Below are 61453 nucleotides of genomic sequence, written 5' to 3'. Positions count from 1 at the left end.
TGCCGGCAGTGGCAAAAGTCTCCTGATACGTTGCTTGACGTCATGTGACATCGCGAGTTTGACATGTTTGGTCTACGTGGTCCTTCAGCTCTTCCAACTCTGCAGCCACCCCCAACCCCATCCATCTTGCTATTGGTCATCCTGTTCTTTTTCCCTTCCACTTTTCCCATCATTGTGGATTCTCAAAGTTGAATCTTCCCATGGAAGCCACCTCTTCCCCATGGAGGTTGGAAATTGTCCCATCACCTTCTCAAGGTCCCCAAGCTGAAGATGACTTTACTGAATTATACTTGGGTTCTGTTCTGTACCAGCCTGCTACCGGCCCTGCAGAAAAGGCAGGGACAACCCCTTTTACAAGAATTAAGCCTGCCAAATTTATTGATACAAAAACAAACAACACGAACCAAGAAAGGAGCTTTTCAAGCGGTTGCCTTTAGCAAACCAGCCCTCCCACGCATTCCCCTTTTATACAGTTTAGGGTGTGGCTTCTCTCTGCCTCCTTCCGAGGTGTCCCATTGCCTTCCTCTGTTTACTCCTGATTGACTGCCTCCTGCGTCGGGCGTCCTTGAGCAGGGCCAGCTGTGGGTCATCTTCATCCACGCTGTCAGGCTCACACAGCTGGGTCTCCCTTGTGACCAGGTGGGAGGGGCCTGGCTGAGGGCTCTCATCAGCAAGCTCTTCAACACCCCCCCTCCTCCTCCTCTGAGTCGTCCGACCCAACTGCCGAACCCACAGGCTGACCCTGAATCACAACAGGTTCCGTAGGGGTCCTGCGTGTCCCATGCAGCTGCTTAATAGGGTATGTAGGACAGGCCTGTATCTGACCTTCCATACGTTCCCAACGGTGGATGAGAAGAAAAGATCTGAGGAGGGTTGGGGTCCTTGGTGCTCTCTGAGCTTGGTGGGCTTTCTTGCAGATATTTCATTAACCAACTAGGTAGCACCATCAGTGCTCGAAGGAGTAGGGTCTGCTCTCGTTTTTATGTAGGAGTCTCCATTGATGGTTGATGCCCTCAAGTCAGGGGCAGCTCTTGGTGGCCACATAGATTTTCTCCAAGCTGGTCCTTCAGATCCTCCAACGGTGCCCACAACATCACTGCAACCTTGCTTACTGGTTTTCCTCTTCTTTAGTTTCCTTCCTCCTTTTCCAGCATTGCGGACCTCTCAAGGAGTTGAAGCTTTCGTTTTCTCCGTAGGGTGATTTTGCCCGATTGTTCCTTCCTGTCTTCCAAAAGTCCTTATACCTTTCCTAAGCATCAGAGGCTTCCCCAGAGATCTAGTCTTCCCATCATCCCCGGCGAACAGGTTAAAAAAGTGAAACCAATGTTGCCGGTGCCATTCTCGTCCGAACCGTTAGGGGGCCGCACGCCTCGAAACGGCCCTGAAATCCCCTTCCTCACCACCAGGGGATGCACCTGTCCCGCGCACAGGTATGCTCGCCTTGCAGCGGCATGGAAGCAAACAGCAGAGCCCGCCCTCCTTCCTTTTAACCCCTTGTTACCCCCACCCAACCCCATTTGGTAGTCTCGAGATGCAAAGAGACCCTGTCCACATAAGAGCTTCCCCGGGCACGAGAAAGCCCAGACAAAGCCGGGAACAGGCTGGCGTCCACGCCGCCAACTTTCCCGTTCGTGCAAAGCGTGGGATTGCGTGAATGCAACCCTGCCAACCCCCAGCGGGCTGTGCAAAGCGAAGGATCGCGAGAATGCAACCCCGCCACCCTCCGGCGGGCTGTGCAAAACGGGGGATCGTGCGAATGCAACCCCGCCACCCTCCAGCGGGCTGTGCAAAGCGGGGGGTCGCGTGAATGCAACCCCGCCACCCCAGCGGGCTGTGCAAAGCGGGGGATCGCGTGAATGCAACCCCGCAACCCTCTAGCGGGCTGTGCAAAGCGGGGGATCGCGTGAATGCAACCCCGCAACCCTCCAGCGGGCTGTGCAAAACGGGGGATCGTGTGAATGCAACCCCGCCACCCTCTGGCGGGCTGTGCAAAGCGGGGGATCGTGTGAATGCAGCCCTCCGCCACTCCCGTGCACGCTGCCAAGTAGGGGGGGGGAAAGGGCGGCACCCATTCGGCTCCATCTAGCCAGCCGGTCCCACCTCCTCTCTCTCTCTCTCTCTTCCCCCCCCCGGCTGCCCCCGCCTCCCAAGCAACGCAGAGCCCCGCCCGGCCGTGGGGCGGGAGGAAAAGGGGGCGGCGGCGGCGATCACGCCCCCGGCGAGCTATATCCGAGCCGCGGGCCGCTTCGTTGGCATCAGCCGCTGCCGCCTTGCGCCGCGATGTCTTCCGCCCCACCGGCCGCGGGCTTCGTCAGCCCCTTCGCCAGACCCCGCTGCCTGGCCGCCGCAGCCCCGGCCGGCAAAGCCAAGCTGACCCACCCGGGCAAGGCGATCCTGGCAGGTGAGGATTGCATTGCGCGGCCGCCTTGGCGTGCCTTGCTTTGCAAAGCACAAAGGTCGCGGGCATACATGCGCGCGTGGATGAAGGTGGGCATGCATGCATGCACGCGCGGCCGGGTGTGGCGCGTGGCTGCTGCTTTGCTGCTTTGCTGCTTCTCCCCCCCCCCTCTGTGCCCCGGGGTGGAAGTTTTCTGGTTGCAAAAAAAAAAACACGCGTGGAAACTCTTGGCTGGTGCCACCTTTGATTGACTCAGCCTTGGTGTCTCGCTGGAGAGGGGGAAATCCTTCTCCCAGCGCTTTCCTCCCCCCCCCCATCTCCCCACGCAAAGCGCTACTTCCGCCCCAGTCTCTTTTCTTTTTCTCCCCCCTCTTTCTCCTTCGTTTTGCAACCGGTAGTAAGCTGCAAAGCGGAGCGATTCGGCAACTCCGCCCTTTCGCCTCTCGCCATCGGCTGCTGCTGCGGCTGCCGCTTTGGGATTGGTGGGGCCTGGCATCGGACCTCCTTGTTGTGGTCGGAGATCATTGGCTGGTTAACGAAGACTTCAAGTTCCTAGTCCCTGGGGTTTGCCGTCAGAAAGCGGGGGGGGGGAGGGAGTCTGTTTTGAGAGAGCGAGGCCGGACGCTGCTTCTCCGGCATCTCCTTTAAATCGACTTGCAGTGCTAGAACGATTAGTTTAGTGCCGTAACGTTGGCACTATTTGTATTGGAAATGAGGGGCTGGTCTTTAATTAGGGTCGGTTAAAGGGATCACAGAAAGGGACGCGGTGGCTCAGTGGGTTAGGACGCTGAGCTTGTCGATCAGAAGGTCGGCAGTTTGGCGGGTCGAATCCCGAGTGCCGTGTAGCAGAGTGAGCGCCTGTTACTCGTCCCAGCTTCTGCCAACCTAGCAGTTCGAAAGCACGTAAAGATGCAAGTAGAAAAATAGGGACCACTCCGGTGGGAAGGTAACAGCGTTCCGTGCGCATCTAGTTATGCTGGCCACATGACCACGGAGATGTCCTCGGCTTTGAAAGGGAGATGAGCACCGGCCCCTAGAGTCGGAAACGACTAGCACACGTGTGCGGGGGAACCTTTACCTTTACCTAAAGGGATCACAAAGAGGGGGGAAAAAGACGTTGAGACTCTGGAAAGAGTGCAGAGAAGAGCAGCAAAGATGATCAGGGGGCTGGAGACTAAATCATACAAAGAACAGTTGCAGGAATTGGGGATGTTCAGTTTAATGAAGAGAAGGACGAGGGGGGACATGATAGCAGCCTTCCAGGATCTCAGGGGCTGCCCCAAAGAAGAGGGGGTCCATCGATTCTCCAAAGCACTTGAAGGCAGGACAAGAAGCAACGGATGGAAACTAACCAAGGAGAGAAGCAACCTGGAACCCAGGAGAAATTTCGTACAGTCAGAACAATTAACCAGTGGAGCGACCCGCCTTGCCCCCAGAAGTTGTGGGTGCTCCATCACTGGAGGTTTTCAAGAAGAGATAGGACAGCCACTTGAATGGGATGGTATAAGGTCTCCTGCCTTTATGGCAGTGTTAGCAAGGAAGGAATACATTGCGCATCCCCGTGTTCTTAACATTTTTATTTTATTTTAATTTTGGAAAGAATTCGGGATTCTGCAGCGTCAGGCCTTAGATTCTAGCAAAAGCAAAATCAACAGGCAAAGCACGCCTGTTGTGGCTCCTGTCTTGCCTGTTGTGGCTCCTGTCTTGCCTGTTGTGGCTCCTGTCTTGCCTGTAGCAAAAAGTATCTTGCAAAGTTTGTTTGGACAGGAATGTTATGAACAAAGACTTGGTTTTTGCAGATAACGAATAACAAAAAAGTGGGGGGGGGGGAATAGTAAATCTCCAGAGCAGGCCTGGTTAGCATCTTCCCCTTGACCTTCATTGCATTAAAGAAATGGATTTTGCACGCATCTTTAATAAGCAGCTATTTTGGTAGCACAGTCATCATCAATCCCCTTTCTTAGACAGATTTCTTCCAGAACAAAGGCTTCTTGGTACTTTAAAATACGCGGTGCAATTTATTTTCCTGGCCTTAGAGTAGACTGAGGGGAAACGTGTGTTTTGCAAGCTAGGCCGTGTCGTCGTTTTACGGCTCGCTGGGTTTTGTAAGCCCAGAAAATCAGATCAATTCCGTCAACCAGGGTTGACTTGACCCCGGTAAGTATTCTCTGGAAACACCTTGGCCTGGGGGATCCTTGGTACTCTCTGAGCTTGGTTGCTTTCTTGCAGACCTTTCGCTACCCAACTGTGTAACATCATCAGTATAGGGTTTGCAGAGAGCAGGAGGAGGAGAACTGTGGGATCCTTGGTGCTCTCCGAGCTTGGTTGTTTCCTTGCAGACATTTCATTACCCAACTAGGTAGCGTTGGACCACAGATAGGGGAACAGAGATAACTGGACCATCCAGTTTTGGCTACCACATTATAAAAAAAGATCTCAAGTCTTTGGAAAATGCAAAGAAGAGCAACAAATATGATTAGGGGCCTGGAGGCTAAAACGTATGAAGAAGGGTTGCAGGAACCGGGCATGGCTAGTCTAGTGAAGAGAAGGACCAGGGGAGACACGATAGCAGCATTACAATATCTGAGGGGCTGCCACAGAGAGGTGGGGGTCAACCTCTTCTCCAAAGCGCCTGAAGGCAGGACTAAGAAGCAAAAGATGGGAACTATCAACTGCCAACGGAACTCCGGACTGCCCCCCGACCTTCGTTCATTTCGCCGGGACCTAAAAACCTGGCTCTTTGAGCTATCTGGTCTGGACTGAGGGGTTTAATGTTTTTAAATTGTGATTTAATTTTTGCGGCTAGACTTAATTTAATTTACTTTAATTTTATATTGGATTGTTTTTAAATTTTGCCTTGTAAACCGCCCTGAGTCCTTTGGGAATAGGGCGGTATATAAACCAAATAAATAAATAAATAAATAAATAAATAAATAAATAAATAAATAAATAAATAAACTAATCAAGGAGAAAAGCAACCTAGAACTAAAGGAGAAATTTCCTGACAGAATAATTAATCATTTGTGGAAGTTGTGGGTGTTTCATCACTGGATGCTTTTAAGAAGGGACTGGAGAAACGTGTGTCTGGAATGGTACCAGACTAAGTCTCCTGCTTGAGGAGGGGGTTGGACTAGAAGACCTCCAAGGTCCCTTCCAGATGTGTTATTCTGTTGTTCATTGTCTCGGGAATCAGCCCTCTTGCTCCCTCTGGACTCTGGCTGGTACATTATTCTTGCCGTGAGCTGTTCTCCTCCAGTTGCACTTGCTCTCTGGGAACCTCATGCTGACAGCTGGCAGATGTTACAAGCCACTTCATTTTTCCTTCCCCTGACAGGACTGGTGCTGTGAATGTTAAAAAGGAGGCTGGTTTTTCAGGGCCTTGAAAACGGGAAGAACTGTCCCTCCATGATAAATCAGTTTTGCATCCCCCCCCCCCCCGAAAAATCCTTGGGCTCCATCCAGCCTTCCCCTAGGGGTCAGCAACCTGAAACAGTGAAAGAGCCACTCGGAAGCGGTTCCCTCACAAAAGGAAAAACAGGGAGCTGCAAAAAAATGTGTGCGCATGCGCGTGCAGAACAGGGTTTGACTGAAGAGCGGAGCCAAGGCGAGATATGCACCTACCCTGCATATTTGAATTGATTGGTTGAACTTTTTTAGTCCCACTTTTTTTTTTTTTTTTTTGACTGCACATGGCAGAAGATGGTGCTCTCTGAGCTGGGTGGCTTTCTTGCAGACGCTTCGTTACCCAAACGAGGTAACCTCATCAGTGCTAGTAAAGAGTGGGGTTTGCTTTCAGTTCATATTGGGGGCAGAGTTAAAAGGGGGATCAGCCTAGAATCCCTATGTAGCCACAAGCAGAACCTCCAAGACACCCCCCCCCATCAACACTGACGAGGCAAGCTACTAGAACAGGGGTCAGCAACCTGAAACAGTGAAAGAGCCACTCGGAACCGGTTCCCTCACAAAAGGAAAAACTGGGAGCCGCAAAAAATGTGTGCACATGCGCGTACATGCACGCATGCGCAGAACAGGGTTTGACTGAAGAGTGGAGCCAAGGCGAGATATGCACCTACCCTGCATATTTGAATTGACTGGTTGAACTTTTTTAGTCCCACTTTTTTTTTTGGACTGCACATGGCAGAGGACTGGGAGCCGCAGGAGACGGCTGAAAGAGCCACATGCGGCTCCGGAGCCGCGGGTTGCAGACCTGTGTACTAGAATATAAACTAGCAAACCCCGCTCCGTTCTAGTTCTAAGAATGTTTTGGGTAAGGACACATCTGCAAGAAAATAACCAATCTCAGAGAGCACCAAGGACCCCACAATCCTCCTCCTCCCCTTCCTTCCTTCCTTCCTTCCTTCCTTCCTTCCTTCCTTCCTTCCTTCCTTCCCTTCCTTCCTTCCTGCACTGATGATGTTCCCTAATTGGGTCATGAAACATCTGCAAAAAAATCGCCCAACTCAGAGAGCACCAAGGACCCCCCAGTCCTCTTCCTTTCCTTCCTTCCTTCCTTCCTTCCTTCCTTCCTTCCTTCCCTTCCTTCCTTCCTGCACTGATGATGTTCCCTAATTGGGTCATGAAACATCTGCAAAAAAATCGCCCAACTCAGAGAGCACCAAGGACCCCCCAGTCCTCTTCCTTTCCTTCCTTCCTTCCTTCCTTCCTTCCTTCCTTCCTTCCTTCCTTCCTTCCTTCCTTCCCTTCCTTCCTTCCTGCACTGATGATGTTCCCTAATTGGGTCATGAAACATCTGCAAAAAAATCGCCCAACTCAGAGAGCACCAAGGACCCCCCAGTCCTCTTCCTTTCCTTCCTTCCTTCCTTCCTTCCTTCCTTCCTTCCTTCCTTCCTTCCTTCCTTCCTTCCTTCCCTTCCTTCCTTCCTGCACTGATGATGTTCCCTAATTGGGTCATGAAACATCTGCAAAAAAATCGCCCAACTCAGAGAGCACCAAGGACCCCCCAGTCCTCTTCCTTTCCTTCCTTCCTTCCTTCCTTCCTTCCTTCCTTCCTTCCTTCCTTCCTTCCTTCCTTCCTTCCTTCCTTCCTGCACTGATAATGTTCCCTAGTTCGATCATGAAACATCTGCAAGAAAATTGCCCAACTCAGCACCAAGGACCCCACAGTCCTCTCTCCCTCTCCCCCCACCTCTCCTCTCCGCAAACCCCACTCCCTTCTAGCACTGATGATGTTACCTAGTTTGGGTCATGAAACGTCTGCAAGAAAATAACCCAGCCAAGAGAGCACCAAGGACCCCAGACTACTAATACTCTCTTCTAAATTAGACACTAATTGGATTCAGCATATTGGATCCGCCTGTGCACCTCTTGTTAAAAATGGTTCCAGCTCTGCTTTCTTCAGCAAGACTTAATTGTTAGTTCATTTGTCATGGTAAGCTGTAAACCACTGTTTACAGACTATGGTAGTCACGTGGAGACATCCATCCGAAGCAGGAACCACAGAGAACATCACGAATGGAATCTTCCTACTACCGGCGCACGTTACGAACTTTGACCTGTAGCAGAGAAACCCACAAGGTCTTTACTCCCAGTTTGTTTCATTGCAACGGCAAGAGAGAAGATTTTGCAATCCCCTGTCACATTTCAGATTTCTACCAAGCATTTCCCTCTCGGGGTGGGGCGATGGAGACCCTCGCTCTGAAGATGCGCTGTCGGCCTTGACTCGGTTACCCCTGAAGGAACACCTAGTCATGCTCCAAAAGCAGATTTTTTTGTGTTTTTTTGGAGTGCTGATGCCGTAGGATTGTGAAAGACGTGTGTGGGAACCTGTTCTTGCAAAATGAAGGACAGCGTGTTGCTTCACCCCCTTCTCCATTCAGCTTTCATCTGCAACTGTTGTTGACATACACTGTTTGCCGGCCTGACGACATCGGCCCGGAGGCTGAAAGCGTTCCCATGCGCAGTTCTCCTTTAAGCATCAAATGGAGAGTGGGAGGCTCTTTTGTCCTCCAGAAAAAAATATGATTTTTATGGGCCCAAAGCAGCCATAGCCAGTGAGGAGAGACGAGAAGATAAAAATCATTGAGCGTTGAGTTTCTCTTCTATAAGTAACGGAGGCAGCTGGTTAGACCAAAACAGTGGTCTCCCCCGAAGGAAGAATAAGAGAGTTGGAAGGGACTTTGGAGGTCCAATCTAGTCCAACCACATGCTCAGGCAGGAGACCCTCTACCATTCTGGACAAAAGGCTGTCCAGTCTCCTCTTGAAAGCCTCCAGTGATGCAACACCCACAACTTCTGGAGGTTCCACTGGTGAATTGTCCTCACTGTCAGAAAATTTCTCCTTAATTCTAGGTTGTTTTTCTCCTTGATTAGTTTCCATCCGTTGCTTCTTGTCCTGCCTTCAGGCGCTTTGGAGGATAGGTTGACCCCTCCTCTTCTCAATGACCGCCCCTCAAGTACTAGGAGACCGCTAATCATGTCACCGCTAATCATGTCACCGTCTAGTCCTTCCTTTCATTAGACTTTGACCCTTAGTTTTGGAAGCTTTCGTTCAGAGCCAGCTTCCAGAACCAAACGTTCGTTTGAAGATACGGTTGAGCCATCTTAAAATGGTGCTTGACGAGCCTCAAAAGGTTGTGAACCAACCTGTTTATGCAGCACAGAAGCCCCCAAAGCTGCTAAACCACATTTTGGATTTTGTGCCAAATGTGACCATCGCAGCTGCTGTGCTTTTCAAACCTTGGTGGGTTGCCTGAACCCCCAGAACTTTAAGGAAGCATTGTTAAGCGCGTTTCGCATGCGGTACCGAAGCCCTCGTGATCTTAACCGCGGACCTGTTTTTCTGCCGTGTTGTGTATTTATTTTGTTTATTAGTACATCACATCTAAAAAACTGTCTCATCTCCCTGAAAGTAACTCTGGGCTTTGTCTCTGCTTGTGTATCATTTTTTTAAAAAAATTAAAGATTCTTTTCATTAGGAAGATAAAAAATACAAAAGGAAGAAATCAAACCTGGAGAGAAAACTAAAATTACCAGAAAGGAAAGAAAAATAGAAAAAAAAGAATTAAAATAACTTCTGATCTTCTTTATGTGTGCACTTATAAATCTACTTCTTTACTCTGTGGTGAACCATCTTAACATTCCTCTTTTTTTACCATCCGTCTTGTCTAATCATTAAATCGTAACTCATAAGTTCATTTTCCCCCCCTGTTTCTCCAAAAAGCGCACAAGAGGTTTCCAATCAGCACTAAAGATAGATATATTGGTTCCCCCTCTCTGATCAAAGAAGTCAATTTAGCCATCTGGGCACTTTTTCCATCATCTTCACCAATGACTCCATCTTTGTGCGTACAAAAAAAAAAGAAGAAAAATCTCCTTTTTCTGTTGTGTTCTTATGGGAGGCGGGATGCTTTATTGCCATTGTAAATTCTCAGTCTTCCTCCTACTCCTCCAGTTATTTGCTCCCTTGGAGAAATGACTCTGCAAAGGGGAGTGATTTTCGTCCCCTTGTTCTGGTTCCTTTTCTCAGCTTTGCAACCAAATCAATCGATGTTTCAGATCAGCCGTCACATTAGTGGATGTTTGCATGTGGCTGATCCCCAAACATGTCTGCGGAGCTTTTTTGCAGCAAGTAGTGGCTCTGTTCATACATTAAACCATGGATTTTTATTTTATTTTTTTATTTTAGAATAAATGAGAATTTGCTATGAGCATTTGCTATCTGTGCTATCTCACACCATGAGATTAAACCAAGAGGTGGAGATGGTTAAGGTTGGGCTGGGTTGCTGGGGCCAATTGTGGTTTAACATCTTCTCTTTCTTGTTCTGTCTGTCTCTTTCTCTCTCTCTGATTCTCTCTTCCTCTCTCTCTCTCTCTCTCTCTCTCTCTCTCTCTCTCTCTCTCTCTCTTTCACTCTCTTCCTCTCTCTCTGATTCTCTTTCTCACTCACTCTCTTCCTCTCTCTCTTTTTCTTTCTCTCCCTCTCTTTCTTTCTCTGTGTTGATTTTCCATGTGAATCAAGAGCGCGGTGATCCGTTCCCAAACAAACCATGGTTTAGCATCAAGGGGGAAACAACCCAGCCCTGGTTTGATTTTTGCTTTCCTTCGGGGCCGTTGTTCAGATTTGGCCAGTGGGAGCTAGCTGAGACCATGGCTGTGGGGACAGTCAGACTGAAATGCAGGTGGTCCCCGATTTACAACATTCGTTTGCAGCCATCGTTGGAAGTTACCACCTCGCTGGAAAAAAAAGTGACTGGTGACCAGCTATCGCACTTAAGAAGCGGTGCAATATTGCCACGGTCGTATGATCAAAATTCAGCTGCTTGCCAGCTGGCTCCTACTTAGGACGGTCATAGCGTCCCGGGGTGAGGCGGTCCCCCTTTTGACACTTTCTGACCAGCAAAGTCAAGGGGGGGGAAAGCCAGATTCACTTAACAGCCAGGTTACTAACTTAATGACTGCAGTGACTCGCTTAACCGCCGTGGCAAAAAGGTCATAAAATGGGGGCAAGAACTGCCTTGCTTAACAGTGGAAATCTGGGGCTCTATTGTGGTCGTAAAATGAGGACTACCTGTATTGCTAGGCCACAGAGAGCTGCTCAATTTTTTTTTAAATAAACCCAATAGGTCCCAGCCCCAGGGAAATATAATAATAATAATAATAATAATAATAATAATAATAATAATAATAATAATAATATAATAATAATAATAATAATAATAATAATAATAATAATAATAGAGGAGGAGGAGGAGGAGGTGGTGGTTGGAAGGGACCTCGGAGGCCATCTAGTCCAACCCCCTGCTCAGACAGGAAACCCTAATGCAGCCAGCCAGTCGAGAGCTAGCTGTAATTGGAACAACCATGTCTACTTTCCATGATTTCAAGCAGGAGCTGTTGCACGATTCTTACTACAAGGACTTTAAACCCATATATTTTCCCCACCACCACCCGGGGGGCTGGCCTCCAGCCCCTCCCGGATTAAAACCCTCCTCTGCAGTTAGGAGGAAAAGAGTGACGTTTTATATCTGGCATTTTCAAGCTTGAATCTCTGCCAAGGGCAAGCAGCCTTTGCTCAAGGTCATTGCCAACCGTCTCTTGGAAGCAGGAAAAGTGTCCTGTGGATTCATTCCCCTTTGCCCTACCTGGCCAGTCGGGTGTCGCTCTACCTTTGGTGGGGCTGGCGGGGTCTCGCTTAGCTCAACACAACTGTGGCGAATTGGCGCTCCTCCCCGTTTGGCACACGGTGTCCTAGACTAACCTGATTTCCACACGGCTAACGGCGAGGAACAATTTCTCCCAGGGGGAACGAGCTGTCTCCAGAAGTTGCGGGTGCTCTGTCACAAGAGATTGGGCCACCGTTTGTCTGGAATGGCGTAGTAGGGTCTTCTGCTTGAGCAGGGGGTTGGACTAGAAGACCTCCAGGGTCTCTCCCAACTCGTAATTCTGTGAAGTTGCTAGTCCTTAGGAGCCCTCCTGGCGAAGGACAAAGGGGAGGCTGGTTTTTCTGCTAGAAGATTTGCAAACGTGCTCAGAAGTTTAATGGCGGGGTTTGCCCCGTCTTCCCCCCCCCCCCATGAGCTGAATAGCTCAAGCTGTCTCTTTTGAGTTTGCTCAATAGCGGGCTCCGTGCCAAGGCTGGCACGCTTGCCCAGTTGAACGGGACGAGGCCCAGCTTAATGTACCCCAAAGGTGCATTTTGTCTTTCCGCTTATCGGATAGACTCTGCAAAGGAGCTTTCTGCTTCATTTGATTTAGATCTTTTTTTTTTCCATTTTCTTCAGTACCGTCTCGGGAGAAAAGCAACCTCCGAGAGCAGCTTGCTTTGTCCTTTCTGGAATTAGATGTATATATTTTTCCCTTCAAAGCATATACTGTTGTCTTGTTTGCGATGGCCCAGATTAAAAAAATAAAAATAAAAAATTGGCTTCTGCTTGCTTAAACAAAGAGGAAATGGGTCAGGGGTGATTGATTTCCCTCAATCCTTCCTTTGCTGCTGTAAGGACAGATTTATGCTTCATTCTTTGTTTGTTTACCCGGTAAATGCATTTCTCTCGCACCCACAATCATCAATCAAGCTCTCTGGCGATTCCCAGAAGGGGATAGAAAACACACACTTCCCATCCGTATGTGATGCTGAGCTGCGGTGTGTGGAATAAGCCACCATGAGCAGAAATTGTGCAGCGGGCTGTGCAACCAAAGATGGTTTTGGAGAGCAGAACGGCTAAGTTCCTTGAATGTATAGCTAGTCCTTGATTTTCAACCGTTTGATTAGTGGCCATTTAAAGTTGCGATGCTGCTGGGGGAAAAAAAAAAAGTGACTTCATCCTGGAATAACAATCTGGAGAACCGAAGCCGCTGAAAGACGGATTTTTTTTTTAAGAAAAGCTTGCTTAATATAAAATATAATATTAACAATTTTTTGTTGTTGTTGTTGTTAGCTGCGAAGTCGTGTCTGACCCATCGCGACCCTATGGACAACATTCCTCCAGGCCTTCCTGTCTTCTACCATCTTCTGGAGTCCCTCTAAGCTCACGCCTCCTGCTTCAGTGACTCCATCCAGCCACCTCTGTCGTCCCCTTCTTCTCTTGCCCTCAACCTTTCCCAGCATTAGGCTCTTCTCCAGTGAGTCCTTCCTTCTCATTAGGTGGCCAAAGGATTTGAGTTTCAGCTTCAGGATCTGGCCTTCTAAAGAGCAGTCAGGGTGGATCTCCTCTAGGACTGACCGGTTTGATCGCCTTGCAGTCCAAGGGACTCGCAGGAGTCTTCTCCAGCACCAGAGTTCAAAGGCCTCCATCCTTTGGCGCTCAGCCTTTTTTATGGTCCAGCTTTCACTGCCATACATTGCAACTGGGAAGACCATAGCCTTGACTATACGCACTTTTGTTGACAGGGTGATGTCTCTGCTTTTTAGTGTGCTGTCTAAATATTAACAATATGAATATAAAATAGGTGGGATGTATATAGAACACAGCTAGTCTGTTGGTGTAGCGGCTCTTCCAAGTCACGACGGCACCGGAAATGGGGGCTTGCAGCTGGTCCTCAGGCTTACGACCGTCGCAGCACGTCATCAGCATACAGGGGTTCGCAACTGGCATGTGTTGGCGACGGTTGCAGCATCCTGGGGTCGCCATTTGTGACCTTCCCTGCTGGCTTCTGACAAGACAAGTCAAAATGGGGAAGCTGGATTGGCTTAACGATGGTATGATTCATTTAAAAACCTTGGCCCCAAAGGATAAAAACCGGCATGACCAATGCAAGAAATATGAAATATAAATAAACAACCGCCCTGTTTAGCCACAGGACCACTTGGGGTGACATGGAAAGGAGAAACTTTGCAGGGGAGGAAAATCCTCTGTTTGGTTCAGACTTTGGGTGGGTGGGGCGGAAAATTCAGGAAGAAGAAGAGGTTCCCAATCAGAGAAAATCTGCAAGTGAAAAGGGATCTGCCAGTAGTTACAAATTAACTCCAATCCCCGAGAGTTTTGAAGTAGGACCTTAATAGCTGTGCAGGAACAGGCATAATTTAATCAGCAAGGAACATTTGGGGGAAAAAACAGGAGCAATCCAACAGTTCCTTCTTGTAACGTTGGAGTTTAAAAAAAAAATCAAGGAAGAAATTGTTCAGTTGGTTAAAATCGAAAGCGTTGGAAATGGGAGTCACGTTGAACAGAAAGCTCGTGGTTTGACCTTTTTTCATTTCTTCTTGGTGGGAAAGGCGTAATTTTGGCAGCGGGGCCAAATAGCACCATGATGCCTTTAGAACGGCGGATTTGTATTTTTAAATTTTTTTAAACCACAGGCTACACTCGTGGTTCCCTTCCACCCACTTAAAATTAAGTTGGCCCAAGAACTATTAATGTGGTTTTATTATTTAAAGCAGTCGTAGCCATATGCGTTTTAGCCAGAAAGCAGCTCAAAGTGGGTTAGAGAGAGAGAGAGAAAAACATGCAACAAGGCCCTTATTTTTGATTTGATTTGATTTTTATTTTATTTTATTTTGAGGAACTATACGAGAGGAAGAGCGCAGGGGAGGGAAGAGGCAAACATGTGGAGAGCATGATTACTTTGACAAAAAAGTCCACGGTTGCTTCGGAAGGCGGTGAGAAGGTAGGAAAAGCAAACGAACTTAAAACAGGCTCGTTTAGTGACCATTCAAACTTACAAGGGCACCAGAAAAGCGACTTAACGGCCGTTTTTCACTCTTAGGACCGTTGCAGTATTCCCATGATCAAAATTCAGACGCTTGGCAACTCGCATGTACTTAGGACGGTTGCGGCGTCCCAGGTGCTTGTCATCACCTTTGGTGATCTTCCAACAAGCAAAGTCTGGATTCGCTTAACAACCGTGGCATGGCAGGTGGCAAAATGGGGCAAAACTCACTTCGCAAATGTCTCGCGGAGCAGCGGGAACCTGGGGCTTAATTGTCGTAAGTCGGGGACTACCTTGGCTGCATTTTTTTGTGGGAGCGCCAGCCCTATGGAATCAGCTCTCCCCTGAGCTTCGGATGGCCCAAAATCTCCAATCCTTTCGCCGCGGCCTCAAAACACTCCTTTTCCACCAGGCTGACCTGGACTGACAGGCATTTTAATTAATTTATATTTAGAATTTTTAATTTATTTTTTAGTTTTTAATTTTAATTTATTGCACAGATGATTTTAATTTTATTTTTATCTTGATTTCTGTACTTATTATATGTTTTGTTGTTAGCCGCCCTGAGTCCTTCGGGAGATAGGGCGGGATATAAATCCCATCAATAAATAAATAAATAAATTTTGCATCTGCTCGGAGCATTTGAGGCACCTCCTCCTTCTTCCTGAGGAATCTTGTCTTCTCGGCAATGCAGCCCCAAGAGAGACCCCCCTAATCTTCCGGTGTCAGATTGGTGAAATACGGCATAGATCAAACGCCCAGCTGTCACCTTTCGAGTCACGGGGAGAAAAATTGGCCTTCTATATTTCCTGCTGCTGGAGCCGAGTTATTTTAAGGGGGGGTGTCGTTCGGTTCCTCCCCGCCCCTCGTAAAAAAAACGGGGCCGTTTTCTTTTTCTTCGTCTTTTAAATGTAATTTTATCGAGGAAGAACGTTAGATTGGATTTTTTTTTAAAAAAAAAATAGGAAACGGGAAAGCAAAACGAGATGAAAGCTGGCTGCGAAGGTAGCCAGCGGCAATCTCGTGATCCCAGGACGCCGCCATTGTCATAAGTCCACGGTGGTTTCCAGGTGCCCAAGTTGTAAGTCACTTTTTTCAGGGCGGTTGTAATTTTGAACCGTCCCTACATGAAAGGTTGTGACTAAACTCCATTTAGCAACCATTTTTTTTTTGTCTCCCCTCATCTCATGCCTTGAATTTCTCCAACTTGACCTTTTTCACTCTCTTCCTGCGCGTGGGAAAAAGTTGCTTATCTTGAGTATATAGTTATTTATTTTTTTACATCGTGCCTTTTATTATTTTTACAAGTAACTCAAGGCACTGAACTCATCATCTGGTGATTGACCCAAAGTCACCCAGCTGGCTTTCGTGCCTAAGGGAGTACTAGAACTCACAGTCTCCTGGTGATTGTCCCAGAATCACCCAGCTTGTTTTTCGTGCCTAAAGCAGAACTAGAACTCATCATCTCTTGGGGACTGGCCCAAAGTCACCCAGCTGGCCTTCATGTCCAAGGTGGGACTAGAACTCACTGTCTCCTGGTGATTGACCCAGAGTCACCTAGCTGGATTTCGTGTCTAAAGCAGAACTAAAACTCACCGTCTCCTGGTGATTTTGACCCAAAGTCACCCAGCTGGCTTTCGTGCCCAAGGCAGTACTAGAACTCACAGTCTCCTGGTGATTGTCCCAGAATCACCCTGCTTGTTTTTCGTGCCTAAAGCGGAACTAGAACTCACCATCTCTTGGGGACTGGCCCAAAGTCACCCAGTTGGCTTTTGTGGCTAAGATGGGGCTAGAACTCACCGTCTCCCACTTTCTAACCTGGTGCCCTAACCGCTAGACTTAAATTGGCTCTCGATGTACAGTCTGTGTCCAGAACTTTAAGCTGCCACTTTTTCTAAGTGTGCAGAATTTAGCTTCCCCTCCTTAAACCAGGACAACAAAATTTGAAGTGGCAGCTTTTGTTATGATGTCTCCAGGAAGCCAATCAGGCAAGAATAATCTGCTTTGTTGAAAAGGTCATTTTTCATTCCTGGGGGAGGAAAGAAATCCTTCCCCCCCCCCCCACTTTCACCAGCTACTTTGTCATGGTGAGGTTGCCGCTGTCAGGATCCAGATCTAGTTTCCTTGTAAATCCTCCTTGTGGGTGTTCCCTGGGTTGTGTCTCCGGCCAGCCAATGACACCAACGAGTGTGTGTTTTGTTTGCACAGTCACGCTGAGTTGCAGCTTTGTCAAGATAGCAGGAAGAAAGCTTGTCTCATTGTTGGGCCCAGAATGCGAAATGGGCTCCGGGGTTCCTTTTTAGCTTGATGGAGAAGATCGGAAGGATTTTTGGGGGAGGCAGGCAGCGCACCGAAATGGCTCAAGCCTGCCAACCCTCGGCTTCTGCGGGAAAATAAGTTGCAGAATGGGGTTTTTAGAACATAGAATCATCGGGCTAATCAAGGAGAGAAGCAACCTAAAACTAAGGAGGAATTTCCTGACAATGAGAACAATTTATCAGTGGAAGAGCTTGCCTCCAGAAGCGGTGAATGCTCCAACACTGGAAGTTTTTAAGAAAAGATTGGACAGCCATTTGTCTGAAATAATGTAGGGTTTCCTGCCTGAGCAAGGGGGTGGATTAGATGACCTCCAAGGTCCCTTCCAACTCTGTTATTCTATTCTATTCTATTCTATTCTATTCTATTCTATTCTATTCTATTCTATTCCTTATTTCTATTCTATTCTATTCTGTAGTTCTGTTTTGTAGTTCTATTCTATTCTATTCTATTCTATTCTATTCTATTCTGTACTATTCTATTCTGTACTATTTTGTAGTTCTATTCTGTTTTGTAGTTTTATTCTATTCTATTTTGTAGTTCTGTTCTAGTTTGTAGTTCTATTCTGTAGTTCTAGTTTGTAGTTCTGTTCTGTTCTGTTCTATTCTATTACATTCTATTCCAATCTCTCTTCATTCTATTCTATTCTATTCTATTCTATTCTATTCTATTCTATTCTATTCTATTCTATTCTATTCTATTCTATTCTATTCTATTCTATTCTATTCTATTCTATCCTATCCTATCCTATCCTATCCTATCCTATCCTATCCTATCCTATCCTATTTTGTAGTTCTATTCCCACTCTCACCCCCCCCATTCCATTCCATTCTAATGAGACCATGGAGGTCTTCTAATCCAACCCCTTGCTTGTGCAGGAGACCCTATACCATTTCAGACAAATGGTTGTCCAGTTTTTCCTTGAAAACCTCCAGCGATGGAGCACCCACTACGTCTGGAGGCAAGCCGTTCCACCGATTAATTGTTCTCACTGACAGGAAATTTCTCCTTAGTTCCAGGTTGCTTCTCTCTTCTGAGTTTCCATCCGTTGCTTCTTGTCCTGCCCTCGTCTCTCAGAGCTGCATTGCTTGGAGAGGAGAAGAAGGAGGTGCTTCAAATGCTCCGAGCAGGTGTAAAAGGTGCTTTGGAGAACAGCTTGACTCCCTCTTCTTTGGCGCAGCCTCTGAGATATTGGAAGGCTGCTATCACTTCACCCCTCGTTCTTCTCTTCATTAAACTAGACATACCCAATTCCAGCAACCGTTCTTCCTATGTTTTAGCCTCCAATCCCCCCTGATCATCTTTGTTGCTCTTCTCTGCACTGTTTCCAGAGTCTCAACGTCTTTTTTTTTATATCCTGGTAACCAGAACTGGATGCAGTATTCCAAGTGTGGTCTCGCCACTGCATTGCCTGTAAAATTCAGAATCTAGTTATATTCTGTGATACAAATATTAGGAAAGGATAGTTGCTTTGTACAGACAAAAGTTCTGGGAGAAATTCACCATCCGACAAGCGCTGCTCCCACTAGTGTTCATCTGGACTTATTTTTAGGGCAGTCAGAGCAAAATGCGTGGGTGAAAACATCTGATGGGATCGAATGCATTTCTTTTTTACTTTAAAAATAGCCTTTTTTTGGTGCTCGGGTGTGGTTAGAAGTTTGCTTCTTTGTTTAAGAACGAAAATGCGTCCCTTTCTATATGCGTCCCTTTCTATCTAACTACGGTGACCGTGCTTTTAATAACCAAAGCTGAATTTGCAAGCTTTGCACATTCAAGGATGTCGTTGGCTGTCTGAATCTGCTTCTGGCATTGCTAGTAGGGAAAAGGAAGCGTACACGGTTGACTGCAGTTCATTTGGATGCTGAGGGGCTGGTTGGCTGGCTGGATGCTGTAGGTCGGTGCGTCTGTTGATGGAGGGTGCTAACGTGGCCGATCGTTTTTGCGCTGCTCCAATCGAACTGGTGCTGTTTGGTGTCGGGGTGGATGGAGGTGGTTGTAAGTCGAGAACCACCTGTAAAGAACAATGGATCGCTACGGTGGACGGGTTAGAAAAGTTACGGCCTCGCCTCGACAGGATAAGCTCACGGTAACCGGCGAAAGAAAAGTTGCTGATGTAATTAATATATTTTTCTTTCCCGCGCATCTGCGGATAAATTCATCCTTCTGTCATTTACCTTTCCAGGTGGCCTCGCCGGAGGTATTGAAATCTGTATTACATTCCCCACCGAATACGTGAAAACGCAGCTGCAGCTCGACGAAAAAGCCAACCCGCCACGCTATAAAGGCATCGGTAAGACAGGGCAGTTCCGAGTTTATGTCCATCCACCAAACTGTATTTTGATCCCCCCCCCCAAACAAACAAAAAACAACTCCTAGGAACAAATCCGAAATTGGTGATGGGCAAATCTCTGGGTCAGTCCAGGTCAGCCTGATGGAAGAGAAATGTTTTAAGGCCGCGACGAAAGGACTGGAGATCCGGGGCCATCCGGAGCTCAAGGGGGAGTTGGTTCCACAGGGCCAGCGCTCCCACAGAGAAGGCCCTCCCCCTGGGGGTCGCTAGCCGACATTGTCTAGCCGACGGCACCCTGAGGAGGCCCTCTCTGTGTGAGCGCACCGGGCGATGGGAGGTTGTTCCTGGCAGCAGACGGTCCTGCAAATATCCCGGGCCTAAGCCATGTAGGGCTTTATAGGTAAGAACCAGCACCTTGAATCTCATCTGGAGGGCAACCGGTAGCCAATGCAGCTCATGCAGGAGGGGTGTAATATGGGAGTATCGGGATGCTCCTATCACAACCCGCGCGGCCGCATTCTGCACCAGCTGGAGCCTCCGGGTGGTCTTCAAGGGCAGCCCCATGTAGAGAGCATTGCAGTAATCTATACAATTACATTTAAAGGTTTGTTTCTGTTCTCCGGTTTGGAGTTGGTTGCTTTTTATTAATATGGTTATGTATTTTTTTTTCTATTCTTTTCTTTACGTGCAGTGGATTGCGTTCGAGTGACGGTTCGGGACCATGGGGTCAAAGGGCTTTACCGAGGTCTCAGCTCGTTGGTCTATGGTTCCATACCGAAGGCTGCCGTCAGGTAAACATTACTGGACACACGTTGGGGTGTGTGTGTGTGTGTGTCAGGTGTGACCTGAGGACACAGGTGGGCGATGTGTGCAAAGAGGGTGTAGAACAGACACGTCAAACACAAGGCCCGGGGGCCAGATCCGGCCCGCGAAGTGGTTTCATGCGGCCCACGAAGCCATCCTGGAAACAGTGAGGGAACGGCCCCCACTGCCTTGGCCCTGGCCCAGAGACCCTCCTCCTGCCAGAGACCCTCAGATCTGTCCCACTCCTGCCCAGGCCCCCATAGGCACCCTTGATGCGAACGATGTAGAGCTGGCCACGCCCACCCAGTAGGCCATACGCACTCTAGCCACGCCCACCCAGTAGGCCACGCCCACCCGGCCCCCTGAGGGCAACCGCAAAGCTGATGCGGCCCTCAATGAAATTGAGTTTGACACCCCTGGTGTAGAATCTTTGGAACTGAAAATGTTCCAAGCATGAAAAGTTAACTCCTCTTGCTTCTAGATATGCGTCGGTTCTAGGTTTATCAAGAGTTCTTTCCTAAGGTCATAAAAAGCCAGGTCATAAAAAAGTAGCCATGTTTTGAAATTATAAATGATTGGGATATTTGGAATATGGATGGGAAATTAAAACTGGGGGGGGAAATGCAAAAATAGGATAGCGACTGAATAAATGGATATCGAGTGCAAGTGCAGTTAAGCTATGTTTTGGTTAGAAAAGATATTTTTAACTAGGTTTATCAAGAGTTCTTTCCTAAGGTCATAAAAAGCCAGGTCATAAAAAAGTAGCCATGTTTTGAAATTATAAATGATTGGGATATTTGGAATATGGATGGGAAATTAAAATTGGGGGGGGAAATGCAAAAATAGGATAGCGACTGAATAAATGGATATCGAGTGCAAGTGCAGTTAAGCTATGTTTTGGTTAGAAAAGATATTTTTAACTAGGTTTATCAAGAGTTCTTTCCTAAGGTCATAAAAAGCCAGGCCATAAAAAAGTAGCCATGTTTTGAAATTATAAACGATCGGGATATTTGAAATATGGATGGGAAATTAAAATTGGGGCGGGGGGGAAATGCAAAAATAGGATAGTGACTGAATAAATGGATATCGAGTGCAAGTGCAGTTAAGCTATGTTTTGGTTAGAAAAGATATTTTTAACTAGGTTTATCAAGAGTTCTTTCCTAAGGTCATAAAAAGCCAGGCCATAAAAAAGTAGCCATGTTTTGAAATTATAAATGATCGGGATATTTGGAATATGGATGGGAAATTAAAACTGGGGGGGGGAAATGCAAAAATAGGATAGTGACTGAATAAATGGATATCGAGTGCAAGTGCAGTTAAGCTATGTTTTGGTTAGAAAAGATATTTTTAACTGGTATCGTTGATACTGTTAGAAAACTGTAACCGATGCTGATATTCAACTGTATATTGGTTAACAACAATAAGAATTGTGTTTGCTTTAGTGTGGAAAAATGTTTATTACCGGAAGAAGACAGGATGTATCGGATGGTGTAATATCGGATTTAGTTTGAAGAAGCTTACATGTACTGCGGAATTACTAATGGGCCCAGTCAACACGTCGTCTATTAAGCACTTGTTTGTAAAAAAAAAATAGTAAATCGTTGTGGTTGAATCCGGCAAACCAGGCTTAAGCAAATCTTAACTTTGCTCAGGGATCCGCAATGATTTAATGGCCAAGGTCGAACAAACCGAGATGGGGTGATTCACCTTGAATCTTGGTTTAACAGTGGCTTGTTTTCATTCATTTTTTTTCCTTGCGCAGTCGAACAAATGATAGCTCTTGCTGGCACTCTGTGACTTGCCTCTGTCTTTTACCTCTTTCTCTGCTCAAAGTTCAAACACGCCAGATTTTCTATGTGTACCTGGGGGTGGGGGTCTTTAGAAGGGACAATCAGGTTGTGTAAAGAGGATTTATTTGAATAAAGTCAGGAGGGAAGAGAGCTGGAGATAAGTCAAGAATATTTAGAAATGGGAGATGTTTGGGGTTTGGGTTTTTTTGTGGGGGGGACGGATTTCACGCTTGCATTCTCAAATGGAGAGAGTGGAATTTTGTCCCCAAATTTAAGGGGGGGAAAGACAAAATTTGGCCTCAGATTGTAGTTGGGAGGGAGGCAAATTGGTCCCCATATTCTCAAGTAGTTGGGAATGGAATTCATCCCCCAGATTTTGGAGCGGGGGATGGAATTTGCAAGAAAACAGCCAACTTCAGAGAGCATCAAGGACCCTACAGTCCTCCTCCTCCTCTCCACAAACCCCACTCTCTTCTAGCACTGATGATGTTACCTAGTTGGATCATGAAACGTTTGCAAGAAAACAGCCAACTTCAGAGAGCACCAAGGACCCCACAGTCCTCCTCCTCCTCCTCCTCCTCTCTACAAACCACACGTCCTTCTACCACTGATGATGTTACCTAGTTGGGTCATGAAACATCTGCAAGAAAAACGTGAAGCTCAGAGAGCATCAAGGACCCCACAATTCAGCCCTGAGCTACACACATTCTCTTCTGTCAGTAAAGCGGGGAGGGTCCGTCCGTATTGGCAGAACGATAAATGCACAGGCCCCCGCGCAGGAGTGCTCTTTTATAGAGGACCTCCTTCGTTCTACCCGGGCCCACCGTCCTCTTTTTTCCCTGCCCAGGTTTGGCATGTTTGAGTTCCTGAGCAACCACATGAGAGACGCAGATGGAAAACTGGACAGCACCCGTGGCCTTCTTGCTGGCTTGGGGGCTGGTGTGGCTGAAGCTGTGGTGGTGGTCTGCCCCATGGAAACCATCAAGGTAAAAACCTTTGAAAGAAAGAGGGACATGTATTTGTTGTGGAGAGGAACCTTATGTGCAAATCTGGGGTGCAAAAAATCATCTCAGAGCCTCCTCTGGAGTCACACCTCCTGTTGTCTTCTCTGCTGCGCTTCTTCTGCAGGTGAAGTTCATCCACGACCAATGTTCTCCCAACCCAAAATACCGAGGTTTTTTTCACGGCGTGCGGGAGATCGTTCGGGAGCAAGGTGAGGAACATGGATCCTTGGCAGTGAGACAATATCTTTCTCCTCCTATCTGCAGAATTAGAAATTGGCCAGGGTTTAAGTATCAGTGAAGCTGGGTGGCCTATAGTCTTATTTAGAAGAAGCAATAGACAAAATTCTTCAGAGAACTTCGAGGCATTGTTAACCTTAAAGAATCTTTATTTGAGTAGCATAGCATCGGCACTAATGCAGTCAAAGCCAAAAAATGAATTCCCCTCCCCTTGAGCACATAGTATCAAAGCACAATTCCCTCCTCCAGTTAATAGTCATAAATCATATTCCCCAATTAGCTTGAAATGTAGGCTTCCCCTCCAGTTCTCCAGCCTGCCAATTCCTTATCATCTCTTATTTCAATAACCTTGGTTCTCACACTAGGTTCAGTATTGTTATGTCTAGCTAAACTGTCATGCACATTCCTCCCCCCAGCATTATCTTAATTCAGGGGTAGGCAACCTTGGCTCTTTTATGACTCGTGGACTTCAATTCCCAGAATTCCTGAGCCAACTCAGGAATTCTGGGAGTTGAAGTCCACGAGTCATAAAAGAGCCAAGGTTGCCTACCCCTGATCTATAACTCTAACTCTAAAAGCAAAAGCAAAAGAATAAAATGGCTGCATCTCCCATCTGTTGTCAAGGCGTAAACAACCGATGTTAGCAGCGTTGTCGCAGTCCTTCACTTATGACCACAGTTGAGCCTTCCCCCATCTCCTGTCTTGTAGGGTTGAAAGGAACCTATCAAGGTTTAACTGCCACCGTCCTCAAACAAGGATCGAACCAAGCCATCCGTTTCTTCGTCATGACGGCTCTTAGGAACTGGTACAAAGGTGAGTTACCTCCCTCTTCTAAAAACTCCAAGGTCCCTTCCAACTACTACTACTACTGCTACTTCTTCTTCTTCTTCTTCTTCTTCTTCTTCTTCTTCTTCTTCTTCTTCTTCTTCTTCTTCTTCTTCTTCTTCTTCTTCTTCTTCTTCTTCTTCTTCTTCTTCTCATTATCATTATTATTTCTGCCCCTTTTCCTCTGAGATCCTTCTAATTGGCTCTCTTAAAAGTCCTGAATAATGTACAATTTTAACTTTGGAAAACGTTTTCTGGGGCCAAGCCGTGAATCCAACATGCCCAAACAGGACTTTGGATGTTTGTTTTCCTAAAAGTCAACAACAGCTTTTCTCCTACAGCTGTAGGGAGTTAACGCTTTAGATGGGAATCTGAAAGACCTGTTTAAATCTTTCTCCCTGGGATTGCTGGTCTCAGATAGAGAAGGAGAGAAGAAAATTCTGGAATGGTGTGTAGATCCATTCAGTCCATCTTCACAAAACCTGGGGGGAGAAGAGGCTGTAGAGAGGTTGAATGAAACACCCCCGAAAAGCTGGCGCTAATTGTATTTCTCGAGTAAAGATGTGCTTAATGCCTTTATTCCTTATAGATTGGTCTTTCCTGTGCATAATATGGAATTTTTTTTTGTCTTTCCCGTGCCTAATATGGATTTTTTTTTTGGCTTGTTGACCATGGTAAAATGGTATGTGGGAATGACCTTGGGAGTTTGGAAGAAAAGGCCTGCTTAGGGAACGATCAGATAAGAGAGGATGTAACCCACAGCTCACAATGGGCAGAGAAAGAAACTCAATAAAGGAGAATATTTGTAGCTCAGGGTTGAAATGAGGGCCCTTGGCGCTCTCTGAACTTGGTTGTTTTCTTGCAGATGTTTCATTATCTAAATTAGGTAACATCATCAGCGCTAGAAGGGAGTGGGGTTGTGGAGAGGAGGAGGAGGAGGAGGAGGACCGTGGGGTCCCTGCTGCTCTCTGAGCTTGGTTGTTGGCTTGCAGATGTTTTATTACCCAAACTAGGTAACATCAGCAGTGCTACTGCCTTAGTAGCCCTTCCTTCCTTCCTTCCTTCCTTCCTTCCTTCCTTCCTTCCTTCCTTCCTTCCTTATCCATGTTTATTTCCTTTCAGGGGACAATCCCAACAAAGAGATTAACCCACTTGTGACGGGATTATTTGGGGCGCTCGCTGGGGCTGCCAGCGTCTTTGGTAACACCCCCTTAGATGTTGTGAAGACGAGAATGCAGGTAGGCTGGGCTTTTAGCGACTGTTAGCTATGGGTTCCCAATCTGGTGGCTCACGGCGTGAATTTTAGGACTGAGCCGGTCTTCCAGGGATCTGTGTCTTTGACTAGGTCCCACCGTGGGGAGAAGGTCCAAGTCCAAACATCTTTTGATTAGCTAAGCTGTTTTTCAGCAAACGTGAGCCTTTTGCCTAGTTTGGAATGCACGAATTAGAGAGACCCTTGCTGAATTCTTGTTTCCATTCTTGTTTCGTTCATTTGAAACGGAAAGCATAGAGCCATAGGGCTGGAAACGACCTCAGAGGTCTTCTAGTCCAACCCTTCCCTCGAGGCAGGAGACCTTGTTGCATCTTGGACAAGTGTCCAGTCTTTTCTCCCTCCAGCGACGGAGCGCCCACAACTTCAGGAGGCAAGCTGTTCCACTGATTAATTGTTCTCACTGTCAGGAAATTTCTCACTTACTTCCTGCATAATGGGTAGGCTAAGAAGCTCAGAAGGGACCCTCCATAGTTTCTCAGGCTGTAAAGCAGATGGTTATGGTGTGTGGGAAAGACTTTGGGAGACTGGGCAAAAAGATGCTTCCAAGGGAAGGGTCAGATAAGGGACCACTTACCCCGCAGCTGAACAACGGGTGAGGCAAGAGTCTTAGAAGAGACCTGCCAGGCTGTAAAGGAGGCAGTGCGAGATTTGTACATTCAGACTTGCAAGATTCTGTTAACGTAGCCTTACAGCAAAGTAGAATTAGTTCACCCGGTCATATTTCTTGTCAGCTCTAGCTGGGAAGGCTGTCAGCAAAGGGTGTGTGTGTGTGTGTGTGGTTGACTTGTTCAACTAAATCAGTTGTGGTTCTCATTGAATTTAAACCAGAATCGGAAACGAAAGGGGCGTGATCCGCTTGAGCCCAAGCGAAGTAAGTTGTCAGGTTGTGTAGTGCTCCACTTCCTCTTGCTATGGCTAAGCCAGCCTCCCCCTTTCTTCTCCCGTTTTTCTCGTTCCAGGGTCTTGAAGCGCACAAGTACAAGAGCACCTTGAATTGCGCCTACCAAATTATGAAATACGAAGGGCTTCTAGCGTGAGTTTGGCACGGCTTGGAAAGATGAAAGGGTGGGGGAGGATGTGTCACGGTTCGTTGGGATCCTTACCTCTCCGAGGGCGTGCAAACCACAATCCACCTGGCTTTTCTTGGGTTGCCGGTTGATCTACCTCTGGTTCCTCTTCCTGTGTAGGTTTTACAAGGGGACAATTCCTCGCCTGGGAAGGGTCTGCTTAGACGTAGCCATTGTGTTCATCATCTACGACGAAGTGGTCAAGCTACTCAACAAAGTCTGGAAAACGGACTGAGAGCTCACCGCCGTGAGCCGGGTGGTCCTCTGCCCACCCCATCAGGCAACAGCTGGGAAAAAAGGTGTGACCAACTGCAGAAAACATTTGAAAGGGTGGCGTGCTTCTTCATTCTTTTTTTCTTCTCACTGGGCGCGGTGCACGGGTGCAAAGAGGACACGATTCCAGTCCCCAGATCACTGTCACGTTTTGTGATAACTTATTTATCGGAGCGAACTGCGGATGGATCTTCTCTCTGTAGGTTTCATTGCAGTAGTCAATTGTGTGAGACCACAACTGGGAGGTCAGCAGGACAGGGTCATGGAAATGAATCCATGGGTCACTGTCAAGGAATTTTCTTCTGGTAGAGGGTCAGAGAACGGCCAGTTGGGTGGGGTTAGGGTGGTTTTCCTTGGTGCTCTTGAAAATACACATTCTTATTGGCTTTCTCACTTGTTCACTCTTAGAAGACAAGTTCAAGACACAAAGTCCTTCCTTTTCCAAAAAAAACAGATTGAGGATGGTGCAGAGAGCTGGGATGGGGGTGTGCGTGTGTGTTTGTGTAAGTGCTGATTTGTTTTTCTAGTGCCATTCTTATTTGATGCTGTTCCACCAAAGACCACTTTGGAAAGACAGTGGTGGAACATAAAGAGGTCTTCTTCAGCAATAAAAAGGATCTCAAGCTGACTTAAGGTGATGCACAAAGTGGTCTAAAGGATCTTTCCCAACCTGATGCTTCCCAGGTCCATAGAACCAATGGCTGGATCTGCAAGGATTTCTGGGTTTTGTGGTCCAACACTCTTTCGGGGCATTAGGTTGGGGAAGACAATATCCCGAGACTTACGGAAGACTCCATAAAAAGTATCTCCACCCAAAGGAGATGGATGTGGTCCATATCTTTCTTTGCATCCCACTGCTCTGGTGGCATCCATTCACTTCTGGGCTTCAAGTAACCAAAACACTGAACACATTCCGGAAATTATCCTTTTCCTGGTTTTCTTTTGGCAACTTGCAGTTCTTCATGATCAAGTCCACCTCTCTAAGCCCCTGGGACCTCCTAGGCGTCTGGCATAGACAGGTCTCTCCAGAGCAGGATAAACATTCCCCATGTAGGCCTTCTCCTAGATCAGGGATAGGCAACCTTGGCTCTTTTATGACTCGTGGACTTAAACTCCCAGAATTCCTGAGCCAGCCAACTCCAATTCTGGGAGTTGAAGTCCACGAGTCATAAAAGAGCCAAGGTTGTCCACCCCTGTCCTAGATCCATTCACATAACCCAAATGCAGGCAAGATAGTAGTGACCACTGATCTTCTACAATGGAGATGCTAAGCCTTGGCAAGTAGGATCAGCTCATCTGGAAATTGCAGTCTTCTTCTCTTCCCCCCCCCCAACCTTTGGATTTTACGTGCCTCCCCGCCCTTTGTGCTTGTCACTTTGGGTTTTATGTTCAGTTGAATGTATTGTGTGTGTGTGTGTGTGTGTTTAATATATATCGGGGACTTCTTTTTCCCTTGGTCTTTATCTGGAACCTACAAGGACGTTCCCTTCACGTTGGCTGGACAGAACCTGCCTTACTGTGCCCATTGACTCATTCCGTAGACTTGATGGATCTGCGTTCTTCATGTTCTGGGTGAAAGGGAGCCATTGACAACGATTCTTCTTCTCCTTGGGACATCTGGTGGAGAGAAGACCTCCCCATTCTTCCTTTTCAAAGGGTTTTTTTTTTGTTCTCCTTAGACACTGCCTTAGTTTGAGAACCAGACATCCTTGTACAAGGATCTGGCAAAGGCGACACTGGTTGACCGATTCTTGTACTGTATTAAGAAGGGGAAGGCAGCCCCTTTGTCTCTTCTGCCCTGGTGCCAAGTCGGGACATTTCCACTAGTCAGTGCCAAAGTTGTTGTTGGCTTTTTTTTTTTTTGCATCTTGTGTCTCTTTCATTCTCGGGGATGGTCTTCTCCTCACCTGCTTCCCATAATTATAACCTGCCTGCTGCTGTAGGTGAGCTAAATACAACCTGTGCTTTGTGGTGGGGGTTAGAGGATGGACAAAAGTCAAGGCACATCCGGTTGGCTGGTGCTGATGGACTCAGCTGGTCCAGAAGAATTTGGGTGCCAGAGACACTCGGAGGTAGCACTAAGGGAGAACTCGCATTTGTGGTCCAGATGGAAATTATAACCGATCCTTCATTTCTCCTTTTCTGAATGTCAATGTAAATGAACTTCCCTTCCTGTGAGCTGTTAATTCTCGAAATTCCTTCTTACACTGTCTATATCAGGGGTGTCCAACCTTAACAAATTTTGAAGACTTGAGGACCAGAATTCCTCAGCCAGCCATGCTGGGAGTTGAAGCCCACAGGTCTTAAAAATGGCCAAGGTTGGACAACCCTGATCGGTAGGATAAAATTAATGCAGAGGTGGCCAAGGTAGGGGATTGTTGCTTGCGTTTTTACAGGATCCGGTGTTTCTTAGATGGGGGATTGAAATGAAATGTTTTAAAAGGTTTCGCTGCGTGCCCTGGCAGCCTAAGACTAGCCTGGTTTTGGAATTCCTCAGCTCTCTGGCACGGATGCCGACAATAAAAACCAACGTTGCCTGCTTATTAAGTCACTTGTCTCTTGGCTTCATTTAAACCACGCCAGTTTTTGAATTTTGATCATCTCAGACAAATGGTTGTCCAATCTCTTTTTTTAAAAAAACCTCCAGTGATGGAGCACCCACAAGTTCTGGAGGCGAGCCATTCCACTGGTTGATTGTTCTGACTGTCTAGAAAATTCCTCCTTACTTCTAGGCTGGGTGTCTCCTTGATTAGTTTCCATCCATTGTTTCTTGAGAAGAGGAGGATGGCCAATAATAAGGTGGAAAGACTCAGCTACAGTACAAAGTTGGTTGGTGCACCATTGGAAGAGCTGAAGGACCAGACCAGGGACACGGAGAAAATCTCTGCGATCCCTAAGTCAACGACAACAACTTGATGGATCACCTCTGGAGGTTGACGGTCTTCCATATCTGGATATTTTTGGGGGGGAGAAAAAAAGGCTAGATGGCTAGCTCACGAACGCCTTGATTGCTTTTTCTGCATATTATGGAGGGTTGGGTTCCATGATTGTTTTTTTCATTTAAAAAAAATCCTAGCTACCTCTGTCAGCAGTAACAAAAGCCAGTTTAAAAATAAAGCTGTTATCTCCTTCAAATCAATCAGCTCAGCGAGAGAACACAGGCTAAGAGCAAATGGAAAATTATTCAAGGCGACGTAGACTCCACAGCAGGGCTAAAGTGCTGTTTGTTTGTTCCGGCGGGCAAGCTTAATTTTTTTTTTGCTATTTATTTAGTTGACAGTATGGTTTCTCTCAAAAGAACTCTTTCCCCCCAGGAGTGAGTCAGACCTGATTTTGAGACCATCTTTGCCGCGGTCATTAAGCAAATCCCCCCTGCTTCGATGGGGGTGGGTGGGTTTTGGACTAGATCAGGGGTAGGCAACCTTGGCTCTTTTATGACTCGTGGACTTCAACTCCCAGAATTCCTGAGCCAGCATGAGAGAACTATGGCCCCCTCATGACTCGTGGACTTCAAGTCCCAGAATTCCTGAGCCAGCATGGGGGAACTATGACCCCTTCATGACTTGTGGACTTCAACTCCCAGAATTCCTGAGCCAGCATGAGAGAACTATGACCCCTTCATGACTTGTGGACTTCAACGCCCAGAATTCCTGAGCCAGCATGAGAGAACTATGGCCCCCTCATGACTCATGGACTTCAACTCCCAGAATTCCTGAGCCAGCCACGCTGAGGGGAAAGGGAGAGGTTTCCAAGCTGTGCCATGCTGGCTCAGGAATTCTGGGAGTTGAAGTCCACGAGTCATAAAAGAGCCAAGGTTGCCTACTCCTGGACTAGAATAGAATAACAGAGTTATTCTCTGTTATTCTCCGACTTGGGTTATTCGATTCTAAATTTTAATCCTACGACCACGGAGACGTGGTCATAACTGCAAGGACTAGTCGAAAGTCACTTTCGCAGGGCTATGTGAACTTTGAACGGTCATTAAATGAGGACTACCATTTGTCCAGAACGGTGTAAGGTCTCCTGCCTGAGCAGGGGGTTGGGCTAGAAGACCTCCAAGGTCCCTTCCGACTGTTGTTCTGCTATTCCTATAAGGAATGGATTATATCCATTACTTTTTTTAAAAAAAGTTTTATTAAAAGTCCTTTAGGCTTAACTAGTTTCCTGCGGTCCTGCTTGCTGCTGTTCCGTCTTAAGCGTAATAGCTATTCCACGCTGACGGAGCAGGTCCTGTAAGGACTGGATGGTGCAACTCAGCTCCTGGGAAGAGACGCTGATTCCTGGGATCCAGTTGGTCTGCTTCTCAGTTTCCAAGATCTTCAGGACGTGGACCACAAGGATGGCTTTAACCAGCAGCGCCGTGATAGCAGAATGTACTTTAGGACAGGACAGGGCTTTAAGATGCAGGCAAGGCATGTCCTCTGAAACACACAAACAGAATAGAATTCTTTAGTGGCCAGGTGTAATTGGACACACAAGGAATTTGTCTCCGGCTTGTGATGAGATCCAGAAAGTTTAGGTCAGCAGAGAGGCCACTATCTTGACCAGGTCTTTGCACGCCACGGATAAACTGGGTCAGTTCAAGGTCCCTGGCTGTGTTTGCTCAACACACTAAACCAGGGGTCTTTAAACGTTTGATGACTTGTGGACTTCAAATCCCAGAATTCCTCAGCCAGCGTGCCAGGCTGAGAAATTCTGGGAGTTGAAGTCCACAAGTCATAAAAGAGCCACCTTTGAAGACTCCTGCGCTAAACCTTGGCCAGATAACCAGGACACCTTTAAAAAAAAAGTTTACTTATATCCTGCCTTTATTATTTTTTTACAAATAAGGTGGTGAATGTAGCCAACACCTTCATCCTGTTTTCCCCACAGCAGCAACCCTGTGAGGTGAAAGAGAAGTACTGATCCAAAATCCTTCAGACAGCTTTTCTGCCCAAGGTGGAACTAGAACTCACGTTCTGATTAGTGATTGGCCCAAAGTCACCCAGCCAGCTTTCATGCGTAAGGCAGGACTATAACTCACCGTCTCCTGGTTTCTGGCCTGATGCTTCTTTAATCATAGACCAAATTGGCGCTCTGATTTCACAGCCTTCCAATCCCTTCCAAACTGGGCCCTTGTTTTACCCACTTTGGGAGTGCGGTTCTTAAGCTGTTGAACGCACCCTGGTCTTGAAGCCGTGTCCAACCCACCTTGACTCCACCACTGTCTACAGAATTGCACGGTGGAGATGATTCCAGCTCCTGTGGCTTCTAGCCAGGATTGCACTGAATCCCAAAGTTTTTGAGAAGTGGACGCCTTGTCAACCAGCTGGAGTAGAAAGGGTAATAACATCTGGGAGAAGACTGCTGGCTCGGTGTAAACGTTGGGTTCGTCCTCTTTGTAGAGACTGATCGCTCTGGAAAGAGAACAATGACATTCACCTAAAATCTGAACCATAAACAGTTCGCCACACTTTAGCTTAACGTGTTGTGTGAACTCAGCCCACATGGATTAATGAGGAGACGTGTTGGGCAAACAAAGCCTGAGAGAGAGAGAGGTTGACCTCATAATGAATGAATCGATCTGCAGCAACATCTCCCAACCCGGAGCCTGTTAGACTCCCAATTCCCATAATTCCGCAGAGACCCCGATTTTGATCATCTCACATGATCTCAAGGGCACCAGGATCGGAGGAAAGCTTGACTGCAGCGCTCTAATTAGGACTTCCCAATTAAAGCCTTGTAATGGAACCAGGTTTGAGCTGACGTTTGATCTGCTTCAAAGCCCGGAGCAGAGGGATCGGTCGGGATTCAATGACTCAACTAGTTAGACCCAACAACCTACCATTGGCCGTTGGTTGGCTCTAGCAGATCCCAGTGCTCCTAACTGGAGTTGGGGATGTACCCATTTGGCTGGCGTCGCACTTGGTCCAAAAAGAGTCCCTGCCTTGGTTGCCTAGGTTCCTTTCTTTGCTTACCCCTGGCTTACCAGCTCCATCAAGGTTTCACTCAGGTCTACCATGGGGAGATGGTGCATCAGTGATGCAAAAGTGGAAGGATGGTCTCCAAAGTTTTTGAGCAGGAACTGCAGCAGACTGAACAGAGCCTTGGAGCTCTGGAGCTGGAAGCAACTGTGATGAGGTTGAACCTGCTGGATGGTCGACGGGCTCTGCACCAAAGAGCTGACGAAGGAAGCAGCTTCACGACGCACATGTTGGTCTTCGTCTTGGAGCAGATGAATTGCCGCCTCAATCAGCCTGAAGAAGGGGTGAGAAGGAAAGAAATTCAGATGAGTTTTGGGGTGTTGGTGGGCAAGGAAGAGAGGTGAACGTGAACCCCATAATCCCAGTGTTGTTCAAGAGGAAAAAAATAGTGGTGGCAAGGAAGAACGTTGAGGTGAAGTTGAAGATGGGATGAGGTACCTTTAAATGAAGGACATCATAATAAGGTTGAGCTGTGGAGGTGAAAAACCTCAAAACCATGGGAGAATACTTAATTTCTCTAGTGAATCTTGGCAATTTCCCTCTTTCCTTTTCATATTTTGTCTTCCATTTTATTTCCTTCCTGACTTTGATACCGCTGCAATAAGCTCACTGAATTGCAAGGCGGAGGGAGGTGACGCTCCCATTACTAGAAAAGATACACTATACAGGTTGGCAGATTTTAATCCCGCCCCTCTAGTTCTTACTTAGTTACCCATAATGCCCCCAAAACATTTGCAAGTCGGAGCATTGGGGAAATGATCCAGTCTCCCAATTCTGGTGGGACAATTCGGGGGAAAAGTGGCAGAATTGCAATTGGTTATATACTGGTTGCAGATTTTTTGGGGGGGGCAGCAACTGTTCTGAAGTGCTGGGTGTGAGCGCTGGTGCTGTTTGCAAAAGGACATACCGCAGAACCTGGGAACGAAGAAGCAGGTTAGACGTTTTCCGGACTCTCCAAATCCATGCCGGGCCACCCATTTTGATGGCTTTGGCTGCAGCCATCCTGAGCAACTGGTCTGACAGGGAATCGCTCCACCGCTCTATCGTTGCAATCCAGCATTCCCACAAAGGGTCACCTTCGGGGCTGTCCCAAAAGAGAAGACAGTTACACTGCAAGAATGGCTGCGGATCTGCTTCTTTGGAATCCCACCCGATCCTCTTTTTAGTTATAGGAAGGTGAAGTGGCTCTTGTGTCAGATTCAAGTCCCGATGATCCCTTAGACCAGGGGTAGGCAACCTCGGCTCTTTTATGACTCATGGACTTCAACTCCCAGAATTCCTGAGTCAGCATAGCTGACTCATGAAGTCCATGAGTCATAAAAGAGCCGAGGTTGCCTACCCCTGCCTTAGACCATTAGTGTTCCTCAACCTTGGCGAGGTTAAGATGCGTGGACTTCAACTCCCAGAATTGCCTGGGAAGACTCCATTGGAGAAGAACATAGGTGGAGCCTGGATGGTGTCAATGAAGCCCTGCCCAATGTTTATGGGCATTGCATATAAAGCTCTCTCGTTATCACGGTTTTATCGGGTTAAAAAAAATATTGAAATAGTGACTGTGATAGGATGATCGAAGCAAATCTTGGATTGTGTTACCCTAGACCCCGGTTTGGATGTTTTTGACCACACCTAATGGGACAACCCTGCTTGCAAGAAATTTTAGAACATAGAATAATAGAGTTGGAAGGGACCTTGGAGGTCTTCTAGTCCAAACCCCTGCTCAAGCAGGAGACCCAGTGGTGGGATTCAAGCCGGTCGCACCAGTTTGTCAGAACCGGTAGCTAATTTTTTGTTGCCCAGGCCCAGAATGGACTTCCGGAAGCAGCATCCACAAAGAGAACCGGTTGTTTTCATATTTGAATCCCACCACTGAGGAGACCCTATGCCATTTCAGACAAAGGGCTACCCAGTCTCTTCTTAAAAACCTCCAGTGATGGAGCAACCACAACGTCTGGTGGCAAGTCGTTCCACTGATTAGTTGTTCTCACTGCCAGGGAATTTCTCTTTAGTTCTTGGATCTCTCCTTGATAAATTTCCACCCATTACTTGCTGTCCTCACTACAGGTGCTTTGAAGAGTAGGTTGACCCCCTCAAGTACTAGAGGTCTACTGTCACACCACCCCTAGTCCTTCTCTTTGTTAGACTAGACATACCTAGTTCCTTCAATTGTTGATCACTTGTTGGTTCTTGACCTCAAGCTACTACTTACTGTTGACTCAGGAACAATGTGGCCGCACAGAGTGCACGATCGCGGAGTCCTGGACCTTCGTGGTCACTCTCTACCACAGAGAACAGGATTTCACCACACTCCGAAGCTAATTTCTCTGGAAAAGGCTGTCTTTGAGCAAGGTTGTCAAACAGGTAGAGAAAAACTTGTAAGTACAGCTTCAGGACTGTGGGGTCTCCTGTGTTTCTCAGGACCTCCTTGAATTTTTCCTAAGGCAAAGAAAGGAAAATATATTTTGTGTGCAAAATAAATTCCCATGTAACAGAATTGAGAATATAAAGTGCTTCTCAAAGGGGAAAGAGAAAGAATGATCTTCTTCGTTTTTATGTATCATGCTAAGCCATGGTTTGTTGAAAGACCTGGTTGACCTTTCATACTACCCTATGGCTTGCAAGCCACAATACTAGGTTCACACATAACATCAAACCCTAAATTAAATTGATCACATGATGGCAATGTGGGACCCGATCCATTATGAATGTGGCCCTTTTGACTCCTGGAATTTTAAAGGAACCTTGATCAAACTGGTCAACACTGGAACCAGAAGGTCTTCTGGAGAACTTCTGACTAATTCCTAACACAGGGGTCTTCAAAGTTGGCAACTTTAAGACTTGTGGACTTCAACTCCCGGAATTCCTCAGCCAGCTAAGGCTGGCTGGAGAATTCTGGGAGTTGAGGTTCAGGAGTCTTAAAGTTGCCAACTTTGAAGACCCCTGCCCTAACATTTGCAGATGTCAGTTTGACCCATTAGTCTTTTGCAGTCCTCTCTACATTTTCTTAGATGACTTCAGGACCTCAGCATTTTGCAGAACATGTATGGTTGAGATACAACATCTCTGATTCCATGTGTCCCTTCTCGGATAAAACCAGATCTCACCATGAATATCAACTGCAGTTCCTCGTTAGACTTCAGACCTCTCCTTTCTTCGTTGTCCCACAACCAAGTTAGAACAGCGGCTTGCACGTCAGGATTTCCCTTTTGCAGAAGCAAGCTAAGATCCTCGATTCTTTCAGGAGATTCCTGTCTTGTGGCCTCGTAGCAGAGGAAGTTGATAGCCCATTGGCAGAAGATGGAAGAACCAAGCTGGAGGAGGATCAAAAAAAAAAAAGCCATTGGTCCGACGTCCGTGTCTTTTTTTCACAAGGTGATAACCCATCTTCAGCCATTGCTTTACTCCCAAGTTTCTTCTGAACCCACCTTCTTCAACCTGTAACCTTCATCCCCCTCATTCACACTGAGTAAGCTGGTTGGGGAGGATGGGAGTTGCGGTCCCACACTCCTCAGGAATGAAGAAGCACATTGAGAGTATTTTCCGTCCCACCTTATTTATTTATATATTTTTTGGATTAAAGGCATGGCATTTTAGCAAAAGCAGGGACGTTTGTTTTTGGTGCATTGTGTTGGCTCTCAGCCCTGACAATTGTGGATACCTGGACAGGAGAGAAACCAGGTTTAGGACTGGCCAGACTCCTGTACAGCAGCTCCCAGACCTGCTGCACAAAACTTGAAGCACAGCTTCCCAGCAGCAAGCACAAAACTTGAAGGTAAATGGCACGGATTAACGGACACTGTTGTGTGTCCATCAGCATCCAGATGTGGCTTTCCATCCTACAGGCAATGGACCGCAGCAACTCGGGATGCAGCCTGAAAAGCAGATGTTGAAACATCAGGTCATCAGCTTAGTAGGGTAAACTGGGTCTTGCAAAATAAAAATGTTTCCTGCAAATTGAGAAAAAAAATATCAAAGGTTTTAGCGGCATGCCCCGATATTTATTTGTTGACAGCAGTAGAATTCTCTTTAGAAATGATGTAGACAAAAAGTTTGCATCCGTTTAGTGACCGTTCAAAGTTACAACGGCACCAGAGAAGGGGATTTGTGACCGTTTTTCCCACTTACGACCATTGAGTCATGGTCACGGAGATCAAAATTCAAATGCTGGTCAGCTGACTCATACTTATGACGACTGAAGTCACGCGATCCTCTTGTGACAAGCAAAGTCAATGTGGAAGCCAGACTCATTTCACAACCTGCTGTTTAAGTTAACAAAGTGCCGCGATTCGCTTACCAACTGGGTCACAAAAGGTCGTGCGATGGGGCAAACCCAATCAAGTGTCTCTTTTAGTGACAGAAATCAGGGGCTCCGTTGTGGTCAAGGGCTACCCGTCACCTATTTTTGCACTGCTGGAAAGAAACGTACCGATTCGTGCCCAAAGCTTGATTCAACACAGCCTGGATCTGCAGCAGGCATCCGTGCAGTGCATTGTGGGACAGAGCGGCCTCTGGCTGCGGAATTCTGGACGCCAACCGCAAGAGGATCTTTCCATAGTCCGTCACCGGGATGAAAGGCACCAAAGCTTTGGCTGCCATCACCCGAACGGCATAAATGGGGTTTCCTGACAGCTGGATCAGGGGTTCCAGGAAGCAGGTCAGAGTGCTGGAGAAAATAAAACGAGCAATAGAGGAGGAGAATTATGTCATAGTTTAATGAAGAGAAGGACCAGGGGGGACACGATAGCAGGGTTCCAATATCTCAGGGGCTGCCCCAAAGAAGAGGGGGTCAAGCTGTTCTCCAAAGCGCCTGAAGGCAGGACAAGAAGCAACAGGTGGAAACTAATCAAGGAGAGAAGCAACCTGGAAGGTAAAGGAGGACTGTGGGGTCCTTGGTGCTCTCTGAGCTTGGTTGTTCTCTTCCAGATGTTACATTACCCAAACTAGGTAACGTCACCAGGGCTATTGATGTTAGCTAGCCAGTGCTATTGTTGAGATGGTTCTCCTGCACAATGAATGGCTTTAATCTCAACAGTCTTCATAGTTTTTCCAAATTTAGATGACTCTCAATGAGTCCACCTTGGGGATGTCATCTGGATTTTGAGGTCCCACCAGACAGTCTTCCACCACTTCTCAACTCACCTGTCCTGGGTGTCTCTGCTAGGCTGCAACTTGGCCAGAAAAGTGAGGACACCATACAGGGAAGGACAGAGGTGGAATTTCCCTCTTCTTGGTCCTTCGGATACGGACCTTTCCACAGCTAGGGTCAGCTCTCCAAGTAGGATGCTTCTCAAATGAACGTGTCGGCCAAAAAGAGCTTCAGGGCTTACCCCATCCTTGACACGGCCATCATCCGGACTCCATTTCTGCCCGAGAATGCGAACGGTCAAGGCACCTGGAGGGAAAGCAAGATAGGAAGTTAGAAAGAACTGTATTCAAAAAAAAAACCCCAAAAACAAATGGAACTGCCTGCACACCCTTTTCTGGTGCCTAGGATGTGAGCCCAGCAGTTCAATAATATTTGAGATTTCCTAGAAGAATAAACCAAGAATCTGGATTGAGGTCATCCTGGCAATCAAACAGCTCTACGATTCCAAGGAAAGACAATGAACGGATTTACCCAAAAGTTGGTTGGCTGCATTTCTCATAGCCCAACTAGGGGAGCTTAGAGCCTTGAACACCAACATCATCAGAGGTGTGATGTGTTGTTGTAGAGCTGGCCCAAGGTTGGAACCCCGGACTAATGTCTGAAGCACGTGGACTGCAGAAACCTACAGAAGATGGAAAAGAGAAAACTCAAACATAGGCCAGAATTGATAAGAATATGGGGACTTGGTGTGGACATCACACAAAGTCCTGGCTTGTCTCCTTCAGAGTTCTCTGGTTCACACCTTTGCTGGGCTATAGAGTTGATGAACCCCAGCGATTTTGAGTTCGCACAACCTGATGGCTTAACAGGATGCCTGAAGGCAAAGCTAACAGAACTGAGGGCTCCCCGGTGCTCTCTGAGCCTGGTGGTTTTCTTGCAAATGTTTCACTACCCAATTAGGTGACATCATCAGTGCGAGACTACGAAATGTCTGTATATATGCTTCCCCTTTCCCCCTATAAGGTGACACTGTTGCTCGATTTTGCTGTTGTTGGGAGACTGCAAGTCAGGCTTGAAGGAGGGGGTCAAGCGAGGGCCTAGCTTGGAGTCCTTGCACAGCAACGAGTGGCATGAATGTGGCCTCCCCCCAAATCCATGAAGCCTTATCTGGTTGTTCCCAGGGGAAGGAAAGCAGGCTGGGCAGATTCTTGTAACGTAAGTGGTAGACAATAAAGTTAATGTCAACACCCAGCTCGAGAATCCAAATATAACTTGAGGTTCCTTCCTTTTCTGAAAACCTTACTGTTTATTGAATACATGGCACGGTAATGTTGAAGCAAAACTGACTCTGAGGTTCCCAGACACCCAATTCATAGAATTAAACAATAATTTCTCCGGCCAAATCCCCCACCCTCTTATGTAGTCCATGTAAACAATTTCACTTTGTTGTGGGAACCGTCTGCTGCTTCTCCACGCCTGATGCCGTGTCCTTGGAAAGGTTTCAGGCTCTCACTGTCTTCAGTGAAATCGTAGAGGTTTCGTTTCTCCATCTAGCCCGTTCTAAAGCAACACTGCTCCCCTTACTCTAATGGCAAGCTGTAACGAAGAGTTACGTAGCTGCCAAAGTTTCGTTCTTGAGAGTTACCGACTTTTGTTAATCCCAAATGACACTGTTGGCCTTCATCCAGCGTTGTCCTTACCTGGGGCAAATCCACTGTCTGGTCTGAACTGTGGGAAACGGGTTGGTTGGCCAAGGTGAGCAACGTCTGAATGCAGTGAGTCAGAAGAGGCCGTGACTTGGCGGGATCTTCCCCCGTCACCATGCATAGGAAAAGCATCGGGAAACCAGCTGCCCTGCGAGTAATGGAGCTTCCTCTGTGGCTGCTTAACAAAGCCAAACCCTTGAAAGAGATTGTAAGAAGGGCCCGCTTGGTTTAGTGGTTAAGGAACTGGCTTGGAAAGCAAGGGCCCCTGAGTTCAAGTCCTGCCTTAGCCAATCAGAGGAACAATTGTGCCCTGTTCCTTTTTTCTTTTTTTTTCTTTTTTTTCTTTTTGTAAGCTGCTCAGAGTCACCGAGAGTGAGCGGGCGGCCATATAAATTTCCTTAAATAAGTAAATCCACGCTGGCCATGGCTAAATGAGATCCTACCTGCCTTAGCATATTCCGTGGGATGCTTTGTAGCTCTGGGCTGGGGTGGCTTAGGAGAGCGGTACAAAACTTTGTAAAGCCCACACTGCAGCCTTCCACGGCTCCCTATCAGAAGAGGAAAAGAAGGGGGTGGGGGCGGGGAGAAAGAGAGTTGATCAAAGTTCTTGTCAAAGTTCACCCACCAAAGATCAGATTCATGGACACAGGGGGAAAAGTTCCAATCCCAATTCTGCTGATAAGTCGAGGACTACTTGTGTAGCTGATTCCATATTTCGTCCCACAACCCATTTTGTACTCGGGGAGAAATTGCTGAGAGTGGGAAGCTAAGCTTTAATCCTCAAGTGATCTTGATAACCAAGTATAAAGATCGGATCCTTCCAGCCCAAGTCTAACTGTCTTCCACCAAATCACGAATCACAGAATAACGAGAGTTGGAAGGGACCTTGGAGGCCTTCTAGTCCAGCCCCCTGCTCAGGCAGGAAACCCTGTACCATTTCGGACAAATGGTTCTCCAATCTCTTCTTAAAAACTTCCAGCGTTGGAGCATCCACAACTTCTGGAGGCAGTTTGTTCCACTGGTTAATTGTTCTCACGGTCAGGAAATTCCTCCTTGCTTCCAGGTTGCTTCTCCCCTTGATTAGTTTCCATCCGTTGCTTGAATCGTCAATCAAACTTGAATCGTCAATCAAAAAAGAGCCTTGGTGGAGCAGTGGGCTAATGCCTCCTTAAGTAACACCAGCTGCCTGCAATCAGTGCAGGTTCGCGTCCCACCAGGCTCAAGGTTGACTCAGCCTTCCATCCTTCCGAGGTAGGTAAAATGAGGACCCAGATTGTTGGGGGCAATTAAGCTGACTTTGTAATAATGCCGCTTGGGGTGTGTGTGTGAAAGCCCTAATAAGCAGGCATATACATAGAATGAAGGCTACTGCTAAGCTTGTAAGCCGCCCTGAGTCTTCGGAGAAGGGCGGGATATAAATGGAATTAAAATAAATAAATAAAATAAAATAAAACTCAACATTGCATCGATGGCAACCAATTGATAGGGGAATCTCTTACCCAATGCCGGCACTTCAGCAGAATGTCTTGGAACACTTTGGAAGCCACGTTTACAATCTGAAGAGGTAGGAGAGGCTCAGATCCTGCCGAGAGTGGCGGAGATAGTACTTTCTCTGCAAGGCCTCCCAAGAGCAGCCCAATTTCCTTGACAATTAAAAAGTAAAGGTGAGAAAAAGTTAGGGCATTCTCCGCTCTTCGACGCTACAGAGGTTTTGGATCTATCTAATGCTTCATGAGAGGGACGCGGTGGCTCAGTGGGTTAGGACGCTGATTGTCGATCAGATGGTCGGCAGTTTGGCGGGTCGAATCCCGAGTGCCGCGTAACAGAGTGAGCACCTGTTACTCGTCCCAGCTTCTGCCAACCTAGCAGTTCGAAAGCCCGTTAAAATGCAAGTAGAAAAAGTGATGACCGCTACGGTGGGAAGGGAACAGCGTTCCGTGCGCCTTTGGCGTCTAGTCATGCCGGCCACATGACCACAGAGATGTTCTCGGACAAGCGCTGGCTCTTTGGCTTTGAAACGGAGATGAGCACCGGCCCCTAGAGTCGGAAATGACTAGCACGCATGTGCGGGGGAACCTTTACCTTTACCTAATGCTTCATGGTGTTATCTTATCTCCAGTTCATGAGGTGTTGTAATCTTGAAAAGTCCATGAAAGAGTTTGAGTCCATTGCCTACAGACTTGAGCTTAACCCAAAGATGTTCTTTGTTTTCCTTTGAAGATGTTTCACTTCTCATCACTTCTCATCCAAGAAGCTTCTTCGGCTTTGATTGGATGGTGGGGAATGGAAGTCAGCCGGAGCTGAAGAAGCTTCTTGGAGGAGAAGCGAAACGTCTTCAAAGAAAAACAAGAAAGTCCAGTCGCCTCGTGAAAAAGCATCTTTTCCTCAAGAAAAGTTGCAAGTCTAAAAGCTCTCCCCATTTGTTTCTAAATGAAGGCACCGAGTTCCTTAGTTTTTAACTTAAGATTTTTATATTCAAGGTTTAATATAATCAGTTTAATTGTTTTAAATTTTGTAATTGTGGTATTGTTTCTTTTAAAAACCTTGTGAACCGCCCTGAGTCCTACGGGAGAAGGGCGGCATATAAGTCTAATAATAATAAATAATAAACCCACAAGTGAAAAAAGTTAAATAAAATTAGGTTAAGTTGGGCCATCCTTAAAACCATCCTTAAAACTTGGGGTTGCTTCCCATGGATTTCACACGGAAGCCTTCAGATAAGGGCCCTTTTGACCACCGAAGACCGGATTAAATCTTCGACGCAAGAAACTCAAGTATTAAGAAACTACTCACTTTAACTGAGACCCAACAACAGGTCAGAATGAGGCTGTGTTCCTCGGAGAGGAGAGTCAAATCCTCCTCTTCCTCCTCCTCCTCCTTCAATCCTTTCCCTAGCCGGATAAAGCTGCTGATGGCATTTCCCATATCTGCAAAGGAGGGCGATGAAACTGTCCAAAATAAAATAAAAATTAAAAAAATAAAGCGTTTGGCTGGCATAATTCTTTGCCGATCGATTTCAGCCAGGCCTCAAGAATTGAGCGTGAAGGTAAACCTCCAAGGTTGAGAAAAGCTGGCTTAAAGGATCCCGATTACAATTTATTTTATTTATTTTTTTCTTCTGCTGGCTTGGGCTTACCGTGCTGGTCTGTGCTTGGTGCTTGATTGCTCTGCAACACGCTCAAGAGTAAATTGCTGACGTCTCTCATCGTCATCACCAAACGCTGAAAGAATAACCGCCAGCGTGGCACCTTGTGTCCTTCTAACATAGAAGACACAACGTCCGGTATTTCGAGCAGGCATCTCCGTAACGCCAAAATCACCCCTGCAGGAAACCAACAGAAGACCTGGAACCATAGTTTCATTCCTGCTTGGCTGCTAAAAATCAGATCATCCAACCTAGGTCTGAATAGAGGATTTGGTAAGTGCTGGTGCTTAGGTAGCCCTAACTGCAAGGGGTGAATCTGACCAAGGAGATGCCTAAAAGCTGGAGAAGGTCCAAAGCTAGAAGAAGTGGAGAGGACACTTGTTTGAAGGGCTTCTGACGGTGGTATGGATGAAGATATTCACGAGGACCGAGTGTGTCTCACCGTATAATCACAGGAGGCAGAGTGAGCTAATGGGAAAGGGAGAAACCTGGAATGAGGGGCTGATTGGCACCCCCCCAAAAAAAGGGGGAATCCACGTTTTCATGTTTAATTGAAGGTCCAATTATTTATAATCTATACACTGGTCATAGGTTAATGGGGAACGATGGTTGTCCAGTTGTAATTCTATCCCCAACCGAGTCAGAGAGGATAAAAGGTGGAGGAGCACTAAATCACTGATTTGGGGTTATTGCAGAATTTTCTCCCAGGAGAAAAAAACAACAAGGTACTGACCATGTATTGGGGCAGTGTGCGCTGCCAGCAATAAGTCCTGAGACGCCGTGACAAAATGCTTCTGGAGCAGGTTGAGCAAACGTTCAAGAAAAGAGAGGTATTTGCACGGCACGGATAGCTCCTTCTCTGTCTCCAACAATGACGGCTTCAAGATATGACTATCCAACCTGATGGGGTTAAGCAGAGGTCACGTTAGCCCAACAGACTCAACCCTTAACACAGTAAACTGTTGGGTTGAGGGAACAAGTGATGCCCAATCAAGCAAATGCCCCTGTAATTACAAGTAGTCCTTGATTGATGTCCATAGTGGAGCCGGTCTCTTCTGGTGGCTACTGACGGTTATAAAGCCACATGACCGATCTGATTCTTGTTTTCGGTTTTCAAGCGTGAAGAACTGTACATTTTATCCTCCTCCTCGGTACGCGCGCAGACAACATTCCAAATTCACCTATACATTTATGGGATCTGAGCCGGTAAGGATTTGGCAGATCTCATAGAATCTTCCTTTTTTTTTTTTTTTTTTTTACAAAGTTGGCTTCACAGGAAATCAACTCTCGTTTTTGGATTTGTCTCAGCGACCGGTCCCGACAACATGGCTGCCTTCCTCTAATTCCTTGAAGATCTGATTTAAGTGATGGGCAAGGATGGCGTAGGGTCTCCTGCCTGAGCAGGGGGTTGGACTAGAAGACCTCCAAAGTCCCTTCCAATTCTGTTGTCCTGACTTGTCTTCCTCCCTCCCTCCCTCCCTCCCTCCCTTCCGCTCTCTCACCCACTCTCCTTCCCTCCTTCCTTCCTTCCTTCCTTCCTTCCTTCCTTCCTTCCTTCCTTCCTCCCATTTTCCTTCCTTCCTTCCTTCCTTCCTTCCTTCCTTCCTTCCTTCCTTCCTTCCTTCCTTCCTTCCTCCCACCCACCTGTCTCTTTATTTCAGCAGTGCAACTTAAGAGGCCCACAAACGTAGGGCGCGAAGTCTTACTTGGGAAGAAGACTCTTCATCACTACTGCTCCCGCTTCACTCTCTTGAACCCGGGGACTGCTTACGGCTTCCAGGGCCCATCCAAACAGAGCCGCAGCAGCAGAGCTTGGCAAAGCTGGTGGGAAGTAAGAGATCAGCAACTCTGAAGCCAACTCACGGATCTGTGTGGAGACAGGAGGACTTTACCTAGATTTTGCAGATGGGCTGCTGCAGCTCTGCGTGACGTCTGGGAGGTCAGGTCCCAACTACCAAAGAAGGAGGACAGCTAGAGCGGGGGGGGGGGGCTTCAGACTTGGCCCTTTTATGACTCGTGGACTTCAACTCCCAGAATTCCTCAGCCAGAATCATAAAAGGGCCAAGTTCGAAGAGCCCTGGGCTAAAGCTTATTTTCCGGTTAGATCTTATTTGGGGGGATTTGGTTAACTGGTGGCACCGATTGTCCGGCTGTGGTTTTTGACTCTTTGCCTGAGCTGTGCAAGAACATCCCAAGTTTGACTGCCGAATTGTTAGCCTGAGATACATGATGGCTATTTGAAGCTAGGCTATAAATTCTTGTCTTTGTGGATGGTCAACATTAGCGAAGGCGAGGTGGACCGCCATACCTCATTTGTGCTATCTTGCAAACAGCTCAACAGTGCCAATGTGTTCCCTGTAGAAAAAAAGTCCCAGTGGCCTTTACTCGTGGACCAGCATAATAAGGTAGCCATGTTGCCTGGAGAGACAGCAAACATAGGTTAGGAAAAAGGAAGAAGCGTATCTGGTGAACTAGATCTTGCGTGGAAAACGATAGGGGAGAAGATCGCCACCCCAATCCTTTTCCAAATTATTCTAGTCCACCTCTTCTGTACATCCCACCCACCCTCTGGTTATCCATCAATCAGAATAGAACTGGAAGGGACCCTGGAGGTCTTCCAGTCCAACCCCCTGTTCAAGCAGGAGATCCTATACCATTTCAGACAAGTGGCTGTCCAGTCTCTTCTTAAAGACCTCCAGTGATGGAGCACCCACAACTTCTGGAGGCAAGTCGTTCCACCGGTTAACGGTTCACACTGGTAGAAAATTTCTCCTAGGTTGTTTCTCTCCTTGATTAGTTTCATTCCATTGCTTCTTGTCTTGCCCTCTGGTGCTTTGGAAAATAAGTTGATTCCCTCTTCTTTATGGCAGCCCCTCAAATACTGGAATACTGCTACCATGTCCCCCCCAGTCCTCCTTTTCCCTAGACTAGCCATATCCAATTCCTGCAATTGCTCTTTGGGCCCTTAACCATCTTAATTGCTCTTCTCTGCACTGTGGTATCTGCTAACATGGAGGACTATGGATTCTCAGTAAACACAGAAAGCCTTAGATGTGAGCAACTACAACCACTTACAAATAGTCTCAAGCAGAATCGTTATTGCTACTTGCCTATGTTACAAGAATCTCACCAGACTGACTGCATTCCCTTGGCAACGGTCCATTACAGCTTCGGGAATTCCTGTGCCGCTTTCTGCAGCGCCAGGACTCTAAGCTTAGTCCCGTCTTAACACCTCCCTCCAGTTTAGGTGGAGATTCCACCGCTGTCTTCACTGGATCCCCAGTTTTGAAAGCTACACCACCGCAGGGGCTTGTGCTGATTGAGGGACTCTTGAGATTTGAAGGCCAACCCTTGTAGACAGCCCTGGGCTGGGGAGGGTGGAATAAAGCCACTTACGTGGAGGCTGACCCTTCTTTCTCTCGGGTCTCCAAGTGTCTGTGAAGGTCTCCATGATAGCCGCCAGGAGAAGAAGACCTGTCCTCCTCCTTTGGTAGTTGGAACCTGGCATCAGAGACATTGTGCAGAGCTGCAGCAGCCAATCTACAAAATCTAGATAAAGAAAGATACATTTTGCAGGATGTCATGGATATATATATAAATATATCTAAATAGTTAACATTTGACATATATATATATATATATATATATATATATATATATATATATATATGTGTGTGTGTGTGTGTGTGTGTGTGTGTGTGTGTGTGCGCGCGCTCAAAAAATAAAGGGAACACTTAAACAACACAATGTACTGTATTTAGGATGTCTTATCTTGTGTTCCCTTTATTTTTTGAGCAATATATATATATATATATATATATATATATATATATATATATATATATATATGTATACACATACATACACATATATATACACACACACATATACACATACATACGCACACATACACACACACACACATATACACATACACACACATATATATATGTATACACACACACATATGTACACACACACACACACACACACACCCGAGAAGAAAGAAGAAAAAAACAGTCAAGAGGTTGAGCTAAACGTCACACTAATCTTCAAATCCTTCCGTCAACCATCTGCCCCTATATTTGGCGCATAGAAAGTCCACAAACGGTTTCCAGATTCTTATAAAGCTGTCTAGTCCATTATCTCCAATCAAAGAGGTCAATTTCGTCATCTCGGGTCAATTTCAAAATCCAACAGGCAGCACTCCTGTTCCTTTCCAGTGTTTGGCCACTATAATCCTTGCAAGCCACATGTGATCTTAATTTGAGGACTACCTAAAGTTGACCCATTATTTCTGGCACGGCCTCTAAACATGGCTCGGAGGTAACTCACCTACAGCTTGGAGGACACCCCTTTCTCGATCTTTGCTGACCGAGTTTTCCTTCTGGTTCACCTTCTGCGTCCGAAGCACAGCGAGAGAACTGTCCCTCATCCTGACCAAAGCCTTCTTCACCGTGGCTTGAAGGAGTTGCCGAAAAGACGAGGAATCGCAGCTCAAATTCAGGGGCAGGAATTCTTTTAAGAGTTGGATCTCCCTCTCTGGTAAGCCTTGACTAGTCCTGGGAGCTGAGCAGAGGAAGCCCAACGCCGCCAGACGGACATGTTCTTCTCTGGAGAAGAGGCAGCAGGTGAGTCTCTGAAGAGTCTCCTCATCTGTCAGCACGTCTCCCGCAATGGTCTTCTGAACGTTCAACAAGGAGACCCACGCTCGCAGCTGAGAGGCCTCGCTGCCAGCAAATCTTGAGGCCAGCAAGGCGTAAGAAGCAGGAAAGACTCTCAAAGTCCACCCGAGAAGGTGGCTGGAGGCGTTGCTCTGAAGGAATGAGTCAGAAGAGGTCAAGGCCCTGGAGAGAGTCGGTAGCCAACAACTAGACCACTGGTGAGCCAGCTGTTCTTCTGAGACCCCATCCGGCAACCCCGTCCAGGCTTTGCGCTGCAGCTGTAGGAGGGTTTTGTACAAATCCGAAGCGACGGGGCACAAGCGGTTGATGGACAAGCAGTCGAAGAGATGTTGAGGGAGATCCGTATAGATCTCCAGAACCTTGCCAGGAAGATCCACAAAACAATATAATCAGAATCCATAAAACCACGATTCTTTTACCCGACATATTTAATATCTGGACAGGTTGGGGAGGAACTTTGGGAAAAACAAAGATTAAGAACGCAATGTTATACTCGATAACGTATGCAGGAAGCCCTTGACTTAACGACCGTAGTTGAGCCTACAATTCCGGTTACAGGTAGTCCTCGACTTACGACCACAACTGAGCCCCAGATTCCTGCGGCTCAGTGAGACCGCTGTTAAGTGAGTTTTGACCCATTTTATGACTTTCCTTGCCACAGTTCTTAAGGGAATCACTGCGGTTCTTAAGTTAGTAACCCGGTTGTTAAGTGGATCTGGCTTCCCCCATTGACTTTGTGTCAACGTTTGCAGCATTGACATTAATCGGAACCATGACACTTTGCTTGTCGGAAGGTCGCAAAAGGGGATCACGTGACCCCGGGACTCTGCGACCGTCATAAAGACCGAGTCAGTTGCCAAGCGTCTGAATGTTGATCACGTGACCGTGGGGGATGCTGCAGCGGCCGTAAGTGTGAAAAACGGTCGTAGGTCACTTTTTTCAGTGCTGTTATAACTCCAAACGGTTACTAAAGGAACCATTATAAGTCAGGGACTATGTGTATTACCGTAAGCTGTGCCCGTCATTAAGAGGGCCATCGGGTAACCGTGCTTGATTTTAACTACCACGATCAAATATTACACACCTAGGCAGTTCAAAAGATTGACAGTATCATTTCAAGAACAAGTCAGAGGGCCAATTCTGTACTGTAATTGTAGCGAAAGAGAGACTTACTTTTTGAGGGCCCAAGTAGGGAAGAAGGGCCGTGAGTGCGAAATACTTGGCTCTGGCTTCCCAAGGCATGAAAATAATCCTTTGCAAGTACTCTCTAAACAGGGGTCTCTCTGGATCCCCAAAACGATCCCCTTCCAGGTTGTAGATCTCTAAGAGAACGCGAAAAGCGCAGTGGACAAAATCACTCACTCCTTGTGTCTGGACCAGGATGGGAGAGAGAGAGAAGCAGATAAAGAAATGAAAATACGGAAGTTACCATACGTGAAAAGAGACACAAGAGTTTGGGATCAATTAACCATTAAAATTTTTTTTGGGATCTCCTCTCCCTTATTGTTTGTCCAGTCAAGGGTTTTTTGTTTTGTTTTTAAATGAGATTTATTTTTTAGTTGAGTCAGCTTGTTATTTGCATCTTCTCGCATGCTATCGCTCTTATGTTGTTTATTTACTTTTTTTGGGGGGGGACTGTTTGGAATCCATTTTAACTTGACTTCTGGTCTTGATTTCTGGTGTCTGCAGTTTTCGTGGCAAGATTTTCAGAAGCGTTTTTTCTTTTTTCCTTTCCTTCCTTCTATGACTGAGAGAGAATGACTGGCCCCAAGTCACCCAGCTGGCTTTCCATCTAAGGCAGGACTAGAATTCCCAGTCAGCCAGTTTTTAGCATAATGCCTTAACTCAGACATGTCAAACACAAGGCCCGGGGGCCGGATCCGGCCCACGAAGTGGTTTCATGTGGCCCGCGAAGCCATCCTGGAAACAGTGAGGGAACGGCCCCCACTGCCTTGGCCCTGGCCCAGGGGCCCCCCTTTTGCCAGAGACCCTCAGATCTGTCCCACTCCTGCCCAGGCCCCCATAGGCACCCTTGATGCGAACGATGTAGAGCTGGCCACACCCACCCAGTAGGCCACACCCACTCTAGCCACGCCTACCCAGTAGGCCACGCCCACCCAGGCCATACCCACCCAGCCCCTTGAGGGCAACTGCAATGCTGATGCGGCCCTCAATGAAATTGAGTTTGACACCCCTACATCAAACTGGCTCCTCTTGTTTGTATGCTATATTATCACGTACAAACAGTTATTTATTTGTTTACTTATGGTTTGGCATTGGGAGATCGAAGGCATCGTTCACGGGTAAACCACCACAAGATATCAATGTTATATAAAACAATGATGGAATAATAAGCGTCAACTCCACCCAGATTTAAGAACAGCACAGCTTTTGTGCGGCTCATTACGTTTTGCAACGTAAGCTGCACTGGGTGATATTTGGGGAGCAAAAAGGATGAAACCTTCCCCCCCCCACACACACACGCACACACTTAAATAAAATAAATAGGGCGCCTTACTGGACTTTCTGCATTGTTCCAAACTATCTTGTTTAGCTTTTGGAGAAGGGCTGAATTGTCACCCAGCAAGAAGCTTTCCTTGACTTTCCAGAGGTTGTCCAAACATTCTCGGACACGTTGAAGCCACAGAGAAAAAACTGGAAAGGCAAGACGGAATCCGTTAGGCTATTAAAGGCAATGTTGAAACGATGCTTGCATTCTCGTTGCTTGTTCTTTTTTTTTTTACTTTTAAGTTTGGTCCGTCTCCAAACTTGGTCTTCTTCAAGCATGTTGGATTCCGTTTCTGGTCAGGAGGGGTCCTTGGTCCTCTCTGAGCTGGGTGGCTTTCTTGCAGACCTTTCATGACCCAACTAGGGAACATCATCAGAGCGCTAGAAGGGAGTGGAATTTGTGGAGAGGAGGAGGAGGAGGAAGATGATGACTGTGGGGTCCTTGGTGCTCTCTGAGCTGGGTGGCTTTCTTGCAGACCTTTCATGACCCAACTAGGGAACATCATCAGAGCGCTAGAAGGGAGTGGAATTTGTGGAGAGGAGGAGGAGGAGGAAGATGATGACTGTGGGGTCCTTGGTGCTCTCTGAGCTGGGTGGCTTTCTTGCAGACCTTTCATGACCCAACTAGGGAACATCATCAGAGCGCTAGAAGGGAGTGGAATTTGTGGAGAGGAGGAGGAGGAGGAAGATGATGACTGTGGGGTCCTTGGTGCTCTCTGAGCTGGGTGGCTTTCTTGCAGACCTTTCATGACCCAACTAGGGAACATCACGAGCGCTAGAAGGGAGTGGGGTTTGTGGAGAGGAGGAGGGGGGGGGGAGAAGGAGGAAGAGGACTGTGGGGTCCTTGGTGCTCTCTGAGCTGGGTGGCTTTCTTGCAGATGTTTTGTTACCCAAACGAGGTAACCTCATCAGTGCTAGCGAAGGGTGGGGTTTTCTCTCAGTTCATACTGGGGGCAGAGTTAAAAGGGGGATCAGCCCAGAATCCCTACGTAGCCACAAGCGGAACCTCCAAGACTGACATCGACACCGACAAGCCTAGCTACTACGGTAGAATATAAAGTAGTAAACCCCACTCCCTACTAGCACTTATTTTGCTCCTAACTGTGGTTGTAAGTTGAGGACTGACTGTAGATGATTCTAGGTGAAGGGAGAAGAGAAGAACAGGAGGTTGGCCGGTGGCTCTGCCTACCTTGTAAGGTGTAGTAAGGGCAGCTGGTGGGCTCCTGCATCACCTCTAAAATAGCTGGAAAGAGGACATCCAGCAACAAGCATGGCTGCAAAGCAAAGATGGTGAAGTTAAGGAAAAATGGGAAAATGCAACCACATCGTGTGTGTGTATGTGTGTGTATATGTGTGTGTGTGTATATATATATATAATGTGTGTGTATATATATATATCTGTAATGTGTGTGTGTGTACACGTATATATACACACACACACAAATCTTTTTAAATTCATATAGAGACAGAGATAGATGTAATAGATAGATAGAGATAGATAGATAGATAGATAGATAGATAGATAGATAGATAGATAGATAGATAGATAGATAGATAGATAGACAGGGATAGAGATATAGAGACAGATATTTATATATATTTATATATATTTATACATATAAAGAGAGAGAGGGAGAGAAATACAGACATAGAGAGATAGAGATATATAGAGAGACATACTGTATATACATAGAAATAAAGATACATAGATTGGATGGATGGATAGATAAATAGAGATAAAGATAGAGGTAGAGATATAGATAGGTAGATAGATAGATAGATAGATAGATAGATAGATAGATAGATAGATAGACAGACAGACAGATAATGAATTGAAGATGATTTGTTTTGTAAATAAGGCAACTTCTTTATGGAAGCGGGCAATGCCAATCCACAGACAAGACTCAAGTTTAAAAGCAGGTTGTTGTTTTTTTAAACTCGAGTCTTGTATATGGAATCTGAATGTATTTATGGAATCTGGACAGAAACGTCAATTGCTCTTCAAGTTAATGAACTGGTCATTCAGGATTTTTCTTCCTTCCCCCCTCCTTTTTCCCCCCTTCCCTTAATTTCCTATTTTTTTTTTAAAAAAAAATTCTTTGTATTTTATACCTTGATTAAAACAACAAAACGTTACGTATACATGACTTTGGCCCTGATGTTTACTCAGGTTTGGGTAAGGGTTTATGTGATGCTGGGATAATTATGTTTAAGGTATTATTTGAAAAGATAAATGTTGACGGGTACCTTTTCTGGGGTGGCATCCAGAAGACAGCTCAAGATCTCTTTCTTGCAAGAAGTTAGCAAGCCACGGGTTAGGACCAGCTTCTCCAGACCAGCTGGGGTCAGGATGGAAGCGGGGATCCAAAGAGCCCCAAATTGGCACCCCTCTGGGTAAAAATAAAATAAAAATCCAGATATGCTATCAATATCAATTCTGTCATTCAGTTGGCTCAGGAGGAGGAGGAGGAGGAGAAGGAAAAGATGAAGAGGAAGAAAGACAAGTCGAAGAGGAAGAGGAAGAAGAGGAGGAGAAGGAGAAGATGAGGAGGAGGAGCAGGACGAGAGGGAAGAAGAAAGATGAGAAGGAGGAAGAGAAGACGAGGAGAAGGAGATAAGGAGAAGGAGAAAACCCGTTAGGGAAAAAAAAAAGAAATCTGTGAGTTTCTCAAAGATATTTCTCCAAGAGGCATAAGCTGTGCAATATTTGCAATCAAACGGTGCTGTCAGGACCCACCTCAATCCACATCTTAGGAAGTAAGAACTCTTGGATGCAAGTTTAGTCCAAAAGGAAAATGTTTACTAGGATGGAATGGATTGTGGCAATACAAGACGGAATCTAACAAAGTTACATTTCAATCCTATATTAAAGCATTCCCATTTCAGCCCCCTCCCCTCATCCATTTGGTCAGGCTCCCATCATTGGCTTAGGTGTCAGGCCCCTTCCGTGGGAAAGGGAAACTCTCCTTGTTTTTATGGTTATTGCTTCTTCCTTTTTCAGTTGTAAATGAAGATGCGATCCAGATCTGTCTCTCCCCCTCCCTCCCCCAGTTCAAACGTTTCCCTGTTGTTTGAAGATCGCTTTAAGTAACCATCCTCTCCCCTCCCCTCGGAGAGCTGGCAGAATCCCCAGAATAAGCACAATGTTCTACCTATACATTTATGAAATGTATAGGGACCGCTACGGTGGGAAGGTAACAGCGTTCCGTGCGCCTTTGGCGCCTAGTCATGCCGGCCACAGGACCACGGAGACGTCCTCGGACAAGCGCTGGCTCTTCGGCTTTGAAATGGAGATGAGCACCGGCCCCTAGAGTCGGAAACGACTAGCACGCATGTGTGGGGGGAACCTTTACCTTTACTTTTTAACCATCCTCTCACCCCCCCCCTCGGAGAGATGGCAGAATCCCCAGAATAAGCACAATGTTCTACCTATACATTTATGAAATGTGATATAAATGGATTCTGACAGGTGCCCCCTCCCCCAAATAAATGAATGGGCCAGAAGCAGAGCTGGGAAAGGTGGACCAAGAAAAGAGGAAAGGATCTGAGCATACCTTTGGGTCGCTCTGTTCTTTGGCCACTGCAATTCATTAGGAGATAAAAACCCCAGATCGCTTTGGCTCCTGCTTTAAATTCCGGGGCTGTGTTCACCATCATGCTCAGCGCAGTTCCAGCCAGGAGACAACTGTCTTTGCAGGAGGTCTGAAATGGATCACAAAGAGGTCAACCTAAGCCAGGTTTTTTTTTTTTGGTTGAAGTAGAGATTTGATCTCTTTAGCGAAAGGATGCAGTTCAAAATTCTCTTTGGGTTGAGGGCCAGCTCTTCCGCCCCGAAAGGTCTCCGATGCGGCTACTTTGATGTCTCCCCCCCCTAGAATTTCCTCCCTTCAGATTTGCAAATCTGGGAATCTCCTAAAAACCTGCAGATCCTGATTTCCATACGGGTGGCTCTCTTCTAGTGGCATCTGCTGCCGGGAACAAATTCCCATCGTCCAGTACGCTCACACAGAGAAGGCCTCCTCAGGGTACCGTCAGCTAGGCAATGTCGGCTGGCGACCCCCAGGGGGAGGGCCTTCTCTGTGGGAGCACCAACCCTATGGAATCAGCTCCCCCCTGAGCTTCGGATAGCCCAAAACCTCCAATCCTTTCGCCGCGGCCTCAAAACACACCTGTTCCACCAAGCTGACCTAGACTGACAGGCATTTTAATTAATTTATATTTAGTATTTTTAATTCATTTTTAAATTCTCTAATTTTTTATTGCACTGATGTTCTCAATTTCATTTTATCTTGATTTATGTACTTATTATATGTTTTATTGTGAGCCGCCCTGAGTCCTTCAGGAGATAGGGCGGGATATAAATCCCATCAATAAATAAATAAATAAATAAATGATGCCACCCCCAGAGCCCCAGGAAATAGAAGGGCGGAAAGAAAAAGACAAGTTGGCTTTTTTCTTTTTCTGATGGAACTCCAAAATCTTTCTTCTTCTTTCATGATCCGAGAAGATGGGACTTCTGAACGATGGAAGATTCAGGACAAACAAAAAACACACATCTTTACACAGTAGGTCAAGAAATTATGGAAGTGCTTAGTCACACGGGATAAAAAAAATATATCCACCCCTCTTCCAAGGATATTGTGGGAGAAGGAGTGGTAGAACCTGGGGTGGAATCAAAAGAGGCATCAGCCCAGAATCCCTAAATAGCCACAAACGAGTGCTACCTTCCTTGAATTTCATTGACCCCTATGTCTCTCCTAGCAAGGGCCAACAATTAAATAAGCTGTTTAGCAATCAAATCAGTTGAATTGGACCTTCATGTATGGACCTGATCTTTCGCCCCTGACAGATAACCTCACCTGATCCATGATGGTATGCACGAGGGATCTCAAGATCTTTTGCAGAATTTCTCTGTGGTCTGTTTCATCCCAGACAAAGGGCTGAATTTCCTCTGAAAATCCTTTGAAGAGATGCAGGCAAACCTAAAGAAGCAAGGAGGAGATTCGTCTGAAACGGTGTTGGGTCTCCTGCGTGAGCAAAGGGGTTGGACTGGAAGACCTCCAAGGTCCCTTCCTGCCCTTCACAATTTAACTTGGGGTGGGGCCAAACTGCGCCCACTGCTCCTCCTTGAAGAAATATTCAAACCGGGTCACAACGTGCCACCTTTTTTCACCTTGGTTGTGATGTAACGCCACTCCACCTGACTAGAGTTGGAATCTTGGAGAAGGAAATCAAAAGTAGCAGCAATGCTTCTCAAGAGCTTCATCAAATTCTTTTTCCAGTACTGGTGTCCTAGCGAGCTTTCTTCAATAAAGAGGCTGACTGTTCAGGAACGGAACAGAGGACAAAATTGATTGTACCATTTGGTAGAAGAATTCACACCTTGACGGACAGGAGCTGGCACAGCACGTAGTGCAAGTCAAAGAGTATCTATAGTTGCGTTCCTCTGGAGAAAAACACCCGCTCTAATTCGGCTTGGGAATGCCAGACGTCAATTTTGTAACTGGGAAAGAGGGAAGCGTTTGGAGACTCTCACCTGTCTGGAGAACTTCCAAAGACGCTGGCTGAAAGGAAGAGAAAATGGATCAGATTTTCAGTTGATTCCATACCACATTACTTCCTACCACAGTTTGGCCTCTGTTCACAATCACAGCCCTGAGCTTCTTGCCAGTTTTGGGTAAGGAGAAGATTACCTTGCTATTTCTTTTTCTAAAACGAGAGAACACCAAGGCTAAAATAGTCTCCTTGTATCTTTGCTCTCCCATTTCCCTTCTAGCACTGATGAGGTTACCTAGTTGAGTCACGAAACGTCTGCCAGAAAACCACCAAGCTCAGAGAGCACCAAGGACCCCACAGTCCTCCTCTTCCTCCTCCTCCTCTCCACAAACACTCCTCCCTTCTAGCACTGATGAGGTTACCTAGTTGGGTCACGAAACGTCTGCCAGAAAACCACCAAGCTCAGAGAGCCCCAAGGTCCCCGCAAAGAGAAGATGAGAAACCAAGAAACTACATCCCCCAAAGAAAAAGTCCAAAGGAAAACTGACGACTAATGAAGGACCGAAACGCCAGGTCCAAGATCCATCACCCATTATTACCTTTTCATCTTCAATCAGCCCATCCATCAGCCTAGTCAACTCTTCGGAGACCAAGTTTTTGTCCCGCTCTGACAGCTTCCCAACTATCTACAGGGAAGGAGAAAAAAAATAAATCTAAGGGCCACAACCTTAGAATACACACACATACGCGCCTATCATCATTTTGTTAACCATTTCGGACAAATGGCTGTCCAGTCTCTTCTTAAAAACTTCCAGCGTTGGAGCATCCACAACTTCTGGAGGCAGGTTGTTCCACTGGTTAATTGTTCTAAATGTCAGGAAGTTTCTCCTTAGTTCTAGGTTGCTTCTCCCCTTGATTAGTTTCCATCCGTTGCTTGAATCATCAATCAAACTTGAATCGTCAATCAAAAAAAGAACCTTGGTGGCGCAGTGGGCTAATGCCTCCTTAAGTAACACCAGCTGCCTGCAATTAGTGCAGGTTCGAGTCCCACCAGGCTCAAGGTTGACTCAGCCTTCCATCCTTCCGAGGTAGGTAAAATGAGGACCCAGATTGTTGGGGGCAATTAAGCTGACTTTGTAATAATGCCGCTTGGGGTGTGTGTGTGAAAGCCCTAATAAGCAGGCATATACATAGAATGAAGGCTACTGCTAAGCTTGTAAGCCGCCCTGAGTCTTCGGAGAAGGGCGGGATATAAATGGAATTAAAATAAAAATAAATAAATAAATTTCAGAAGAAGTGCCTCTGCCCTTTATCAGTGTGGGTGGAAAGATTCTCCTTGTTGGGATTGTGGTGCTGATATGCAAACTATTAAATATATTGTGGGAGATTGCCCACAACATGCATGAAGCAACACCAGAGGCGATTGCCTTTGAATTGGACAGGCAGTTATGAGGTCACTGCTGTACCCCCTCATAGACGTTTTGTACATAATAATGTGGATTGTGTGCATATGTTTAGTTCTTTTTTGTTATGATCTCATCATACTAATAGTATGTCACAAAGGGGCTGCCCCAAAGAAGAGGGAGTCAAGCTATTCTCCAAAGCGCCTGAAGGCAGGACAAGAAGCAACGGATGGAAACTAGTCAAGGAGAGAAGCAACCTGGAACTAAGGATAAGTTTCCTGACAGTGAGAACAATTAACCAGTGGAACAGCTTTGCCTTCAGAAGTTGTGAATGCTCCAGCACTGGAAGAGATTGGACAACCACTTGTCTGAAATGGTATAGGATTTTCTGCCTGAGCAGGGGGTTGGACTAGGCAGCCTCCAAAGTCCCTTCCAACTTTTCTATTCTATTCTATTCTATTCTATTCTATTCTATTCTATTCTATTCTATTCTATTCTATTCTATTCTATTCTATTCTATTCTATTCTATTCTATTCTTCATTCCATTATTCTATTCTATTCTATTCTATTCTATTCTATTCTATTCTATTCTATTCTATTCTATTCTATTCTATTCTATTCTATTCTATTCTTCATTCCACTATTCTATTCTATTCTATTCTATTCTATTCTATTCTATTCTATTCTATTCTATTCTATTCTACAGTATTCTATTCTATTCTATTCTATTCTATTCTATTCTATTCTATTCTATTCTATTCTTCATTCCACTATTCTATTCTATTCTATTCTATTCTATTCTATTCTATTCTATTCTATTCTATTCTATTCTATTCTATTCTATTCTATTCTATTCTATTTAATATTCTATTCTATTCATCTATTTAATATTCTATTCTATTCTATTCTATTTGAATTTCTTAATAAGTGTGTTAACGAGATGGTGAGTATACGGGCACCTTTTCAAGTCGGCAGAACAAACTGGAGCTGGTTGTGGTCTCCATTTGACACCTGAGCACGCAACGCACCAACGGTAACCTGTTCTCCGGATCCAATTCCCACAATCCTCTGCTCAGTCTTGCCAACAGTTGAGAAGCTTCCTCCAAGTTCTTCTCTTTGCATCGCTTCACGGAGCCTCTGGATAGGCAGAAAACCCAACAATGAGACTCTTAACACAGGGGTCTTCAAACTTGGCCCTTTTATGACTTGTGGACTTCAACTCCCCAGAATGCCTCAGCCAGTGTGCCAGGCTGAGGAATTCTGGGAGTTGAAGTCCACAAGTCATAAAAGGGCCAGGTTTGAAGACCCCGGCTCTTAACACAACGAAGGATCAAGTCTATCTTGAACAGTTCCTCCAAAACATGCTTGGCTATCTTACTGTTCTTCAAATAAAGATCTGCAGACTTTCCCAACCCATTGCTCAAATTGAGTGGGATGTTGACTCCCGGAACTTGGGAGTGTTTGGCTGTTCCGGTGAGAGATTCTGGGATTTGAAAGACAAACCATAGAAAGACTGATATACTGTATAGGGATTTGGAATATTCTTTATTGGCCAAGTGTGATTGGGCACTCAAGGGATTTGTCTCCAGGGCATTAGCTCTCAGTGTACACACCAACAACAAAGTGGTAAGTTCACACATCATAAATCGTAAGAGGCAAACAACAAGCAATAAAGCGTAGATACCAACAGGAGAAGGAAATTAAATAGATGAGAAAGATGAAAAGATGGTTAAATCATGAAGGGATCTAAAACCGCTTGACAACCAGGCTACTGCAGCAATACGGTGGCAAGAAAGGTCATAAAACGGGGCAGAACTCAACAAACCTCTCATTGAGTAACAGAATGTGGTCGTAAAACGAGGACTGCCTGCATTGGGGTTTGACGTTCTGCTAAATTATAAACCAGGACTTAATAGAAAGAGATTAAGGGGAATACTCAGTGCAGAGGCTCCAAGAAATGGGCTTGCTGGGAATCCTGAACCTAAAATATTTTTAAATCTCAATTTTTTATTTTTATTTTTAGAAAACCTAACCGCCCACCTGTGCGCACCAACCTCATTCATTGACTTCTCAACTTACTTTGCAAACTGCTGGAGGCTCTGGAGCAAAAGCAGAATTTGACGGCGAGTTTCCTGCAGCTGATCTGTCCCTTCCAGTCTTTGGTAAAAAGCGGCGCATCGTTCGAGCTCCTGCCTTGCAACGACGCCGTTCATCCTTTGCAAGAGGAGGCCACTCTCGGATCACCCCAGGAGACACGAGGAGAGGTTTAACTTTGTGTAGGAACACAACATGGCTTTTACCAGCGAGTGCTGCAGGAATCTGAACGAGAAGCAAGGCACACCGGAAAAAGCAGCATTTCCAGGCACAACAGCTCCTGCTAGTGGGGACACGGCTTGCCACACACTTTCCATGCGAATGGTGTGAACAGAACAGGGTAACAGAGCTGGAAGGGACCTGGGAGGTCTTCTAGTCCAACCCTCTGCTCAGGCAGGAAGCCCTATACCATTTCAGACAAAGGGCTGTCTAGTCTCTTCTTCAAAACCTCCAGTGTTAGAGCATTCACAGCTTCTGGAGGCAAGGAGTTCCACTGATTAATTGTTCTAACTGTCAGGAAGTTTCTCCTTAGTTCTAGGTTGCTTCTCTCCTTGACTAGTTTCCATCCATTGCTTCTTCTCCTGCCTTCAGGTGCTTTGGAGAATAGCTTGACATGGGGCAGCCCCCGAGATATTGGAAGACTGCTGTCCTGTCCCCCCTCATCCTTCTCTTCATTAAAGTAGACATACCCAATTCCAGCAGCCGTTCCTTATATGTTTTAGCCTCAATCCCCCTGATCATCTTTGTTGCTCTTCTCTGCACTCTTTCTAGAGTCTCAACATCTTTTTTACGTCGTGGTGACCAAAACTGGAGGCAGTATTCTAAGTGTGGCCTTATCAAGGCGTTATAAACAGATATTACTATCTCTACGTTGATGCAGCCTAGGATTGCGTTGGCTTTTGAGGGGCTTGCAGCATATTGCCGGCTCATATTTAAGTGATGGTCCACTAGGACAACAGATGGAAACTAACCAAAGAGAAAAGCATCCTAGAACTAAGGAGAAATTTCCTGACCGTGAAGACAATTCACCAGTGGAACAACTTGCCTCCAGAAGCGGTGAATGCTCCAACACTGGAAGTTTTTAAGAAGAGACTGGACAGCCATTTGTCTGAAATGGTATAGGGTTTCCTGCCTGAGCAGGGGGTTGGACTAGATGACCTCCAAAGTCTCTTCCAACATCATCATCATCATCATCATCATCATCATCATCATCATCATCATCATCATTATTATTATTATTATTATTATTATTATTATTATTATTATTATTATTATTATTATACGTGAACCACAGTCAACTGAACACTCAAATTGACTGGCGCTGATGGTTGACACGGGTTGCTGCCAGCATCCTAGGCATCGACCAGGTACCTCCTTAAAATGTAAGATGTTCCGAGTAGCACAGCTTTTTGTAGCGTTGCTGGAGTTCTTGCAGGAAGCTGCAGTTTCTTGAAATATTTTGCACTGTTTGAAGTCCACCCATTCTCAAGTGCTTGAAGTGGAGAAATGCTGCTTTCAAAGGAGCGCCAGGTCTGGGCTGTTGCGTTGGATCCCAATGTCCATCCTTTACAGGCAGGATGGATATTTGTGTCGGATTAAAGAAAGAAAACCAAGAAAGTGGCATTAGTATTGTGGCGCTCGGAGGAGGAAAGTGGGAACTCGGCCTCTAAATTCACTTTTCACAAATGAATAGCTCAAACAGATTAACTCGCTGCCTTTCTCTCTCTCTCTCTCTCTCTGTGGCTAATCCCCATAATGGTTTTAGAGTCTCTTACCAAACCGATAAAGGCTCTTTTTCCAATTCTCTCCCTCCGCATCTCGCCATTGTCTGGCGCATGTCTATACATTCTCTCCCTCGCTTCCATTGTCCTTGTTTTTATTTTCCTTTCTTCTTCTCCTCCTCCTCCTCCTCCTTTTTTTAAATAAAAGATCTCGGCTCAGTGAGATCTTTATCTCCATAAACACACATCAATACATCCCTCCACCCCTCCACCTCCGCGAATGGGGATACAAAGCAGTCCTGGCTGATTTGGATTTGATTACCGGAGCCCCTTATCGGAACGCCTCTTGCTGAAATCTGGGTCTTAAATCCCATAATTCTTGGATAAAAGAAGCATTACCGGTCTATTTTTCCCCCCAAGTGAAAGCTGTGAGGAGAATCAAAGAAAGCAATCAGACAGGAGACTAAGAGGCTAAATGCATGAGGCCCGGATGGCCAGATAGGTGGGAGATTTGTTGAATAGGGGTCTCGCTCGGCCGTCAGGGTGACAGGGGGAGAATGGAACAGCCTGAACTTGGAGACATGCCGTTCTATTTCCCCTCCCTTGTAGAAACTTCTGATGCTCTCGCAGGAGCGTGGAAGGGGCGTGGGGTCTAGGAAGCTATCTAGTCTATCCCCCTGGGAGGAAATTGGCTCCTCAAGCATCATAGTTAACAGAGTTGGAAGGGACCTTGGAGGTCTTCTAGTCGAGCCCCCTATTCAAGCAGGAGACCCTATGCCATTTCAGACAATGGGCTGTCCAGTCTCTTCTTGAAAGCCTCCAGGGTTGGAGCATCCCACAACTTCTGGAGGCAAGGAGTTCCGCTGGTTAACTGTCCTCCCTGTTAGGAAATTTCGCCTTAGTTCTAGGTTGCTCCTCTCCTTGGTTAGTTTCCATCCGCAGAGTTGGAAGGGACCTTAGAGGTCTTCTAGTCCAACTCCCTGCATAAGCAGGAGACCCTGTAACATTCTGGGCAAACGGCCGCCCGATCTCTTTTTTTTTTTAAAAAAACAAACATTGCTCAAATCAATTTGTTTCTGGGTAAGCAGTTAAACCGACCTGGGAGAAAAAACAAACAAACTTTGGAGGAGTTTGCTTCCACGGGAAACGACTTAGAAGGGTGCTTCTTAAACCTGGGGCTCTGAGGACAGCTTCCCAATTTTCAGAAATAAAGAACACCCCCCCCCCCAAAAAAATTAAAAAAATATTGTGATGATGATGTTG

General features: G+C 46.3%; 2 protein-coding genes across 5 annotated transcripts; one reads left to right on the top strand and one right to left on the bottom strand.

Annotated features, from left to right (window-relative positions):
• Nucleotides 1-2231: 2231 nt before the first annotated feature.
• SLC25A1 (solute carrier family 25 member 1) lies at nucleotides 2232-58488 on the top strand. Of its 4 annotated transcripts, none has more exons than XR_014493776.1 (10): nucleotides 2232-2401; nucleotides 19005-19112; nucleotides 19804-19903; nucleotides 22554-22692; nucleotides 22835-22919; nucleotides 23656-23760; nucleotides 24895-25010; nucleotides 26005-26078; nucleotides 26233-26411; nucleotides 58399-58488. XR_014493776.1 is itself a non-coding variant. In XM_083373589.1 (9 exons), exons 1-9 carry the CDS (start codon nucleotides 2281-2283, stop codon nucleotides 26345-26347), a joined length of 963 nt encoding a protein of 320 aa, XP_083229715.1. In that variant the 5' UTR covers nucleotides 2232-2280; the 3' UTR covers nucleotides 26348-28923. The 4 variants fall into 4 exon arrangements, 1 of the variants encoding a protein (XP_083229715.1); XR_014493777.1 differs by lacking the exon at nucleotides 58399-58488 and adding an exon at nucleotides 52036-52089; XR_014493778.1 differs by lacking the exon at nucleotides 58399-58488 and adding an exon at nucleotides 26794-28923.
• Nucleotides 30503-58588, bottom strand: LOC310646743 (tRNA (32-2'-O)-methyltransferase regulator THADA-like; the record flags this gene model as incomplete). Its single annotated transcript, XM_083373408.1, has 32 exons — nucleotides 30503-30806; nucleotides 31576-31781; nucleotides 32343-32621; nucleotides 33256-33432; nucleotides 34555-34781; nucleotides 35450-35656; nucleotides 36004-36217; nucleotides 36772-37008; nucleotides 37485-37779; nucleotides 37963-38113; nucleotides 39132-39332; nucleotides 39581-39685; nucleotides 40637-40780; nucleotides 41931-42085; nucleotides 42274-42481; nucleotides 42725-42750; nucleotides 43016-43182; nucleotides 43989-44149; nucleotides 44591-44700; nucleotides 45679-45831; nucleotides 46618-47326; nucleotides 48141-48338; nucleotides 49486-49622; nucleotides 50665-50749; nucleotides 51723-51865; nucleotides 53030-53177; nucleotides 54335-54457; nucleotides 54649-54797; nucleotides 55012-55039; nucleotides 55571-55657; nucleotides 57335-57512; nucleotides 58455-58588. 32 exons carry the CDS (start codon nucleotides 58586-58588, stop codon nucleotides 30538-30540), a joined length of 5811 nt encoding a protein of 1936 aa, XP_083229534.1. The 3' UTR covers nucleotides 30503-30537.
• Nucleotides 58589-61453: the final 2865 nt, after the last annotated feature.

This window comes from Vipera ursinii, assembly GCF_947247035.1.
Source record: "Vipera ursinii genome assembly, chromosome: 14".
Lineage (NCBI taxonomy): Eukaryota > Metazoa > Chordata > Lepidosauria > Squamata > Viperidae > Vipera > Vipera ursinii.
This window is presented reverse-complemented; position numbering and strand designations above follow the sequence as displayed.

Bases quoted from the DNA above. Each gene is read 5' to 3' on its own strand.
- SLC25A1 (XM_083373589.1), top strand. From the start codon at position 2,281: ATGTCTTCCGCCCCACCGGCCGCGGGCTTCGTCAGCCCCTTCGCCAGA. The intron at 23,761-24,894 runs GTGAGTTACCTC...ATTTCCTTTCAG, and splicing joins TCTTAGGAACTGGTACAAAG to GGGACAATCCCAACAAAGAG. The intron at 26,079-26,232 runs GTGAGTTTGGCA...CTTCCTGTGTAG, and splicing joins AAATACGAAGGGCTTCTAGC to GTTTTACAAGGGGACAATTC.